This window comes from Lissotriton helveticus (assembly GCF_964261635.1).
Source record: "Lissotriton helveticus chromosome 1_1 unlocalized genomic scaffold, aLisHel1.1 SUPER_1_unloc_64, whole genome shotgun sequence".
In the NCBI taxonomy this organism is placed as follows: domain Eukaryota; kingdom Metazoa; phylum Chordata; class Amphibia; order Caudata; family Salamandridae; genus Lissotriton; species Lissotriton helveticus.
The window spans coordinates 78087-150175 of record NW_027611708.1 but is presented as its reverse complement, the minus strand read 5'-3'; the positions used below and the strand labels follow the sequence as shown (position 1 = coordinate 150175).

At 47.3% G+C, this 72089-nt stretch overlaps 1 protein-coding gene across 1 annotated transcript; it reads right to left on the bottom strand.

The window, feature by feature from the left end:
* Nucleotides 1-12450: 12450 nt before the first annotated feature.
* Nucleotides 12451-68194, bottom strand: LOC144806338 (uncharacterized). Its single transcript, XM_078672723.1, has 4 exons — nucleotides 68138-68194; nucleotides 65282-67611; nucleotides 18502-18513; nucleotides 12451-14201 (listed from the first exon to the last, which is right to left on the bottom strand). The coding sequence occupies exons 2-4, from the start codon at nucleotides 66534-66536 to the stop codon at nucleotides 12805-12807; spliced, it is 2664 nt and encodes an 887-aa protein (XP_078528849.1). The 5' UTR covers nucleotides 66537-67611; nucleotides 68138-68194; the 3' UTR covers nucleotides 12451-12804.
* Between the last annotated feature and the right edge of the window lie 3895 nt (nucleotides 68195-72089).

The window sequence follows — 72089 nt, the reverse complement described above, 5'->3', positions numbered from 1 at the left end:
TGTTCTAAATTAAAAAGAGAAAAACATGAAGACAAACATTGGGATGATGGTTCTCCGGACTTATACCAGCCATTACAAGCCCGGCGCTGCTTTAACGGAGCTCCCAACATTCCAATGTTCTAATAATGGGTACAAATACCCACAGTGTGTTTATTCGAAGTGGGGGTGGGGGTTTTGAAAAAAATTTGGAGTCCCGTCCCTTTTGACACATACTCCTAGCTAGGATATAAACAACAAAACAGCTTAAAACATAGCACTCTTAGCAATATAATGCTTCTTTTGACCAGAGCCTAGAGCCCCACCTGGGATCATCTCAGGAACCCCTAGGAGGGCCCACCCCCCAGTTTGAGGCCCCCTGCCCTGGACATACATTTCAAGCATTCTCAGATCCTAAAAAAAAATCACATAAGAGCTGACAGAATGTGAGTGAATGAATGAATCAAGATTTATTCAGGAATTAATTAATATTTCACGAAATTGATATAGCAATAGTACAGAAGAACAAGTAAACAACTGAAATGCAGTTTAACAACAACTAATCAATTCATAAGCACTGGTAGGAAACAAGGAACTGGTGGATCAAAGGATAAGATACGTCCAACGTCTAAAACTCATTAAAAGTTTGATTAAACATTCAAAGATACATAAACTGACTAAATAGATTCCATGGTTAATCACGCCGATAGTTAAATCAAACTTGCGGGAATAGGCTACCAGCAACATCCTCCAACTTATGGGTGATAGGAAATTTTAGGCTAATGAAGTCACTTTTTGACCTAAAACTCTATAGTTTGTTTGTGTCATACTGTTGGCCATTTACTACAGAACGTCCAGATCATCTGAGGTTAGGAGGAAAGTTAGAGTCTCACAGTAGCTTTCTTAAAAAAATTTTTTTTCATTTTAAGGGCTTTAATACAGTGAAAATGTATCTCAATACATAACTGTTGGCAAATTGCTGCTTTGTTATCATTGTATCCGTCCCTTCAGAGTCAGCAACTAGGTGTTTCAGAAATGTATGACCTTTTTATTCTGTACACTGCAGTAAAAGCTAGGGACAGTTGTCGTGTTCATCAACCAAACTACCTTTTAAATTAGTTTGAGCATACCGAGTGCCCTCCGCCTAGATTGAGAAACCAGTTCTCGGTGAACACCCACCATGCCATACAGGACAGGTAGGGAGTCATCTTTCTTTACTTGAATATCATTGGTTCGCAAAGCCTTCCATACCATATGTGCCATGGTGGATGGAACTCTGGCTCTGTGACTGTGCTAAGCTCTTTCTAGCATTTTACGGTAACTGTTAGACGGGGACCTGGAGGGTCGGCCGAGCACAAGGGGAGAGGCCTCCGGTGAGGGCCGTCTCCAGCGATCGTACAGACAAGTAACTTCCCCCCCACAGATGGACACCACACGAAGATCAGATTAACACCTTTTATAGGCAGTTCTTGAAGTAAGGTAGTACGATACAAGGAGATCAGGACACGATGATCCTCTCAATTCTAGTCTCTAGTAGGGAAAGGGGGTAGCGGGACAGTCTTGGTACCTACGGGTACTGGGGTGAAAACGGCGGTGGCTCACAATCCTCGAGCTCGGCGTTCGGACGGATCGGACCGCGGCAGCGCCAGCAGGTCTCGAAGAGATCGTAGGTGGTAACGGGCCGCGGCAGCGCCAGCAGGTCCCAACGAGGATGACGGTTACAACGGGCCGCGGCAGCGCCAGCAGGTCCCACGAGGATGAAGGTTGCAACGGGCCGCGGCAGCGCCAGCAGGTCCCACGAGGATGAAGGTTTCAGAAGGCCGCGGCAGCGCCAGCAGGCAGGACAATAGTTCACAAGGCAGGGCTGCGGCAGCGCCAGCAGTCCGTCAAGGATGAGTTCTTCTCGGTGTCTCTCGACTCCAGGATACAACTGCCTTCCTGTTCTGGGGCTGCCTCAGTTATAGGTCTGGCGCTCTTTGATGTCCGGACCCTCGCTCTTGGAGGTCGGGAGGTCCGGGATGAGGGAGTCCAGACACCCAGCAGGGGGGTGGAGCCAGCGCCCGGGGAGGCTGGGGGTGATCGGCACCTGGCGGGAGAGAGCCATCGACACTTCTTACTCCCATTGACCTGCCAAGTGGTCCGTTCACCTCCTGGGTGGATGGTGGTGCCGGGATGTCGGGACCTGGCCAGGCCCGGGGTTGGGGTCGAGCTGAGGCCACGCGGCCTCGTGGCGCAGTGTCCAAGATGGCGGCTGGCCCGGGCAAGGGTGCTGACGGTGGCCCAGGCCAGGGACACCGGGATTCCCGGGAGCAGACGTCCCATGGGGGACGGGTTGCGGGTTGCTTCTGCGGGTAGTACCTGGAGGGCCGGTACCAGGGCCCTGTCATGCGGGGAGGGAGCGAGCCCTTCATGGGGCCTGTCCAACATGCGTCCCCCCCAGCTGAAGGCGGGGAGAGTCACCCATCCTCTTGGGGACTTTCCTCGTCGAGGCGGAAAAAGCGGGACAGGCCGTCCGCGTTGGCGTGGTCTTGACCAGGGCGATGCTCTACAGTGAAGTCCATCCCCTGCAGGGAGATGGACCACCGCAATAGTTTGGGATTCTCCCCCCGCATTTGCATTAGCCATTGCAGGGGCCGATGATCTGTTTGTACCCGGAAGTGGGTTCCGAAGAGGTAAGGCCGGAGCTTCTTGAGGGCCCACACTACGGCGAAGGCCTCCCGCTCAATAGTGCTCCAGCGCTGCTCTCGGGGCAGTAGGCGTCTGCTGATGAAGGCCACTGGTTGGTCGACTCCCTCGGGGTTCAGTTGGGAGAGGACGGCCCCAATACCATGGTCGGAGGCATCGGTCTGAACGATGAACTCGCGGCTGTAGTCGGGGGCCTGGAGCACAGGAGCGGTGCACATGGCAGCCTTCAGCTTCTCGAAGGCTGCTTGACAGTCGGGAGTCCAGTTGACTCTTTTTGGGTGGTTCTTAGACGTGAGTTCCGTGAGGGGCCCCACAATGCTGCCATAGTCCTTCACGAACCGCCGGTAGTATCCGGTGAGCCCCAGGAAGGCTCGGACCTCGGTTTGTGTTTCGGGGGGTTGCCAGGACTGAATGGCAGCTACCTTGAGTTGGAGGGGGGCCACCAGACCGCTCCCCACTTGGTGTCCGAGGTAGGTCACGGACCCCTGGCCGATTTGGCACTTGCTGGCCTTTATTGTGAGGCCGTCCTGTTGGAGGGCCTGCAGGACCTCTCGGAGGTGGTGGAGGTGGTCTGTCCAGTGGCGGCTGTATACCGCGATGTCGTCCAGGTAGGCGGCGCTGAATTCTTCGAGGCCCGCCAATACCTGGTTCACCAGTCTTTGAAAAGTGGCTGGAGCGTTTTTCATGCCGAATGGCATCACTCTGAAATGGTAGTGCCCATCCAGGGTGGAGAAAGCGGAACGTTCTTGGGCCCTGGGGGTGAGGCCGATCTGCCAGTAGCCCGCTGTCAGGTCGAAGATGCTTAGGTAGCGGGCTGCCCCCATGCGGTCGACTAGTTCATCTGCTCGGGGATAGGGTGAGCGTCGGTTCGGGTGACCGCGTTCAGACCCCGATAGTCGATGCAGAATCGGAGCTCAGGTGTGGTGCCCGGGGCCGCGGCCTTGGGGACCAGGACGACCGGGCTGGCCCAGGGACTGTCCGAAGGTTCGATGACTCCGAGGGCGAGCATCTTGGAGACTTCTTCTTGGATGCAGGTACGTACCCGATCCGGTACTCGGTACGCCCGGTGTCGGACAGGAGGACTGTCCCCAGTGTCCACGTCGTGCAGGCACCAGGAGGTGACTCCGGGTGCGAGAGAAAACAGGTTTGCGAACGGCAGCAGGAGGGCCCGACAATCTTGACGCTGCTCCGGGGTCAGGGCCTCGGAGAGTCGGACCCCGTCCACCGAACCATCTCTTTCACGGGTCCTCAGTAGGTCAGGGAGGGGCTCGGAGTCTCCTTCTGCGCCACTGTCGGTAGCCATCAGCAGGCTGAGCTCTGAGCGCGCGAAGTGTGGTTTAAGTCTGTTGGCGTGGAGAACCCGGAAGGGGTTCCGGGGGGACTCCAGGTCGATGAGATAGGTGACGGGGCTCTTGCGCTGGATCACCTTGAAGGGCCCCGTCCATTTGTCCTGCAAGGCACACGGTTCGATGGGGGACATCACCCATACCTGCTGACCCGGTTCAAACTCGATGGAGGAGGCATGTTGATCGTACCACTTCTTCATGTCCTCTTGACTGGCCTCAAGATTGGCTTTGGCGATCTCCCTGAATCGCCGGGTCTGATTGCGGAGGGTCAGGAGGTACTTGTAGACGTCTGGAGGAGTTTTTAGGGGGGCCATTTCCCATTCCTCCTTCACTAGGCTGAGAGGCCCGCGAACGGGGTGTCCGTACAGGAGTTCGAAGGGGCTGAAGCCGAGGGACTTCTGGGGGACTTCTCGGTAGGCAAAGAGGAGGCACGGTAGTAGCACGTCCCACTGGCGGCGTAGGGGTTCTTCTAGCCCCATGATCATCCCCTTGAGAGTGCGGTTGAACCGCTCAACCAGTCCGTTTCCCTGGGGGTGATAGGGGGTTGTGAATCGGTAAGTGACCCCGCACTGCTGCCAGAGGGATTTCATATACTTTGAAATAAAGTTCGTACCCCTGTCGCTGACGACTTCCCGGGGGAAGCCCACTCGAGAAAAGATCCCCATTAAGGCTCGACCCACTACTGGGGCTGTTACAGTACGAAGGGGGACCGCCTCAGGATAGCGGGTGGTGTGGTCCACCAGGACCAGGATGAAGGAATGCCCTTGTGCTGTTCGGGGGTCCAGGGGCCCCACAATGTCTATTCCCACCCTTTCGAACGGGGTGGTCACCACGGGGAATGGTTGTAGGGGTGCCTTGAGTTTGCGGCCGCTCTTCCCGCTGGCCTGGCAGGTCGGGCAGGACCGGCAGTGGTTGGAGACGTCATTTCTCATTTTGGGCCAGAAAAAGTGAGTCACCAGGCGGTGGTAGGTTTTGTCTTGCCCCAGGTGCCCAGCCAGGGGGACATCATGGGCCAAGTTCAACAGGAAGTCTCTGAAGTGGAGGGGCACCACCAGCACTCGACCGGCCCCCAGCTCTGCGATTCTTTGCTCGCTGTACAAGAGATCATTGTCCCAATAAACCCAGTGGGCCCCGGTGGTGTCTCCTTGGCCCTGGGCGAGCGCTTGCTGTCGCAGTCCCTCGAGGGAGGGACAGGTCTTTTGCTCCTGCCGGAATTGTTCTTGGGTGGGCCCCCCTTCTTGACGCCACTGAGCCAGGTCTGGAAGTTCGGGGGGCTGTGCGGACCCCTCTGGGGTTGGTTCCGGGTGATCAGTATGGATGGAGTCTTCTTCTGGAGCGATCGGGGGAGGAGGTGCTGACCATTCGGGTTCTTCCGGTCTAGGGATGGTGCGGGTGGCCATGGACCGGGTGGTCACGCACGCCCAGTCCGGGAGACCCAACATCCCCAGATGCTCTCTTCTTTCAACAGCTGCCCACGGGGAGCTCTCGAGATCGTTCCCCAGGAGGCAGTCCACGGGGGCATCGTCGCGGACAGTTACTTTTAGCATGCCGGACACTCCTCCCCATTCGAAGGGGACGCAGGCCATCCGACACAGGCTCTCCGAATTGTCTGCCGATCGGACGGGGCAAAGAACGTTTGGCAGGATTTGTTCTGGGGTCACCAGGTGACAACGGACGGCCGTCACACTGGCCCCGGTGTCACGCAGGGCTTCGGCCTTGCGCCCATTTATGCTCACCCATTGGCTGTACTTCCGAGTGTTGGCTGGCAGGGGAGTCCGCGGGACCATGTCTCTTCCCCCTAGGCAGGCCAGGGTCATGGCGGCAGGTTCCCACTCGAACTGCTCCGACTCATATGCTTCAGGGTCTTCGGAGACTTGTTCTTCTCCTAGGGCGGCGGCCGCCACCTGGCGGGGCCCGGGAGCCTGGTTCTTCGGGCAGGTCGGGTCACTGGCATAGTGGCCGACTCGCTGGCATCGGTGACACGTAACGTTGGCTCGGAACCCCGGGCGCATCGGGGGGTTTCCCCGGCCGGCTGGGGGCGGGGTGGTGTTAGCGGGAGTGACCGGGACAGCGTCTCTGCCCCGGCCCTGTCCTCCTCCTCCTCCTCGGGGACGATGATGACCTTGGTTGGTTCTGTTCTGCTCATTCGGCCCACTCCGGGCCACTCGGGTGCTCTCCCACCGGTCCGCCTCGGTGGCGATCTGCCGTGGTTCAGTCAATTTACTGTCGAGGAGGTGCTGCCTGAGCTCGACGAAACAGTTGTTGGAGAGGTGCTCCCACACAATGAGATTGAAGAGTTGTTCGTAGGTGGTTACGTTGCTACCCTTGATCCACCCCTCGAAGGCTCGGCTGAAATAGTTTACGTATTCCAACCAAGTTGTACCTGGGATCCGGGTGCAGTTGCGGAACCTCTGGCGGTACATTTCGGGCGTAAGCCCATATCAACTGAGGAGGGCGGCCTTCATGTGGTCATAGGACGTCATTTGATGGTCCGGAAGCTGCAGCAGGGCATCACGGCCCTCATTGACGAATCTTCCCCATAGCCCGGCTCCCCAGTCACTTCGAGCGATCCGGTGGGCCGTCATGGCGATCTCGTAGGCCTTGAACCACTGCTGTATGTCGTCGTTCCGGTGGTATTCTCGGACCACATCCTTGGGGATGTGGACCTTCTGTTCGGTAGTACCCGGGGAGCGCGGTGGCTCGGGCACCCCTAGGTTTTTGTTCAGTTTGCGTATTTCTATCTCTGCTAGTTTGCACTCGTGTTCGTATGCCAGTCTTTTTTCTTCGAGATCCCTCTGTCTCTGTTTTTCCTCTCGCTCTTCTCTGAGCCGTAACTGTTCTAAGTTTATTTTTTGTTCCGCCAGCTTCAATTCTCCGTCTAATTTGAGCCGTGCCAAGTCTAACTCGTGTAGTCTATTTTTTTCCCGCTCCTGGATCTCTTCTCGGGAGGGACCTGTTCTCCGTTCTTCCGTCAGGGTGGTGTTGACTTCCGGGGCTTCGAGGTCCCGGGGTGTGGCGGTATTCGTCTCTGTCCAGGCCTCTAGGGCATTTTTGAAGTCTTCTTTTGTGCTTAGCCCGGTGGTAGCAATGCCTAAGTCCATGCAAAATTGTTTTAGCTCTCGGTGGCTGTATTCCTCCAGCTTTTCCGTCTGGAACTTCTCTGCAGATCCGCTCTCTTTGGTCGTCATTGTGGTTTAGTCGTAGGGTGAGTTACTATCTGTACGGTACGCGTTGGTTCGGATCGCGCCGCTGGCCACCAATCTTAGACGGGGACCTGGAGGGTCGGCCGAGCACAAGGGGAGAGGCCTCCGGTGAGGGCCGTCTCCAGCGATCGTACAGACAAGTAACTTCCCCCCCACAGATGGACACCACACGAAGATCAGATTAACACCTTTTATAGGCAGTTCTTGAAGTAAGGTAGTACGATACAAGGAGATCAGGACACGATGATCCTCTCAATTCTAGTCTCTAGTAGGGAAAGGGGGTAGCGGGACAGTCTTGGTACCTACGGGTACTGGGGTGAAAACGGCGGTGGCTCACAATCCTCGAGCTCGGCGTTCGGACGGATCGGACCGCGGCAGCGCCAGCAGGTCCCGAAGAGATCGTAGGTGGTAACGGGCCGCGGCAGCGCCAGCAGGTCCCAACGAGGATGACGGTTACAACGGGCCGCGGCAGCGCCAGCAGGTCCCACGAGGATGAAGGTTGCAACGGGCCGCGGCAGCGCCAGCAGGTCCCACGAGGATGAAGGTTGCAGAAGGCCGCGGCAGCGCCAGCAGGCAGGACAATAGTTCACAAGGCAGGGCTGCGGCAGCGCCAGCAGTCCGTCAAGGATGAGTTCTTCTCGGTGTCTCTCGACTCCAGGATACAACTGCCTTCCTGTTCTGGGGCTGCCTCAGTTATAGGTCTGGCGCTCTTTGATGTCCGGACCCTCGCTCTTGGAGGTCGGGAGGTCCGGGATGAGGGAGTCCAGACACCCAGCAGGGGGGTGGAGCCAGCGCCCGGGGAGGCTGGGGGTGATCGGCACCTGGCGGGAGAGAGCCATCGACACTTCTTACTCCCATTGACCTGCCAAGTGGTCCGTTCACCTCCTGGGTGGATGGTGGTGCCGGGATGTCGGGACCTGGCCAGGCCCGGGGTTGCGGTCGAGCTGAGGCCACGCGGCCTCGTGGCGCAGTGTCCAAGATGGCGGCTGGCCCGGGCAAGGGTGCTGACGGTGGCCCAGGCCAGGGACACCGGGATTCCCGGGAGCAGACGTCCCATGGGGGACGGGTTGCGGGTTGCTTTTGCGGGTAGTACCTGGAGGGCCGGTACCAGGGCCCTGTCATGCGGGGAGGGAGCGAGCCCTTCATGGGGCCTGTCCAACAGTAACTAAAGGTTTAATTTCCAAGTTCTGAAAGTGACCTCGTCCTAGTCTACCGGACATTGACCTAGTGTGCTGGGCTGTATCTCAAACCAGCTTTATAGGTATATCAGCTACCACCTGTTTTAAAGTGAACCAGGGTCAGAAAAAGGTTTACGCAATCAAAAGAACCAAATACAATAATTTTCATATCACAATTTTTTGTGTCAAATGTTTTGGTTCTCTAAAATTTCTAAATGACTCGGCCTCACTAGTAATTATATTCAATTGTATGAATATTTAGATATGGTGTCCTGGCTTTAGAAGTACTGGAGTGAATATGTGCACAAAATGAGGACATTTTAACACAATTCCTTACACAGATTTGAGCTGGATAAACTGTGTGATGACAGCGATCCTTGTGCCAATCATCCACACTCGAGCTCATCTGGTAACAAAGACAATCATCAGTACAGACTACTTACTTATCCCTATCTTGGCCCAGTCCAGGAGGGCTTTCAGTTCCATTATAGTCAATTATACATTTAAAGTTAAGCTTCCATAGGACTATGGCATGATTATTCCCCAGAGGAACCCACATAATTCTCTTTTACAAGTTACATACGACAACAGTTCAAGCAGGTGCTGCTCAGTAACACCAGCGGAGGGCGCCATAGATTGCTTTTGCTCGAACTTTAGCACCGTATGTTCTTATAGGGGCTTTGAGGAACAGCCTTCCTTCCATACTATGAAAAAAGCTTGAAACAATCGGTTAGTCCTGGACACAGGAAGACCGACATTCTGGATATGATTGTGGCATAAAGATTTCGACAAAAAGCCAACCCTTAAATAACCATAGCTTTATAACTGTTCACCCTTACAAGGTGCTCACAGCTTTCTGAGAAACTCTTTGTACTTTGGCTCCTTTATTCCACGTCCATCACAGATACGGTGGTCTAGATATAACACAATCTAACACCCAGTATATAAAGTTGCACTAAATAAGACCCTTAAAAAAAGTCTCTTTGGAATATGACAAATCTATGTCTACATCCCTCTTGTAGCAGAATACTTACAAGTACTGAACATTTTATGACATTTTTATGAATTGTTAACAAGAGGAGTGCCAAGCCACAGACATATTTTTAACTTTCCTAAGAGATGATACATTGGTTGGACAAAAATGACTGAATTGAAAGAAGTGAAGCCCAGGTCTTTGTATCACAAGTAGCACTTATCTCTCTATTAACACACAAGAGCTAGTCCCATCTCAAAGAAACCTTGTCAGTCATGTGAACACCGAAAGCAGAGCCATTCTGAGAGCAGTCACACTGTTGAGACAGGACCCCTTTCTAATGGCACCTCTGCCAGACTCCCTGCTGACAGCAATCACGCTGTCGAGACAGGACCCCCTTCTAATGCCACCTCTGCCAGACTCCCTGCTGACAGCAGTCACACTGTCGAGACGTGAACCCCTTCTAATGCCACCTCTGCCAGACTACCTGCTGACAACAGTCACACTGTCGAGACAGGACCCCCCTCTAATGCCACCTCTGCCAGACTCTCTGCTGACAGCAGTCACACTGTCGAGACAGGACCCCCTTCTAATGCCACCTCTGCCAAACTCCATGCTGACAGCAGTCACACTGTCGAGACAGGGCCCCCTTCTAATGCCACCTCTGCCAGACTCTCTGCTGACAGCAGTCACACTGTCGAGACAGGACCCCCTTCTAATGCCACCTATGCCAAACTCCATGCTGACAGCAGTCACACTGTCGAGACAGGGCCCCCTTCTAATGCCACCTCTGCTAGACTCCATGCTAACAACACAAATTATCTTGAGTTTAGGGGCGCAATATCATTTCTTTACAATCAGCAGTAAAATGCCAAAATCCAAATCATTTTTTTATTCTATTACATATCTTAAACACATGCCTTTCTTTTTAATATGTAAAACTTACTCATTATTGTGTACATTTTATAGCATCGTGATTGGTTCTACCTTTATATTATTTTTATACAATCAATCTTTTTTTTCATTTCTTTTGTGGAACAATCATGTCAAAATCGAGCTCCATTAGCCATCAAAAAATCGTCGTCCAAGAATGTAAAATGGTTATTTTGCTCAACTATCACACAGTCAGTGTCAACTATCAGTGACTTTTATAAATGATTCCTCACACTCCTGAAGAGAAGCCGCGTGCTCACCCTGTCTATCACACAGCATGCAGGTTGGAGACTTTCATTAATATTCTGTATCTGGTGAACAGACACCGTGTGCTCAGCCTGGCTATCTCACAGCTGCAGCTCTGAGACCTTCATTATTGATACTGCACTCTTCTGAAGTGAAGTACTCAGCCTGGCTATCACACAGCTGCAGCTCTGAGACCTTCATTATTGATCTTGAACTCTTCTGAAGTGTGCTCAGCCTGGCTATCACACAGCTGCAGCTCTGTCACCGTTATTAATGATCCTGCACTCTTCTGGGGTGAAGTACTAGGCCTGCCTATCAAACAGCGGCAGATCTGTGACCTTCATTATTGATCCTGCACACTTCTGAAGTGTGCTCGGCCTGGCTATCACACAGCTGCAGCTCCGTGACCTTCATAATTGATCCTGCACTCTTCTGAAGTGAAGTGCTCGGCCTGGCTATCACACAGCTGCTGCTCTGTTACCTTCGTTACTGATCCTGCACTCTTCTGAAGTGTACTCGCTCTGCTTGTCACACAGTTGTAGCTCTGTGGACTTCATTATTGATCCTGCACTCTTCTGAAGTGTGCTTGGCCTGGCTGTCACACAGTTGTAGCTCTGCAACCGTAATTATTGATCATGCACTCTTCTGAAGAGAGGCTGACGTCTTTGTAGCTTTGAAAGTTGACAAAAGATCTTCACACATTTACTGCAATGACATGGCTTTTCACGTGTGTGTTTGCTGGTCAGTACTTATATATACATAACATCTACTTCTACATTCACTGCATTTGAATGATTCCTGTGTGTGTTTTCTGGTGCCTTTTTTGACCTGAAATATTTATGAATAGTAATAAAACCCCCCCTTTTTTTTCTTATCTTTGTCTTTTTTAGAAACTTGGCTGTGAATGGAGCACAAATGAATATCACGGATAGAAGATATTGTTACGAGCACAACGCAATCCACAAAACTATATACACTAGAGATATGAGCACGGATCTATATCGAATCTTAATATAGATACCACATTTCAATATTGATTTCCCATCGGTAAAACGAGTAGAAGGGGTGATACTCTGTAGGTAAAGAGTACATTATTTTCGAAGGCCGTAGAGTTTACAACCACTAGTCTCTTTAGTCTCTGCTTTCAAATGTGACACTCTCAGACTACTGACCGTAGAAAGGAATTAGGATATATAAGGATATGGGAGTAGTGGCTAGCTAAATAGCATGCAAGACGGATTGGTCATGGGTACTATACCTGACCGGATTAGAGCTCTCTCTCCTTCCTTTCTTATCTCTTACTATTCTTTTTCACTTAATAATTCTTTTTGTTCTACTACTCAGCATCTACTGTCTGTCACTTATGAATCGTTTCCTTCACCAGTCGGACATTGTCTGCTCCATTTTCTTTAAGTTCCTTTGAACGCAGTATGAAATTGGGGTACTATACCCTTCATTGTCTTCAAATGTAAACATTAATGTAATTTGCTGCTTTATACCACACACCTTGGAAATGTGCCCTACACTGTTAAACACAATGTTCCTTTTACAATAATTTATTTTTGTAATGGCGCATTTGGGAACTCTGTGTGGCGTTAAACACAGAGTCTCTCTTCCCTTGTTATTATTTTGCTCACTATATTGCTTGCAAAATGTCCGTGGTGGTCATGTGACCAAAAGCCCGTGTGCTCGAAACGCGTCTGTTTTTGTGCCCAATAAAGAAATTCTAAATCGTACCTGGCTGGTGTGGCTTGTCGTCCCTTCGTTCAGCGGGAGGATCGAGTGGATATGGATATATATATATATATATATATATATATATATATATATACACACGAAAACTCCTCCACGCCACTTCCAATCCACACGGACCAGCGAGGCGTTCACACAGGAGACGGACCACAGGATCAGTTACAGGTTTTCTTTATTTTGGCAGATACAGCTGGAAAAAGTGCATTACGCGTTCCGGGCTACGCAAGCCCTTGCTCACATGTGTATATATCCATTGTCACATTCCTTGCACTTGAATGGTGTTTACAGTGTGTATTCGTTGATATTTTCTTAATGTTAATGATTCACTAAAGCTACTTTTACATTCATGGCAATGATATGGTTTTTCCCTAGTGTGTGTCCTCTGATGCTGTTTTAGTTGTGATAATCGACTAAACCTCTTCAAACATTCTCTGCAATTATATGGTTTTTCTCCTGTGTGTGTTCTTTGATGGTGATTTCGGTCTGATAATCGACTAAAGCTCTTCATACATTCACTGCACTTGAATGTTTTTTCCTGTGTGTGTTCGCGGATGAATCCTTAATGTTGAAGATTCACTAAAACTACTTTCAGATTCACTGCACTGGCATGGTTTTTCTCCAGTGTGAGTTCTCTGGTGCCGTTTTAGGCTTGATAAATATATAAAGCTCTTCCTACACCCATTGCACTTGAATGGGTTTTCCCCAGTGTGTGTATTCTGATGCTGTTTTAGGTCTGACAATCGAATAAACCTCTTCCCACATTCACTGCACTTGAATGGTTTTTCTCCTGTGTGTGTTTTCTGATGCTGTTTTAGGTGTGATGATTGACTAAAGCTCTTCAAACATTCACGGCACTTGAATGGTTTTTCCCCTGTGTGTGTTCGCTGATGAATCCTTAATGTTGAAGAATTACTAAAACTTCTTTCACATTCACTGCACTGGAATGGTTTTTCCCCTGTGTGTGTTCGCTGATGCTGTTTTAGGTGTGATAATTGATTAAACCTCTTCACACATTCAGTGCAATTATATGGTTTTTCTCCTGTGTGTGTTCTCAGATGGTATTTTAGGTCTGATAATCGACTAAAGCTCTTCAAACATTCACTGCACTTGAATGGTTTTTCCCCTGTGTGTGTTTGCTGATGAATCCTTAATGTTGAAGATTCACTAAAACATCTTCCACATTCACTGCACTGGAATGGTTTTTCCCCTGTGTGTGTTCGCAGATGTTGCCTTAATGCTGATGAATCACTAAAACTTCTTCCACACTCACTGCACTGGAATGGGTTTTCCCCTGTGTGTGTTCGCAGATGTTTCCTTAATGCTGATGAAACACTAAAACTTCTTCCACATTCACTGCACTGGAATGGTTTTTCCCCAGTGTGTGTTCTCTGATGCTGTTTTAGGTCTGATAATTGAATAAACCTCTTCTCACATTCACTGCACTGGTATGGTTTTTCCCCAGTGTGTGTTCTCTGATGCTGTTTTAGGTCTGATAATTGAATAAACCTCTTCTCACATTCACTGCACTGGAATGGTTTTTCCCTTGTGTGTGTTCGCAGATGTCTCCTTAATGCTGATGAATCACTAAAACTTCTTCCACATTCACTGCACTGGAATGGTTTTTCCCCAGTGTGTATTCGCTGATGCTGTTTTAGGTGTGATAATTGATTAAACCTCTTCTTACATTCACTGCACTGGAATGGTTTTCCCCCTGTGTGTGTTCGCAGATGTCTCCTTAATGCTGATGAATCACTAAAACTTCTTCCACATTCACTGCACTGGAATGGTTTTTCCCCAGTGTGTGTTCGCTGATGCTGTTTTAGGTGTGATAATTGATTAAACCTCTTCATACATTCAGTGCAATGATATGGTTTTTCCCCTGGGTGTGTTCGTTGATGTCTTTTTAGGCCTGATAACTGAATAAAGCTCTTTACACATTCAGTGCATTTGAATAGTTTTTTCCCTGTGTGTGCTTGCTGATGGGGTTTTAATATTGATGACAAACTAAAGCTCTCACTGCATGTGTCTGAGACTTCTCTCTTGGTTAGCGTCTCTTGCTCTGGTATATACTTGTTTACATCCATTGACTGTACATCCTGAAGGGCCAACATGACTGGTAAAGCACTTGTGTTATTCTTGCATTCCCTGTATGAGTCGTATTTTGCACGTTTGTTTTACGATTAAAGAATAAAGTGCAATGTCACCAACTACTTTCCAATCTCATAACGTGTGTAAGGCTTCTTTGTGGGCGATTGTGTCTTTAGACTGGATAATGGTTCTGCACGCTTGCGGGTAAAGATTCCTTGTCCTTCTGGTCGGTGCACACTGGGACAGTGCTCTGTATTTTAGACAGCAGAACCCTTATTTCTTTTAACCTTCACTTGTCTGACTCCACTCCGTTGCGCTTTTCAATGCTTGCTGTGGATTGGTCTGAAACAGTTTGCAATGCACCTTTAGCACAGAATGGTTGCCTGGTGTTATTTAAGGAAGCAGAGCACTGCTGTAACCACCTCATACCGACCTCTTGATCAAAGCTATTATTGGACATGTTTACACAAGAGGAGGTTTATCAGTGTTGTCTTCATTTTCTAGAGGTTATTTCTTCGTTTTGAGGCATGGAGGTGCACAGCTGAGACTCGTGGAATCACTGAATTTCTCGTGTCCCTTGTCCCTTCTTTCAGGATGTCTCAGTTTATGTTCGGGTCCGGCTGGCTCTGACGGCACTTATGTTTTCCTGAATACTGGAACTCAATATTTCGGACTTCGTCTTTGCAGATTTACAGTGTTATCTTCCTTATTTTGAAACATTTCGTACAATCAAAGATTGTTTTCTGTCAGATGTAAAAAGATTTAAAATTACTTAAAGGGAAACATAACGGAATGTGCATACACAATTTTTAATTGATTCTATAAATATCTCTTAATTACCATTTTTGAAACTTATGAAGGCATATTTAGCCATACACAGAAATTTACATAAAAGTTGCTTTGAATATGTCACATCTTACTTATTTCAGCAAAGGTGTTCATGAGTAAGTTAGTAAAAAAAGGGCGCTCGCATAAGACTCATACACTAGTTACAGCTTTAGGTAGATGCATGTGGTCAAGGTTTTGTAAAACAAGAACAGCTCTTTGAGTAAGAGATGTGAGATGGATCAGGAAGACTTGAGACAGAAGGGTGGACATCAGGATGTTGCGCCATGAATCAAATATTGCTGCTCGCAGAGGTGCCTGGCTTCATCCACTACACCCACAATATGCAGTAGAGCAGCAGTTTCATGATTGTATTTACTTTGGGGTTTTACTTCTCTCAAATATTTTTTAGTTTGTCAGTATTATCCACCGGGGTGGGAATTCCCTGAATAGACTAGGCGATTGAGCTGTCCTGCTCTGTTGTTTAGTTGCCCTACCTCTAACTTTAGAGCTTGAGATAGCACACCAGCCTGGCGGCCTGCTAGTAGACAACTGTGGTGCATCAGCGTAGCAAGAGCACAGATGGTGCGCCAAAGCCTGTTAGCACCCTTTCACCTCTGGATCTTGCTCAGCACCCGAAATAATCTTAAAAACATCTCTTAAGTCAAACTGCTCTGTCCATATACCCTGCACCTCTGCTGCCCTCCACACAAGGAAGGGCCTGTTCTCAAATGTATTCACCTGCACCTCACATAGGTGCAGGTGCATAGACCTGCTTTCAACATTCCTTTTCCAGCACAAAACCTGCAAACAACATTTTCTAACCATGTAATTCCCATGGCTTTTCATGGATCCCTCCTCCTTTTGTTTTGTAAATATAGTTTTATTGGCATTTTTCATCAAAGGGAACATCTTGTACCACAGTACAGTTATGCTCATCAGTCCCATAATACAACATAATCAATGATAGTCATGCTGTTTATGCAACAAATTCTTCATACCCAACCCCCAACGGCCCTCCCCACCCCTGACAGTGTGCCCCGTTCAACTCATACAAATGCAACAACCATGAGTACCCTCCTTCGAACAATGTGCTCCATCGTATCCAATAGTATTAGGGGGACAACGTCCGTGTATGCCCACCAGTCCTGCGCTAAGAACCAGTCCGCTGCAAAAGCGGGCTACCCATCCAGTCCCCAGCTCTATAGCACTTCCTCCTCTTCATCACTCGAACTATCCACCGGCCGCTGCAGCTCTGTCACCATCGCCTCCCATGCCCTTGCCACCTCCATTGCCTTGTCGTTATCTAGTCGCCTGGCCTGTTGCAGCCGGAGAGAGCTCTCAGCACGCGCCCAGCGCAGGAAGCCCGCCTTCCATCGCGCATAACTGGGGCCACGGCACGATTTCCAATGTAAGGTGAGTTCTCGTTTGGCTAGAATTAAGCCCAAATCACAAAACTTACTAGTGACTTTTGTCCGGGGGGTGTGCGGAAACCAGAGCAACAATCAAGCGCCCATGTCTACCTCTATCCGTCGATCCGTGACAGCGTTCAAACAAGCTACCACCGCGATCCAATAATCCGCTAGCGTTGCGCATGACCAGAACATGTGGGTGAAGTAAGCCCCGTCCGTACCGCATCTTGGGCAGAGGGACGTGGCGCCCCCAAAGTATTGTGAAATCTTGACCAGTGTCAGATACGCTCTGTGAAGCGTGAAAAACTGGACCAATTGGAACCTGGCGTTCCGCGTGCCCTACCAGGCGCGCCAAACTAGTTGAGGCCACGTTGTCTCAGGGATGGTCCTCCCAAGATCCAGCTCCCATCTGCCACGCAGCCCGTCCAAAGGTAACATGGCCTCTGTCGAAAGCCTCTGGTAGAGACAGGTAACGGCTTTGAATGGATCCCTCCTCCTACTCATGCAATTCAACATCACCTGTACAAACCACTGTGGCCACATTTAATAGAACAATCCTGAGGTGCGCTCATTCTTTCCACAAGATGGAGAATGCACCAGAACAGCACACACTGCACATAAGATAAAGATAAAGTGCCTTCTGCGACTCTCACACATGCCTGGCAATGACACAGTCCCTACACAGCTTTCACAAAGGGCCACAAGCTTAGCACTGCTTTTCAAATACACACAAAATGCCAGAGGCACAGATCGACAATGTAAAATAAAAGTATTTTACAGTGTGAAATGCACCGCCAAATGATCCAAAGCGTGCTGCATGCCACCAAGGTTCTTTACTATCTCAACTGCGTTATGCAGCAGCACAGCTTGCTGTCACCAAAGTGTCCTTCCTTTGAAAAAGATGCTATGCATGTGGTATTTGTACAGCACAAACCTAACCTAAAAGAAGCTGAGCTCCCTATCGGTCCATGGCAGGGACAGAGTCAACGAGTGATAGGTGAGGCGGCTGGATAGTGGATTGTTACTGCATTGTGATCGAAGAGCTTGAAACTAGCAGCATGTGTGATAATTCCTCAGCAGCTTTCCCTCTATGACATGTAGAGCGGGTGCAGGCCCAGATCATACAGAAATAAAACATTTATAGCTCAGTAATATTCAGAGATATAGAAGCGGAAAGTAGGATGCTGGCTTCCAATAACACAGCACTGAGCACTCCACCTCAGCCAATCTTTAACGATTGTTTGAAGAACAGAGCAACAGGAAGGTGTTTTAAAAGCCGACCATCGACCTTTCACCAGCTGCACACGGGGAACTGTATTGGCTAGATGAACGCTATGCTCCTGCAACCGCTCAAGTCATGCATACAGGCGCTACAACATGTTAGCCAAGTGTCCTGGAACCCTCGATTCCAATTCACTCAATTTAACTACACACATTACAGTTAACTCTACCCCAACCGTATCAAGAGCGCGTTTCCTGATTCGACACCAGAATGTCCGTGCTGTAAACTGGCTGACGCCAGCTTCTAACATATGGTGTGGGTGTGCACACCACTACAGGTGTCATGGCTTGAGGTTACAGCCACCATAGCAGAACTCACAGACCATACACTGTCAACTACCCCTGAATCCTGCCTGCTAGGCCTTCACCCTAAAGCAAAGGGGGGCAAACACTTACACCGGTTCATAGACCTTGCATATGAACTTTTCAAGAGACAAATAGGAATGTCTTGGAAAGCGGCATCTGTGCCGGACACTAAGAGGAGGCTGCATACTCCCCTGCACTGTACACGAGCAGAGGACAACACACTACACATGCTACTCTCTATAGGAGTGGGGAGAAGGGGTGGGGGTGTGGGAAAGTAGGATCTGCTTTCATGGCTACCCCCACTTTTTGCTGGTGTCATACTGTTTTTCTCACTAGTCTGATTTTGATCCTGCTAATCAGGACCCCAGTCACTGGGCTTCCTCCCTATATTGGCTATGGTGAGTACCTTGGTACATTCCTAATTGGCTGCTGGGGTACCCTTGCACGTCCCTAGTATATGGTACTAGGTACCTAGGGTCAAGGAACTCCAGGGGACCCCCATGGGCTGCACCATGTGTTATGCCACCCGTAAGGGACCCTCCAAACTCTGACCACAGGCATGCCATTGCAGCCTGTGTGAGTTGTTGCATCTACAATTGTACCCACGTATGATGTATATCCTCCTGTTCATGTGATCTCAATTTCCCCGTCGATGGTGGGACCAGGAGCCGCGCTGGCAGATTGCATGGATTAGACATTATGTTGATCTACCCTTACGTGTTCCCGGCAGCCTCCTCCTTACATCCTACTTCCTTATAATGTATTGTTTTATTGACGAACGGTCTGCTATTAGGATTGGCATGTTTCATAGTCCTCACCATCCTCCTTGCCGTGTGATCACCCATTACCTTAGCCCCCTCGCTGCCAGGCCTTTTGCCCCCCTTGTGCCACTTCCTTTTTTGGCTATTTGGGGGAGTTTGCGCTTAGGCACCCGTACCTTTTTGTCCACATAAATTAGCGTCCTTTTCTTCCAACATCCTTAGTATTCTAAAGGCACCCAGGGTTTGTGGATTCTCCTGGAGGGGAGAGAGAAATTAGGCAAAATACCGCAAAAAAAAACTTTAATGGGAAAATAGTGCTGCAGAAGACAGCGTCAGTTTTTTCCCTGCAAATGGTATCAGCAAAGGGTCTGTGGTGTTAAAATCACCATCTTCCCAGCTTTCAGGAACAGGCAGACATTTGTCATAAAACCAAAATTTTCTACACAGTTTGGCATTTTACTAGGAAATAGCCTATTTTCATATTTTGTTGTCCTTTCAACATCCTTCAAGTTAGTGGTAGAAATGGGTGTAAAACCAATAATGGCTCTCAGAAAGCTATAGATTTATGAAAAAAATACATAATTCTGAATTTAGCAGGAGGTCAATTGTGTAGATCCTTCAAGGTTTTCCTATAGAAAGTAACAGTTGAAATAAAAAAATATTGAATTTGAGTTCAAAACAACAGCCATTTGTGCCTACATATTCACCTGTAACTTCTTCAAACTATGCTAGATTTTTTAAAGCAATATACCGTTATATTCGCAGGACCCCTCTGGTAGCCGGGATATATCGGGATTGTAGATCCACGAGGAACCCGAGATACCCAGAGCCAATAACTAAGCAGCACCTTTCAATGGGTGTTCATTGTGTACTGGGTATACTACAATTCATTTGGTAAGATATAAAGAGTGAATAATAGGTATCAAGGAAACCTATGTATTTCTCATATTGGGAACAAGATTTGGAGTTTAGAAGCAGTGGTTATTTGCACATCTCGGAATTTGTGCGTAGCAATGCCAGCATGTGAATTAGGGGGCATTTTTCAAAATGTCTTCTTTTTTACACGCTGTCTTACATTTGGAAGGCAGAAAGGTGTAGAAAAACAACTGGTAATAACACTTGTTCTACTATTCTGGGTTCCACTAAGTCTACCAATACAAACGGCACCTCACTCGTGTGAGTAGGCCTAGTGCCCGTGACAGATAATGGGTTAAAATGCAACATGGGCATTTTTTGAAACCTAGACACCCAGGGGAATCCAGGATGGGGGCACTTGTGTGGCTCTCACCAGGTTCTGTTACCCAGAATCCCTTGCAAACCTCAAACTTTGTAAAACAAAAAAGATTTTCCTCACATTTCTGTGATGGAAAGTTCTGGAATCTGTGGGGACCCACAAAATTGCAACCACCCAGTATTCCGCCAAGTCTCTCGATAAAATTGGTACCTGTGGGTAGGTTTAGTGCCCGCAACAGGAAACAGCCCAAAAACAAAATCAAAGTGGTCACATATTTTTTTGCAAGGAAAACTGACCCCTTTTTTAGGTCTCGTGACCTATCAATGCGCGCAAGCGCATTGAGGGAGCGAGAATTCAAGTGCTGAAAACAATCGTGAAACCAAGGGTTTCGTTCGTGCAGTTTTCTTAAAGTTCACGTGAATCACGTGAGCAAACAAGCACGCGCATTCACGGCCACACAGCACATCAAAGGGCTTCGCCCAGTGTGCGCTCTGCGGCTTCTCCTCCCCTAACACGCTGGCATTCACGGCCGCACAGCACATCAAAGGGCTTCGCCCAGCGTGCGCTCTGCGGCTTCTCCTCCCCTAACATGCTATCTCAGCTCTCCTGCCCAAATCCTGCTTCCCTCCGGCCACTCTCTAATTACCAACAGCCACCCAATCGCCCTACTACAGCAAGAAGGATGCACTGCATTCTACGAGACCTACTGGCAACGCCAGTGCTTGTTTTTACAGAGTTTTATATATCGCAAACTTGACCCGAATTGGGTATCAAAGCGCCTTAGATCGCTACAGTTGCATTACATGAGGACACATTCAGTTTTGCTAGTCACGGGTAGATTAAGTGATTTGCCCAGAATCACAGGATGTTCATCTGTCATTGCCGAGACTCGAACCCAGTTCCCCAGGTTCGAGGGCGACAGCCCTAGCCGTTAGGCCAACTCCTCTCCACTTTTTTCACAATGTGCCTACCTGTGCATTTTGGACCCTAGATCAGCCGGCACTTAGGGAATCATAGCAACAGGAAATTGCCCAAAACATACTGTGGAGACTTCAAAATTATCGATCACAAAAAGGCAAGGTTTTGCGAGGGACTCACTTGTGCTTTTGGTCACGGGCTTGGCGGCCATCTAGGGAAACCTACCAAACCCAGACATTTCTTAAAAACTAGACACCCGGGAGAGTCCAGGGAGGGGTGACTTGAGTGGATTCCCCAATGTTTTCTTACCAAGAATCCCCTAGAAATCTCCAATTTTGCTAATAAAATTATATTATCTTCACATTTCCGTTTGAGAGCACCATGCCGGCACAAATTTCCTACCACCCAGCGTTCCCTTTAAAAAATAAAAATGACACCTCACTTGTTTGGGTGTCCAATGCAGAATCGCCTAAACAAATGTAAAAAAATATATGGTGCTTAGAGCTCACAGTGCTAATTCCTCAATCTCTACATTTTTGGCCTTTCCCAGTCGCAGACCCTTGGCCACCCAAACAAGTGAGGCATCATTTTTTTTCAGGAGAACGAGGGGAACGTCAGGTGGTAGGCAAATTCTGCCAGCATGGTGTACCCACACAGAACTGTGAGAATTTTTTTATTTTTTTGCAGCGATCCCCAAGCTGAGATCCACTCGATTCTCCCCTTTTCAATGATACCTCTCCTGTCTACCTACGTGCTCGGGGTGAGATAGCCCCAGGAGCATGTAGGCAGTGAAAGTGAAATGAGGCGATCGGCAAATTTCACTTTCACTGTTGTGACGTCAGCACGCCATGCGTGCTGATTGTCAGTACACTGAAAAAAAGTGCTTTGGGCAGCTCGGAAAGCTCTTCACCAGATCTCAAGGCTGTTTGCAGCAGAAAGATTTCAAAATAGTGGGCTTTGGATGTAACAGTTACTTCCTTGGCAACGGAGCGCCACAACCTTGGACGTAACCGTTACGTCCAAGGCATGGAAGGAGTTAGTAGATCTTGCTCTGACACTGATGTAACTGGCAATGCTTCCCAACCATGATGTGCTCTACATATGGGCCAAATATTATGTAATTGATGTTCCCTGCAACCTGTATCGCTCAAAGAGTTTCCACTTGTTGATGTTTTACAAAAATAAAAAATGCAATCAAATATTTATGAGATAATGAGATGCAAACATACCTCCATTCTGCACATCCTGGGACTAGACTGCTGGAAAGAGATCGATGGGAAATGAGAAAGGTTTGGAGGTGATCAAATCAACAAAACATTACCTGAAAGAACAAATAAAAAAAATTAGTAAGGAGAAGATAGATGGATATTAGAAATGACAATAGGGACAAGCAAGAGAATGAAATAAACTCACTAGCCCTGTGATTTTGTACAGAGCAAAAAAAATAAAAAATGTTTTAAAAGTTTGCAAAACACTGGAAAAAAAACATAATTTAGAACCCATAGAAACTGAAAACAGAAAAGCCTATGCATCTTATTTTCAATGTGCATTATCAGAGAAGAGGACTTGCTGCATACACGGAAGGATTATCAACGATACCTAGTGTGTCATGACGTTGCACTAGGTGCAGTTTTCTGTAGTCATGCCTTCCAATGGGCTCTGGGCAGTGCAGTCTTTTTGTAACTGCGTTTAACTTGGATGCTGATAAAGCTAGGAATGAAATGCTTAATACACGAGACTTTCTGAATCTTTACACTTAGGAAAATCTAAATTTTGAGCATGCATACAACACATAATGTGAAGTGTGCATTTGGATTAGAACAAACAGAAGAGCAAAAGGGAGAGAAAGAAGCAAATTGGTTGCGGCATGAGGCAGGGATGTCCCCTTTCACCCATACTCTTCCTGGCAGCACCAGAGACCCTCATATTCACTCTATACTGCTCAGAAGACATTTGGGGAACTGAAACTAAAGCTGACAACCTGAAAATTAAGCTGTATGCAGGCAACATACTCCTCACTTTACCCTCTGCAGAACGTTTGCTGCCAGCGCCGATGTTACCATATGAGTCTCACCCTTGATGGTCTATACAACGAGGGAAGCCCTCCTTGCACATCCATTTTGGTAAATCGCCACCAAGATGAAATATTACGAGTATTGATTACTACTAATTTTCCAACGATGATCAAAGACAATATGACTGCACTGACTGATCAAATGCACATAGAGTTCACTAAATGGATCAAACTGCAATTGTCGCTGTGGGGGACGAGTCCAAACTGTGAACATGGTGGTAGCCCAATGTTTAAGTACATTTTCAGCATGCTGCCTATACTGTTCCCGGCATCAGAACTATGCCTAATAGACGCAGCCATTAAAACATACTTCTGGCGAGGTGAGACACCAGGACTGGCCATGCTCTCACAGGAAGCATATCATTCTGCCACAGATCTGGAACGCACCAATTGGGTACTCTTGAAACAACGCCTATGGGTGGGCTACGGGACCACAGGGGATAGCCCTCACAGATACCTCAAACAGAACTGCTTTGTGGGCCTAGCGCTGCAGAGGCGATGAAGGGGGAAAATCTTCGCCATCATGTATACTTCCTGGGACCTCGTTTCTCTCACAGATTGAGATCATAGACCCAGAAGGTCACTATGTGGTATTAGCAGGCAAATTGGATAGCAAAGCTATAGCCTTTGTGAACATTTATGCCCCCAATGTGGGCCAAGCTATCATTCCTATTCTCCCTAATGTTCTCGTCACCCAAATACATCATTACTATATGTTATTTGAAGGAGATTTTAACTGCATGGTTGATGTCACTTTAGATAGATCACACCCCCACTGCCCACATCCCCACTACATAAAACTGTTGACGCATTTCGATGTTGGATTAACAATTGAGGATTTGTTGATACCTGGAGATCTTAGCTCCGGAGGGCGGCTTCGATTCTTATTACTTGGGTTCACACACGCTATCAGTACACTTAAGTACCTTTTTATGCTCGTATAGTGTACATGCGAGAGCTAGAAGGGTCGAATGTCTAGCGAAAAGTACTGTGACCACCACCCGTTATTACGGATTCTGGTCTGGGCGTTGTCCAGACCGCGCACTGCGGCATGAAAGCTCAATACTGCAAAGCTTATGACCCAGTCTTCAGATCTACCCTAGGGAACGTGATCAGTAATTACTTTATGGAGAATACGGGTACGACTTCCACACTAGCGGAGTGGAAAGCATTCAATCTACTGGTACGTGGTTGCAGCATCTCAGCAGTAGTAGGGACTCGGGCTCCGCTTCATACTGAGATTAAACACTTGGAGCACCTCTTAATAAAACTGGATCTACCAACAGAGGGAGCACAGGTGCTTCATGACAGACTGAGAGCAGAAAGGGAAAAACTCCTCAAACTAGTGGAGCAAATCCCGGAATACGATTATGGAGCAGATATAAAACTAGGGCACACATAGAATGTTATAAATCCGGCAGATTAGTAGTGTGGTTGGCCAATCCTGATATACAGGGTTCCCAAAATACTGCAGATGCGCCACAAGGGGCGGATGACCTCGTTTACAGGTAGGCCGAGATTAATACGGCCTTTGCTGTCTATTATTCTAACGTCTATGGGTGCTCTGATGTGGCCCCCACCCAGCCAGTGCAGGATTATGTTCTATGGGCAAGTACAAAGCAAATGTCACTGGTAGTGGCTGCATCCCTAGGAGATGATATCACAGTCCAGGAAGTGAGGGGGTGAATAAAGCCCTGTGCACCGTATGAGGCTCAGCTGGTTTGCATCCGGAATTCTATGCATCGTGTGTAGACACGCTTACCCCAATCTTGACTACATTGCTTAATGTAGCAAGAGCAGTGAGGGGTCTCCCACCAATGAAGGGAGAGTCCCTATTTTTTCCACTCCACAAAAAGGGTAGAGTGATAAGATAACATCCTATGACTGCTCTCCATATTAAATGTAGATTATAAACTGCTTAGTTAAAATGTTGGTGACTGGGCCCCGATCCAGGTGATCTTATTCAAACGGATCAAATGGGTTTTATACCTAAACCCAGTATGAGCCCTAACATTCGCCTAATGCTCCATAGCCCATTAGTGGACTATCCTAAAGCACTAGTGATTGGCACTGACACAGAGACAGCATGTGACTATCGGCGCTGAGACTTTCTTTATGCTACTCTGGCCAGCATGGGACTGCGGAATGGCTTCCTCACCTGGACACGTCTGCTATATTTGCCCCTGAAGTCTCCGGTCTGAAATGGGGTGTGATATTATATTAGCACCCTGTAGGGTGGAGACCGATGCCACACAGGGTTGCCGCTGTCGCCAGTGCCATGTGCCTTGGCTGTTGAGCCCCTTGCCCTGATGCTCTGCACCACCGATCACTATCGAGGAATAGTGATTGACGGCCACCCCATCTATATGTCCCTATACGGGGATGATTTATAAGTGTACCAGCGTGGGAAACACGCAAATGTGGACCACGCATTTAGCTCTTTGGATGATTTTAGCCAGATGTCGGGAGTCCAGGTGAATTGGGATAAGTCGAATGCATTCCGGATACACACTCCGAAAATAGCCGCAATTCTGCCAGAAATGAGGCACGATCTCTGCTCGAAACCAGTCACATTATGCTACCTGGCCATTCGAATTTACTACAACTTGGCCGGTCTTGGCCAATCTTCAACTAGCAATGATTTTTGCAGACTTCCATAAATTTGTGGCTAATGCTTCCTCTATCCGTCGCAGGCAGCGTCATACTGCGAAGATGGTTTTCCTTCCCAGTCTCTTGTATTACTTTGCATCTCACCCAATTTGGCTCACATAATCCATCTTTTGGGAGATGAACTGCCTATTGATATACCTCATATAAGGCACAGGACGTCATAGACTGGCATTAACCAAACTACGGCTCCCCTCTGATGGAGGTGGGTTAGCCGTCTCTTACTTGGAGCTTTATTGCCTGGCGACACACCTGAAATGGCCAGCTTACTGAAGACATTGTTGATGGGGGAGGAGGGGGCGTGATAGCGACTGGCGTACACTTTCTCTCCACCAGTACCACGCTATGGGCCAGATTGATGAGCCCTAATGCTCAAACAAGCGTTAAATATTCTGGTCTTTTTCTGGATACCCTGCAATTTCAATGGGCCTGGGTCTTGCAGCGAACACAAATGAGGGTTCCGTATGCGAAGACCCTTACACTGTCGGCATTACTACAACTCTCGCATGAGGGATATTGGTCTGGGTTGTGGGAGAGAAAGGGTAGGAAAGTGCTAGGGAACTGGTATCAGGTGGAAAACTAAGGAACTTTGTAGATCTCGTAAACAAATATACTCTACCCTCCCACCACTATTTACTGTATGAGGCAGTGGCAGCAAACATGCAGAGGGCATGGGGGAGGACAGGCAAGAACCCCCGGAACACAGAGGCGTAGAAACCATGCAGAAATAGCACCAATCCACCAGGTGGGGGTGACTTTTGAGAAGTTTATTGATATCCAGAAGAACCAGTTACACAGGTGTAAAAGGCCCAGTGGATCCTTGCAACAATAACACTATTCAAACCATCATATAAGAAATTCCATCTTCTCCCCTTTTTTAACACCTCACACACACATACAGAACCACAGAGACACTACCACACACAAAACAGGACAAGAAAGCAACACAGAGAACCAGAGGAAAGCAATACCCAAGGTAAATATGAAAAACTAGCCAGACGCAACTCAACATGTAAGAGGAGCGTATCTTTTAGGTACTTTGATAACACGAGTACTCCTTCTTAAGCAGGAACTCTGCACCATTCCCTGCAACAGACACTTGTTTGTCACTTACATTTTTTTTCACTTTCATTATTACATTTTCCAATTATTGCACCATTGCCCATTCGAACCACGAACAGCATTGCATCTAACCTCAATGACTCCAACAGGATCTCAAAATTTCAAAGATGTCTTTCTTAACAAAATGGGGTCTTCCTGACACATGCCGAATCACCCATTTCGAATTTGACCTCCTTGACATATTTTTCGTTACACCTCACGTCCCTCTGACACCGAGCACAACTGTTTGTCTCTCAATTTCCCGGCATCATCACTTGCTGTAGACATTCATCACATCCTTGACCCATCACCTCCATCTTCAAAAAGGACACAACGAGGACACCACTTTCCTCCCCCTCTTGAGTGTAAAAGGTGCTTTACCAGAGATCGAATGAGGTGTAGATCTATAAGCCCACACTAAATCTCACAGTCTACTCTGTCTACTCTGGATGTCACCGCGCTCTGGATACACTCCACTTTTAGTTGGCCTGAGGGTGGTACAATGGCGTGCATAAATGTTCCACCCCACACTTGCCTAAAATCTCTGTCATGGTGGAAGAAGTAAATTGAACTCCATTGTCAGTGAGCAGCTCCTCGGGAGTCCATTCTCTATAAAAAACACTTCACAAACAAAAGGAATCACAGAGTTCGTGTTGGGTTTGGCTATACCACGTACTTCCACCCACCTGGAAAGATGATCCATCATTACAATAGTTCATCATATTGGAAGGTAATTCATGAAAAGGGTCCCAAAAAAATCAACCACAATTCTCTGCCACACCTCACCAGGACCTTAAACAGCCACAGCTGTGCACACAGAGGTCACCAAATGTTTATCACTCAAACAGCATGGTGCACAATTTCTCACTAATCCTTCTACCTCCACATCCACTCCAGGGCACCAGAAATCATTTCTTATCCTGCGCTTAGTGGCACTCATACCCAGAAGGCCTACATGAGCTGTCTCCAAAATCATTTGGTGGAAACATCCTTGTGGAATTAACTTATCACCTCTTACCAACAATCCTCCTTCCAAAGATAGCTCATCCGCCACCTTGCAATAAGATTGCAAAGAATTCTCCAAAGTTTTTTCCCTCAGCCCCCCAAATTTCCCAAAATTCATGACCTTGGTCAATACAGTATCCTCCCTCAACCGATCACACAATTCCATTAAATTGGAACAAATGACCAAATCTTCAACTTATGCAATGATACATGCCTCAATTTCTTCCTGTAAATCTACTGAACACAAATCTAATGGTAACCTACACAGAAAGTCCACTCTAATGTTCTTTCATCCTGCAATTTTAATCACAGTAAAACTCCAAACATTTGATAGATAATCTGGCTGAGGATCTTAATTTGGATTCTAGACAAAATAGCAACGAGTGGTCTGTGATCGGTCCTCAAGCTAAATTTTCTTTTCAAGAGATATGGCTTACACTTGCCGACACCCAAAACGCATTCCAACATATCACTTTCTATCACAGAATATTGTGTTTCCAAATCTTTCATGCTTCTGGAAGCAAACCTTACATAGACTTCCGTCCCATCCATTACTTGTAGCAAAAAAACTTAGCTTGGTCGAGCAGTAAGGCAGTATCAGAGGACAGTGTTAAGCATTTGATGTACACACTCAGTCAGCAAATGACAAATAAACGTGGCACAGGTATGCATTAAATACTTTTCAGTAATAAGTTACTGGATATAGAACAGTTTGAAAATGCAATAGAAATTGTACTTTGTTTGATTTACAGGGTATGCAGAAGGATGCAACAGTTAGCAAATACAGAACATTGAAATGAATATGCTTTTTCAGTAATTTTCGCTGCCTGTAGGGAGATGGACCACCTCAACACTTTAGGATTTTCTCCTTTTATTTGCATTAGCCATCTGAGAGGTCTGTGATCAGTTTGAACTAGGAAGTGAGTACTAAACAAGAATGGTCTAAGGGAACAAACCACAGCAAAGGCCTCCCTCTCAAAGGCACTCCAACTCTGCTCCGTGGGGAGACGCCTTCTACTTATAAAAGCAACAGGTTGGTCTTGGCCTTCATCATTGGTCTGGGATAGACCGCTCCTATCGCTGGCTCAGAGGCGTCAGTCTGCACTATGAACTGCTTGGCATAATCTGGGGGCTTCAGAATTGGTGCTGAGCACATTGCTTCTTTCAGGGTGCCAAAAGTCTTTTGACAACTAACTGTCCAGTTTACCTTTATGGGCATTTTCTTGGAGGTGAGTTCTGTGAGGGGAGACACAATGGACCCATATCCCTTCACAACCCTCCTGTAGTACCCAGTCAAGCCAAGGAATGCCCTGACTTGGGCCTGGGTTGTTGGAGATGCCCAGTACAGGATAACCTGGCTCTTGGGCTGTAAAGGTTGTACCTGGACTCCACCAACAAGGTGGCCCAGCTACACCACAGTGCCCTGCCCTAGCTGGCATTCGGATGCCTTGATGGTTAGGCCTGCCGTTTGCAGGGCTTTTAAAACCTTCCCAAGGTGGATCAGGTGATCCTGCCAGGTGGAACTAAAGACAGCAATATCATCAAGATAAGCTGCACTAAAGGACTCCAACCCAGTCAGGACTTGATTCACCAACCTCTGGAAGGTGACAAGGGCATTTTTTAAACCAAAGGGCATAACAGATTTCTCATAGTGCTAATAGTGCTCCAACAGTGTAGCAGAAAAGCAGTGGGGTACGCACACATTACTAATTGATCAGAACAAATCTCAGTAGTGTTGAAAGATTTTTCAAAGTGTATTAAACAGCAGTTCAGAATGCACAATCCATTGTGCACATATTTCTCATACAGCAGCCTTGTGTGTACAGATTCCAGAGTACAGTAAACATCACTGAAGTGTACACTGATTTCTCCTCGAGTAGTAAAAGGCTGTGCAGCGTCCTATTATTTCTCAAGGTGTAGCAAACAGTAGTGCAGTGTGCACATATATCTCATTGTGCAGTAAACAGCAGCATGCAATGCTTTATCATAGTCAATTACAAGTAATGAAGTGTGTACACAGAGCATAGTAAAAAGCAGTGCAGTGTGCACAGATTCGTCAGTACAACAAAAAGCAGTGCAGCCCATATATTGCCGTCACACAGAAAAAACAGTGTGGTGTGAACAGATTACTCAGTGTAGTAAATGCAGTACAGTGTGCACAGATCCCTCATATTGCAGTATGATGCAGTGCAGCGTGCACAGATTTCTTAAAGTGTAGTAAGATGCAGTGTTGTGTGCACAGATCCCTCATATTATAGTATGATGCAGTGTAGCGTGCACAGATTTCTTAAAGTCTAGTAAGATGCAGCACAGTGTGCACAGATCCCTCATATTGCGGTATAATGCACAGCAGCGTGCTCAGATTTCGTAAAGTGTAGTAAAAAGCAGGGTGGACAGATTCCTCAATGCAGTAAAAAGCAGTGCAGCATGCACAGGTGTCTCACAGTGCAGTGGGATGCGGTGTAGAATGCATGGATAGTGCAGTGCAGATCAGTGCAGCGGGCACTGATTCCTCACAGTGCAGTAGTTTGTAGAGCAGCATGCACGGATTCCTCACAGGGCAGGAAGATGCAGTGGAACATATTTGCCATAGTACAGTAATATACAGTCCAGTATGCTGAGATTCCTCACAGTGCAGTAAGATGCGGTGCAGCAGTGCACAGATCCCCTCTTTAACACACATGATGCCCATAAACACCCCCAGGGCCGGAAGGAAAGCCACCAGGGGCCCCGGATAGAAGAGCCCAGCTCAGCCTCAGGGCCCCCGGATAGAAGAGCCCAGCTCAGCCCCAGGGGCCCCGGTTAGAAGAGCCCAGCTCATCCCCAGGGCCCCGGATAGAAGAGCCCAGCTCAGCCCCAGGGCCCCCGGATAGAAGAGCCCAGCTCAGCCCGGCTCCTGCAGAGATTCCCTCCAGGATTATTCAGTCTATTTCTACAAACACAGCAGAAGGTGCTGACAATCTCCTACCTGAGCAGAGACCTGTGCAGACGTGTCCAGGCTCTCTCCTCCTCCTGGGACTTGGGGGAGGGGGGCAGGGGCAGATCTGGGATCTAGGGGGGCAGATCTGGGGTCTGTGAGGGTCTGCAGATGAAGGTCACGGCCCCCACAGACAGGGCTCCTTCCTCCTCGGCAGCAGGCTGCACACACCAGGAGAGACAGGAAGTGATATCGCCGCCGCTGCCGGTGCTGTCTCTGCCGCCGCTGACCCGGAAGAGGAAACCCTTCTCCTTTCATACAATGTGCAGTTCAGTGGATTCATCAGCAGGTGAGGAGCGCCCTCTGGTGGCCGCTGATGGAACAGCCGCCTCCAGGCTCCAGCATTAAATATTTCACATAAGCAAGCATTTATACCTGTAAAGACTTGGGGTTTTAGATTTTTAGATGTTACAGACAGGGTTGACACCTAAAACCATCTGAGATGGCAACACTAGTCACAGACATGGATGGTCTTAAGACACACAATACAAACACAGCATTTACAATCCAGCACGCCACACAGATGCAGCATTACTAGGCTGTCAGTGCGATGGATATGCAGTTTGTTTTAATTTTAGGAATTATTCATTTTAGGGAATCTCGGTTGTGTTAATGTATTTTCCTAATTGCATTGGCTGGTCTGTTTTAAAGTGGGTTTGAGTGGGAGCCTGACTCGTGCACAATCTAACATTTAAACACAGAGTTACATAATATTTGTTTTGGGAGAGTGTCCCAGATGGTATTTATGTATTATGTATATACAGTTTGATTATGAGAATGCTTACATTAATCCAGGATTGGAGTTTTAAGTGTGATTGTATATTTCATGGTGTAAAACATTTGTTTTAAAGGATTGAACATTTCTTTATGAAATACAGATTGTGAGGATTGATTTTGGATAGAACTGACCAGGATTCAACCACTTGGATGTTTCATAGGTGGGGACTTTTCCACAGGTACACTGGACATCTTGTGGCGTTCTTCATGCCCAGGGGCTCCATGTGTTGTACACTTTTTGCGGTGTGTTTTTAGGTCTCGCCTACGCAGCGCACATGCCCTGCATAGGAGACCTTTAGCCGTCGTTCAGCTCTTTTTTAAGCACTGCACTCGTGCTTGTGGCGGCATACACCTTGCGGGAGCGCACAGGGGCACGCCACTAGCAGGAGTGTGTCCTTCGAAAAAGAGCAGACTACTCTCCGAAGCACGCGCCTCGCTCCGCCTCTCCATCTTGCTCGCGCTTCTTGTTTCACTTTCCCTTCCTTTGCACTTTGAGGTTTATTCTTTGCGGATGCATTTTTCATATGCTTAAATTATTCTTTGATGTTTGCAGATTGAGACTCACTCACCATTCACAAGCTCATACAACGTTATTCAGGCTTTGAGCCAGCGCACTAGTAGAAATGAGCACTGCACTTTTAAGGTGGACCAAGATTATGACGTTCGCGTCATGTTTTTACATCCGGTTTCTACATAAACACACTATGTTTTCTTGCGTGCATTGACTACTTTGTTGGTTTCGGGTTATATATGGATGGCGGTCACAGATGCACCGGTAAGGAACGCTTATATGTCTTTTTTCTGATACTTTTTCACTACTATGACTTGGTCTTGTTTTCACATTTGTTGCCATGTGGGATTAGATTCGGGTTGAGCCAATCTCCATTCATAATAGCTTTCACAGGTAGCAGTCACGCATTTGTTGTTAAATTATAGAAGTATTCCTAGGCTCTCGTATTCACTACTCTGGTCTGCATTTTTACAGGGTAGCATATTCCAACTGTATTGTTTTCTGTCTTTTGATCAGGTTACCACGCATCCCTGTGTCCCCTTACCGGTTTCTGATTTTTGCTTAAGAATTTGGGGACTCTGTGTCCTTTGCTGGTGAGTTTTTTCTTCCTACGGATCATTTCACCATTGGGTTCATTCCAATTCTCTAGTAACGTTTTATGGCCTATTTGTTTTCAGTTGGAATGGGACATATGATGTCCCAGTCTGCCTTTCATCCACGTCGGGTTCCTTAGGTATTGTAGTACAGCAATTAGCATGGCCAATAGGTCTAGCTTTTTGGACCTAATAAGTATTTCGTTATGCAGCACAATTTCCTTGGTGCAACAACATCAACTGTTGCATGGCTAAACACTTATAAGGTTCCAAAGGCAAGACCTATTGGCTATGCCAATGCTGGTTTGTTCTTGATGCAACAGAGTTCTTGATAATAAAGAACCTAGGGCATATTATCAAGGGGGTTTATCTCCGCTTTTTTGGCTTTAAAAGCCAAGAAAGCGAAGATAAAATGATCTCCCTATTACCTAGCTGTCGCTAACACCAGTTAGCGACAGCTAGTAGGAGATAGCGACCATCTTAGGCCCCACTTTGCATGTCAGTGATATTTATCACTAATGACATGCAAAGTGGGCGTGCCAAGATGTTAGCGACTGGAAACAGTCGCTAACATCGCTATCTCCTATTACCAACTTTTGGAGATATTCGCGCTAAGCGCGAATATCTCCAAAAACTAACACCTGCCCTGAGCAGTTCTTAGCCATGTTATCCAATGGGAGGTGGATAACATGGCTAAGAGCATTAGCTCGGTAATGCATGAATATCGCTGACTTTTCAGCGATATTCATGCATTGCGGCCGTTTTTTATCGCATTTGCGATAAACTTTGATAATAGCAAGGTTTATCTGCGATAATTTTTGACGATGCTTAGCGTTAAAAAATTTGTTGCTAAGCATCGTTAGCGATAAATATCGCTTAACGTTGGAAATATGCCCCCCTGTTTGTTGTGGCACATTTTGGGTCTTTTTTTCCTTCTTATATTTCTGTTACCCGACTAGTGAACACATTGGTACACCTTGTGGTTGCTTTTGAACTAAATAACCGAACATGAACTGATAAATACTCTTGGAGATGGTCTTTTGGCGTAAAGTGATATAGCATGAAATAGAGTGTTGTGTAGTGGCATTGAGAGGCTTTACATTGCTGTACAGTGGAGTATGGTGTGGTATACACTGCAATTGCGTATAGTAGAGTGGCATACACTGGAGTGCTTTAGAGAGGAGTGGGGTAGAGTTGTTCTAGGTTTAAAAACAAGTTTATTTAGACAATTGTCCATAAAACATTATAAAAAAATACACATTAATTAAAACCCTTAAAATAAACCCCCCTCCTCACCACCCCATCTCCATTACATTTCATTTTTTTAAATTCTTTTTAACAAATCGTAAGAGCCGAGCAATCCCAACTGCCACATCTAAATATTGCATCTCAGAAAGTAACTCCACCGCTTTTTTCCTATGAAGAGTATCATATTTAAAAAACAAAGGTCTTAAAAGCTTGAAAAGATTTGCAAGATAAAAAATGCAGTCCATAAGAATATGCATAATAGTGCATTTGGCTTTCAAAGGGCAGAGACAAAGACCACTATTATTTTGCACCCCTGTCCTATATGGGTGGGATGAATAGATTGGATTACATACCCCCCTCCCAAGCCCATTAGGATTTCTTTTCTCAAACCTGGATCTGGTAACTGTGATAAATAGGGAACACAAAATTCTGGCCAAGTGAAGCCAACGAGAAGCTATTAGATGAGTTCTTCTTTAAATTTAATACATCACATTGTTGTGACACCATAGCAGCAGAATCTCTCAATACTCGTTTGCCTGGGAATGTGAGCCAGGATGTGACTGTACCACTATTTAAATGGAGATTCTTCATTGCAGTCATTCTGGTTCTAACAGCCTTTGCCCACATCCTTTCTCCTCTTTGGCTCTCTTCCCAACACAGTCTGGATAATTTAACCACCTCATCATTCTCCAGCAGGATGTTGGAGTATCTTGGCCTGGGTGGCGGCTGCCTTGTTCCAAGATACCAGACTGAACTCTCTCCTTATAGCCTGGATCATGGTGTCTTGTGGGAGTGAAAGAAGTCTTTTAAGCACTACTTCTTCCAGTCTGTCCCATTCATAGGTTGGATCAAGAGAAAATATCTCTCCTCCATACAGGCCGATTGGTGGGAGCTTCCCTTCATAGGCTTTAATAATGGGATATGGGATAGGCCCCCAAATCTGCCATTGAATTTATTTATTTATTTATTTTCGAAATTTTTATAGCGCAACAAATACCCTAAGGTGTCTCGGCGCTTGTGAGCTACTAGAAATAAGCCATTAACTTACTGGTTGAACAACCATGTCTTTAAGAGCCTGCGAAAGCTCATCAGGTTCGGGGCAGTATTAATAGCCAATGGCAAGAGATTCCAAAGTTTTGGAGTGGCCACCAGAAAACGTCTGTCTCCCCAGGTGGCAGTTCTTGTACGCGGTACAGGGAGGAGACAGATGTTAGCCGATCTTAGTTGCCTCTTGGGGGTGTATAGCTGAAAGGCTTCTGTGAGGAACCTGGGTCCAACGCCATGTACTGCCTTATAGGCAATGCAGAGGGCCTTAAATTTGATACGGCTTTCGACTCTCAGCCAGTGGAGATGACGAATGGCAGGAGTGGTGGGCTTGCGACGAGGAATGTTAAGAAGAATCCTTGCAGCCGCATTCTGAATAGACTGCAACTTCATTAGGACACGCTTCTGTGTGTTTAAAAAGAGAGCGTTCCCATAGTCTATTTTTGAGAAAACTAAGGTAGAGACCAAGGTCTTCCCAGCTGAGGTATGGAGGTAAGGCAATAGTTTCTTAATTTTTTTCAAAATGAAGAATGCTGAAGAGACAACCTTGTTTGTGTGGAGGTCGAAAGACAGTTTACTGTAAAAAATCACTCCCAGGTTTCTGGCCTTTTCTACTGGGACAGGTGGAGGGCCCAGCTTTTCAGGCCACCAGATAGAAGACCATTCAGGAGAGAGCCTGCCGAAGGTCATGATCTCGGTCTTATCCGAGTTAAGCCTCAGACAGTTCAAGGCCATCCAAGTGCTGACCTCGAGCATGGCTCTCTGGAAGTTGGCTGCCACAATAGGGCCATCTCTATGGATTGCCAGAACCAGCTGGGTATCGTGTGCGTAGGATGTAAGCCGTACCCCATGGGCCTTTATTACCCTCGCTAAGTCTGCTACGTAGATGTTAAATAGCATAGGACTTAGCGAGGAGCCCTGTGGGACTCCACAAGGGAGTGCGGAGATAGGGGAGTAGAAATCTCCCAGCCTCACTGTCTGGGTACGGTTTTCCAGGAAAGATGAAATAAGGTCCCTGGCCATACCATTTATCCCCAAGGCTGTGACACGGTCGACCAGGATACCATGGTCGACCGTGTCAAAGGCTGCAGACAAATCCAGAAGGATCAGGACAGCCGCCCCTCCCTGGTCCATGATAGCCCTGATCTCATCTGAGGCCTTTATCAAGGCGGTCTCCGTTCCATGCCCTTTCCTGAACCCAAACTGCGTTTCGTCGAGGAGTTGGTAAGCCTCGACGAACTCTGAGAGTTGTTTGTTCATCAGAGATTCGCATATTTTGGCAGGAAAGGGCAGACACGCAATGGGTCTGTAACTGGCCACAGCCGTAGGGTCCAGGGAAGGTTTTTTCAAAAGGGGTTTGATTACAGCCTTCTTCCAAGGACTGGGGTATTGACCTGTCTGGAATGCAGTGTTAAGATAAACAGCTTGCCGGCAAGAGGGCCTTCTGCCTAGTGGCATCCCAATGCGCGTCCCAATTCAAATTTTTCCTAAAAGTTAAACCCAGGTATTTATACAGAGCAACTTGTTCCACCAACTGAGAATCAAGATACCAGGAAAAACTCTGCACTTTTTTCCCCAAAATCATAATTTTCATCTTTTCCAGATTAATGCGAAGCTTGTTCTGCTTACTGTAAGAGGCCAATGTGTTAAGTTTCCTCTGCAAACCAATTGGCGTGTAGTACAATATAAAAACAACAATTGATGGACGGAAAGTTGCACAATGGCAAAACATTCACCCCCAGTCACAGTTGGGTTTAATCCATCGTTATTTTGCTAACCACACCACCCCAGTTCAGACATTAGTGTAGTCCAATAAAACCAAATCATCTGCATAAAGCAGACAAGCAATATGCCAGTCCCTAATTTTATGTGAGAAAGACTTTATTTGGGAAATAACTGTTGGGAGGGTTATCCAAAAATAGACTAAAAAGTAGGGGTGCTAAAACGCACCCCTGACACAGGCCATTGTCGATAGATATTCTTTGGGACAACCGTCCTGCCTTATCTAGCTCCACCAGGGCCCAATTGCCAGAGTGCAGGGATTGAAGAGCCCCAAGAAGGTATGGTTGTAAGTTCCAAGCAGGAGGTTTTCCCCATAATATCCCTGTCAAAAGAATCGAAGGCTGTCCGGAAATCTACAAAGCAACTGCACAATCTATGATTTTCCTCCAGAGCCTATCGAGTAATAGCCCACAAGGCAAAGCAGTGGTCTGTGGTGGAATGACCCTCCCAAAAGCCCCCTTGTTCTAAAGGGATTCTCTTGGTTTCAGTGGCCCATTCTTCAAGTTTGGCTAAAATAATCTTGGAGAATATCTTTAGTGAAATATCCAAGAGGCTTATAAGCCTGTAATGCATCGGGTCTATACCGCTCCCTTTGTTTATAATCGGTTTCACACCCTCCAAGTGTTGGTCTAGCTGTACAGGGAATAAACGAGCATTTAAGTCCCCCGCCATTATCACTGCTTCTGGGCATTTTGCCACTAAATGCTGGAAAGGTGATTCAAATAATTCCAGCCATTGATACATTTGGCGATGATCTTATTTGTGAATATAAACATTTATAAGCAAAAAAATAACAGAGGACATTTTTACCCACAACCATTTCCAATACAGATAACTGCAGACCACTTGAAACGTTTATGACCTCTAACGGTCTCTTAATCACCTTAGTCGATATTAATGTTAGTAGACCTGCAGATGCTCTCCCCGTACCCCGGGAATGACCTTTGCTATTCAAGGCCATAAAGCCTTCAACTGACTGGTTCTCTCTTAGCCAAGACTCCTGAAGGAATACCGGATGAAAGGGTTTCAAACTTTCTTCCAGTTCACCGCTGTTCTTCAAGCATTCAAATCCATGGATATTCCAACTTAGGATTCTTAGATTTTGAGAGGACTCCTCATTCTAGAGTAAGGTGGGCCTAATATTCCAGTTAACTTCCGCCGGCAAGTGTCGCAGAGGGGCAAACCTATTACTTTGAGCACATACTAATTGTCTAGATTGTGAGATTGGCCTATCATTTACTGTAACCACTCTCAGGTCGGTGGGTAGATGGCTACTTTGTTGTGTAGCTTCGGGCCTTTGGGACGGGATGTATAAGGATCATTCCCATTGAGTTGCGGATAACCCACTGTGCATGTTTAAAATAGCGGAAGGAAATGAACCTGGCTGAGGTATTATTAATTGAGGGCTCTTTTCTACGGATATTAAGGCCTGTAGAGCTACTTTGGCCAGGTCTTCGTCCGCCTTAAGTACTAGGTCAGCACTACAAGGAGATATGAAAAAACTCTGGAAACTTCTCTACCTTGATCGCCCAATTGAAAACCCACAGACTCTAAGTCTAACGAGGTTATCCCTGAAAGAGGGGGGATTTGTTGGAATAACTGAAGGATTTTAGAGCGATTCAGGGGTCGAAGTTTCTTTGCTTTTTTTCCTCAACGAATAATATCGAGCAGAAGTTCTGTACTTCCTAATTGCGACCTGATAAAGGATTCCTTAGCTGAGGGGTGTTCTAGGGGCAATTTATTTAAGGGCCGAGTCTCAACCATCTTATTACGGGCTACCATATGTTCCTTATTAGGGATGGTAGAGCGGACTATTGGGGAAATAGAAGAAGAATCAGGACTGGTTTTAGGACGGGGTTTCACACTAAGTTTTACGCAGTTATGTGCCTTTTTATGTATCTTTTTGAATTGAGGCACTTTTACAGTACTACCACCTTGAGGTCTGGGATGTTGGCCTTGGGCTTGGGAACAAATACTACTACTATATTCCCCTTTTTTATGCTTGCATTTCTTTTTGCATACACGTGGGGCACATCACCCAGGCAATCCAGTGCAGGACCCAACCCCCATTGTACGGTATGACCTTGCGGTAAATTTTGAGGGCATAAAACCGTGCTGCCTTTTTCTGACAAGCATAGGGTATTTAGAAACATAAAACGAACTCTTCATACCTAACTGGCATTCACCTTTCTCTGATGTTACACTATGCAACCCAAACGCTGTAGCCATTACTACAGGAGGTAATTGAGTTTTCACAGAGCCACCCAGATTGTCTTTAAAAGATTTTAAGGGTTTCAGTTCATGTCGAATGTTATTCAAATAATTTAATTGGTCGACTTGGCTTGTCCTTATTGATACCAGAGCTTCTAGAATCCCAGGCAAGGTAATCTGCATAAGTGACATAACGTCCAACAAAGATGACGAGGAGGAGGGCTGGAATGATAAAGACCTCCCCAGCAATACAAGCGTAGAGTTTGGCTCCCCAACCATGGAGGTATTATATAATAACGTTGAGCTTCCTTGATGGTCTTCTCGTGAAGGTGACTGGGATGAGCTGGAGTCATCGGGACTAAATGATGGTAACGAAAAGTTCAAGCAGGGAGAAGAGGACAATCTTGGACCCCCTCTCACAGATGCCGTTTCATTCTTAGATGGATCCACTGAAGGATAAACTGGCTGCACTTCATCCAGAGCTAAGAGTGAGGCATCTATAACTGAAGCCGGAGGACAGAGGTGCCTGTGGGCGGTCTTTGCCACCCCCTTTGAGAACCGCTGAGCTCCATTATGGTAATGCGTAAATACAAAGTTCCTTATAGAGGTTGCTAGGGGTGAGCGTGGGACCTCGCTTGACGACACACTTTGAACATGCTGGATGGACCCCTTCTTCCCTCCACTCTTCCTCTTTTTAGTAGCTCTCCCCTGCGTTTTGCCTTTTGAGGCAGCAAGAAGAGGTCTCTTACTGCGGAGCACAGGGGGAGATGGACATGAGGACATACTCTTTCCTTAAAAGGATAAGCAACAAGAAAGAAAAAGAAACCAGCTCACGGGGCACACAGGATACGCAGAGACACTAATGCCACAGTCTCTACTTCTGCTGCTTGCAATATGCCACTAGCCGTCTGCCTTTTCAAAGCTCACCTGTGCTCCCCCATCATTGCTGTTTCTGGTGCTCTGGATGAGGTCATCAATACACCACCGGCAGCCGCAGCCACAGCCACACTCACGATTAGCACCCGGCTACTCGCGGCTCCAGAAGTTGTACAAAAACCCCCACTAATTGGAGGGCAGAGAAACGGTGCAGATCAGCCAAAGAAACCGGGAGCCGGTGTTCAGCCAGGGGCCAGGGGGCCGCGGTTCAGCTGCATTGGCGCCTTCCTCCACGAAGACAAGAGCCGCAAATTGGCGATAACCAGGGGCCGCAATGCAATGCAGTGATGCAGCGAGCCGCGGTTCAGGTGAGAACCGGGAGCCGCAATGGCGTCTTCCTCCTCACCGCCGGCTGTGCGACTGTCTGCTGTCTGGCAGGCGGAGTCCCGTCAAGTCCGGCCTGGAGATAGGGAGATAATGAGAGAGGGGGAGAGCAGGGCTCACTGGAAGCACCACAAGCCTCACCTGACCTATGTGGGCATGCCTGGGCTCTTCACTCTGTGACCTCCACTAGAGGTAGTCACGCTCTCCTCCTCACTCTCTCATGGCCCTCTGTGAGCTCTACACCCTGTTCGCTGCTGCCAGCTCCTCACCGGTGCCCCGCTGCGCTGCACCATACCTCACAGAGCCTCTCAGCTCTCAGATCCGCTCAGTGCACAATGCTGTCCATGGCAGGCTGCGGTAGTCTGTGGTTATTGCTGTGGTTTCAAGGCACAGAGGGCTCGGGCCGACTCATGCTGGTGCAACACCAACACCAACTCGGCCCCACCGCGCACCTCACAGCCCTGCTCCTCTTTGCATGATCTGCCTCGCTCAGCTCAGCCTGCCCCAGCGCCCCAGCAGGGTTGGGAAACTGGGACCTGGAAACCACGGAAGCGCAAGGCAACAATTTCGCAGTATCGGCGTCTCTGAGTCCTTCCTCATGTCTCCTTGAAGCCTGAAGCACACCGCAATCGGCAGTCGGCGGTCAGAGTGGGGCCAAGGAGAGGTCAGAGTGGATTTACCTACAGTGGAATAGCATAGAGTAAAGGGGAGTGGTATAGAGTAGAGTGGTGTATAGTGGGGTAGAAGGGAATGAGGTACATTGGAATAGTATTGAGTAGGGTGGGGTAGAGTGGAGTTACCTACTGTGGAATAGTGTTGAGTAGAGTTGTGTGGAGGGGAGTGACTTCCAGTGAAAAAGCCTACAGTATAGAATCACACACTAAAATAGGGAACAGTGGAGTAATGTAGAGTGGAGTGGCATACACTGAAATGCCTTAGAGTGGAGTGGCATAGTGTGGAGTGACGTACAATGAAGTGGCTTAGAGTGGAGTGGTGTACACTGAAGTGCCTTAGAGTGGTGTGGCATAGTGTGGAGTGACGTACACTGAAGTGGCTTATAGTGTTGAGTCGGCATAGTGTGGAAGTGGCGTACAGTGGAATAGTAAACACCGGGGTGGAATAAAGGGGAGTGGCATAGGGTGGAGTCGGCGAAAGTGGAATAGCATAGAGTAGTGCACAGTGTAGTGGAGTGCTGTACAGTGGAGTGGGGTAGACTATAGTGCCGTACAGAGTAATAGCGTACTGTGGAGTGGCAAACAGTAGAATTGCGTACAGTGGAGTGGTCAAGAGGAAAGTGGCATAGAGTGGAGTGTCACACAGTGAAATAGCGTACCGTCCAGTGTTGTACATTGAAGTGAAATAGAATGGCACAGAGTTGATAAGTGTAGAAATTATGGTCATAGAGTGGAGTTGCCAAAGTAGGGCGAAGGAGTGCGAGTCACTCCTGAGTCCAAAGAACAAGTCCCTCGAGAGAAAAACCTAAACGGTGCTCTGGAACAAACACTTGCCCATCATTGAGCCCTCTAGGCTCTAAAAGAAAACATGTCTCACTGTTGGAGCGCAATGGCTCTGGGTGGGCATGGGCCCCCGGGACCACAGGGCCCTCGAAACAAAAGAGAGGCAGCGGTGGAGCGGCCCGCAACCGCGGGCCCGCTCAAACAATCAGGAAGGACTTTGCGCCACTCTGGGGCGACCCGCTCTCCTGGCGGGACCACTCCCTCTCTGCCTCTCCCCACCCGGACTCCCTGGCTGACTCACCGGCTGGGGCGGGTGGAGGCAGATGTACTCAATCAGCGGCAGTAGCGGGGCTCTCCCAATCCCTGGGAGCCCCGCCCAACAGCGCCCTTGTTCACCCATCCCCCATCTTGGGACCGGGACTCAGAGATGAGCCTGAGAGGCTCGGCGGCTTCTCTTCTCCTGCTGGCGGCCCCGGGGCTCTCCACAGCTCATGTGAGCCCCGGGCCGCGGGGGGACTTCTCTCCTTCCCTCTGGAGCTCAAGGAGGCGGGGTGGGCTCCCGACCTCCTCTTCCGGCCGCACTTCCTGGTTGCCGCGTCCGGCGCCTTGCCCACAGTCAGGCGGGCCGCAGGTGGCGGCGGCATCTTGTGTCGGGGGCAATAATGAGGGGTAGGCTCCCTTGGTGCACAAAATAAACGTAGAAAAGGGGTGGGCACCCGTTAAGCTACCCAAATAAGCGGGGTGGGCACCCGCTCTAGAATTCAGCAACTGACCAGGCATAACGCAGGGTGGGCACCTGCGAGGGGTGCAAAAGGGCAGGAGAGCTTCCCTTGGAGAAAATGCCAGCACTCTCCCCAAAAATAGAAATAAAGCACTCACGAGGCACTGGGGGCCTAGAAACCACCAAAGGCCCCAGAAGGGGGGACCCCCCTAAAGCAAAAAGGGGTCCCAGCGGTCCTGGGCATCAGGAGGGGAATGCAGGGCCCAGAGGCCAGCACACAGGGCAGGAGACAGCCCCCAAGGCGGTCCCTCCTGGGCCCCACCAGCAGCAACCCCCTCCTATTAGGACCCAAGCAGGAACTCCAGGAATCCAGGCATCCAGGGGCTGGGCAGGGCCCAGGAAGGCAAGCCTTCCCCTGGGCCCCAGCAGCAGCACGCCCCTGGTGGATTCAAGTTGAGCACAAAACCTTTTATAGGAGGTCACAGCCTCCTTTTATACACAAAATCCCTTTGTCTCTAGGGTGCAGTGTGGGGCGAAAACCAGACGCAGCTGGTTTTGGAGCACTCTGTTGCTCAGCCCCTCTTCCCATTCACTGGCCAGGCTAGGGTCATCAGTCGCACCACAGGGGGTGAAGCCAGCATTGTGTAGGGAAAGCCCAGCCCTATTCAGGTCCCATGTGCACCCCTCCCCAGCCATCAACATGCAGATCTCCCATTCACCACCGAGGCAGACCCATCCTGACTCCTGGAGCCAGGCACACCAGCCAGCTCCAGCCAATCACAAGCCCGACAGCCAATTCACATAAATTACACATACATGCCAGCTTCTAGTAGTGGCACTACCACACTAGACAAATTTATGCCGCACACATCATCGTGCAGCATTTAATCACACGAGTCCGCACATACCAAACTCGCACCTGCACTCCCCACACATCAGGAACTACCAGGGACACACATATTCCCCATGCATTCCTATGGGAGGGCAGGCCACTCTCAAACACGCACTCAGAGAGCGCACACACTTTATACTGCGCCACGGTGCTAAAGTGCGCTAAGACCAGAAATCACTATAATGAGGTAACCTTAAAAGGCAAAAAGTTCAGGGGTGAACCTGCCAGAAGGGCCAAGTCCAACACTCGGCCTGGCTATCACAGAGCTGCAGCTTTGTTTGCTCAGAGGGCAGCGCACACCAGCAGGGTTTATGTAAAATGAGGGTTCCGTTTTGCTCATAAACACAAACCCAAAATATTATTTGTGTCAGGAATAAATATCATTCCTGCTCCTTCTCTTTTGAATCCAGATTTCTGTTCTAGGCCAAGGGACCAGAACTGTAAAGCAGAGAGTCAGTAGGTCTGTATTCTAGCTTCTAAGCCCTGGAATTTTTTACTGTTCAAGATTCAATTTTTACCGAGCCGTCAAGATTTCAGAAACCTGTTAATAACTAAAATGTTTAAACTTCTTTGTCTCCTCAGATTTTATTGAATGATGATGGAAATGAGCATCATTTCTTCCACATCAGGGCTTCAGGGGTAAATTGTTAGACCTGGCATCATTGGCGTGAGTCTCCCATCCATTTTTTACAGATTGCCACCTCTGTTTTGATTTTTTTTTGCTGGATTTATGCTTTGGGCACTGTGCCACTGCTAATCAGTGCCACAGTGCAAGTGCTCCCTATGTTACATTGATGTACTAATTGGTTATTCCATGATTGGGGAATTTGATTTACTGTCAGTCCCTAGTACTAGTACAGTGCACCATGTGTGCCCGGGGCTTGTAAATCAATTGCGGCTGGTGGGCTTGCAGCACTGGTTGTGCCACCCACAGAAGCAGCTTGTAAAGTGTGTCTCACACCTGCCATTGCAAGGCCTGTGTGCAGATTAGCACTGCCATGTTGACTTGGCCAAGTGCACCCACTTCCCAGTCTCTAAACCTTCCCTTTGCTTCATATTAGACACCCCTATGGTAGGCCCAAGGGCCGGGTGCATTATAAGTATAAGGTAGGACATGCTCTGATGGGTGTAGTATGTTCTAATAGTGAATTACAGCCATTTTTGTTTTTCACTATTGAATGCCAGCTGTTCTCTATAGGCCAGAATGGGCAGTTAAGATTAATACATTCTTATAATCCTAACTGACTGGTAGAAATTCGAATTTAGTATGCCTGAACTCAGAAATAATAAAATACATCTTTTAGTAAAGTTTATTTTAATATTCTGTGTTTGCAAATACCACTTTTAGAAAGTAGGTATTTGCTTGCCTAACCATTTGAGCCTGCCTCTGCTGAGTTGTGTATTCCTTGTCTGGATTTGGCTGTGACAGGGCTAGGGGATTCCAAGAGACAGGCTGGGGCAGCGCCGTGGTGAATAGAGAGATCTGCATCTAGATGGGAGGGAGTAGTTGCACCTGGGACCTGAATAGGGCTAGGCCTTCCCTCTACAATGCTGGCTCCACCCCTTGTGGCTTGTCTGATGTCTCTACCCTGCACTGTGAAAGGAGAGGAGGAATCATGTCAACAGAGTGCTCCAGAGCTGTATCTTCCCTCCCCTGTGGTGGCTCCACCTCCTGTGGGGCGGCTGATGTCTCTGCCCTGCACAGTGAAAGGAAGAGGAGAGTCATGTAAACAAAGTGCTCAAGAACTGTTTTGAACTAGGCAGAGGCCTCTCTGCCTTCAGAGAACAAAGGATTTTGGGGTATAACTATTGGGACCCTGATCCCAAGAAATTAGATCACTTCTGGACAAGAAACCTTTCTGCCAAGGAGAAGAACCAAGGAAGCTGCAGGACTTTGGACTACCCCTCTGCCAGTGTGCTGTTTGCTGGGTTGGCCTGCAGTGGTTGCTTCATTGCGAAAGGGAAAGGAGAGGAACTTTGTAAGGACTTCCATCTACAGAATATTCTCTAAGGGCTTGAACTGTGCTTGCCTCCTGCTGAAGTCTCAGGGACAAAAGACTTCACCTCCCGCTCCCTCCTGAATTTCCTTGCTGGGAATTCTGACTCCAGTCACTTGCGTGCCGCTGGGAGCTGGAAGCGCGATGCAGCGATAAGAAGCGTGTCGCCGCAGCAGCTGAAATCATCGTAACGCCGGAGAAGCGAGCCTTCGCTGCATCTCCCTGGAAGCGTGTGTTCATCGAAGCTGCCTGCTGTCGCAAAACCGGAGAAGCATGACGCCATCGTGAGAGTCGCCATCGCATCATCGGAGAAGCGTGTCGCAGGGCCTGTCACAGCTCCAAAGTACAAAGTCGTCTCAAGGCTGCCAGGGCGTCATCACATCATCATCGCATCACCACATCAAGGGCGCCATCTTCTCGCAGCGCAACCGGATCATCGCATCAAGGCGACATCTTGCGCATGGCAACAGGCCCACAGGCCGAGAATCTACGCATCCCCTCCACACCGGTAAGAAGCACGACGCATCCTCTACTCTGCGCAAGCATTGAGGCACGACGCATCATCTCCCCCGGATCACGCAACCGACGCATCTCCCCTTTTGCGAGCCTTTTGTTTACCTTGCGTTACGCATCCAGGTACTTTGTTGAGAACTTTGTAGCATTTAACAGCAACTTTAACTGCTCATTATTCCCTGTCTCTGCCGAGCCAAAAGGAGTGTTTTATCGTTCCCCTGGAGGGGTTAGAACGCTGTTTACTTGCCCTGAGAGGTCCGACCGCTGGTGGGAGATCGTCCGCAATCGGCGGATTGATAGCACGCTCCCAGTGGTTGTAAAGACCCAGGTTCATAAGGCGCCCTACCGGGGGACTGCGAGGCCCAGCATCCATCACTGAACGCAGCTGGTGCCTCTTCCCCCGGCGGACACGCCCCCACGCTCGCCTGCTGAATACCTTTCGCGACACCCGCTCCGCGGGTGCCGCTCATTATTCCCTGCCTCTGCCGAGCCAACAGGAGTGTTTTATCGTTCCCCTGGAGGGGTTAGAACGCTGTTTACTTGCCCTGAGAGGTCCGACCGCTGGTGGGAGATCGTCCGCAATCGGCGGATTGATAGCATGCTCCCAGTGGTTGTAAAGACCCAGGTTCATAAGGCGCCCTACCGGGGGACTGCGAGGCCCAGCATCCATCACTGAACGCAGCTGGTGCCTCTTCCCCCGGCGGACACGCCCCCACGCTCGCCTGCTGAATACCTTTCGCGACACCCGCTCCGCGGGTGCCGCTCATTATTCCCTGCCTCTGCCGAGCCAAAAGGAGTGTTTTATCGTTCCCCTGGAGGGGTTAGAACGCTGTTTACTTGCCCTGAGAGGTCCGACCGCTGGTGGGAGATCGTCCGCAATCGGCGGATTGATAGCACGCTCCCAGTGGTTGTAAAGACCCAGGTTCATAAGGCGCCCTACCGGGGGACTGCGAGGCCCAGCATCCATCACTGAACGCAGCTGGTGCCTCTTCCCCCGGCGGACACGCCCCCACGCTCGCCTGCTGAATACCTTTCGCGACACCCGCTCCGCGGGTGCCGCTCATTATTCCCTGCCTCTGCCGAGCCAAAAGGAGTGTTTTATCGTTCCCCTGGAGGGGTCAGAACGCTGTTTACTTGCCCTGAGAGGTCCGACCGCTGGTGGGAGATCGTCCGCAATCGGCGGATTGATAGCACGCTCCCAGTGGTTGTAAAGACCCAGGTTCATAAGGCGCCCTACCGGGGGACTGCGAGGCCCAGCATCCATCACTGAACGCAGCTGGTGCCTCTTCCCCCGGCGGACACGCCCCCACGCTCGCCTGCTGAATACCTTTCGCGACACCCGCTGCGCGGGTGCCGCTCATTATTCCCTGCCTCTGCCGAGCCAAAAGGAGTGTTTTATCGTTCCCCTGGAGGGGTCAGAACGCTGTTTACTTGCCCTGAGAGGTCCGACCGCTGGTGGGAGATCGTCCACAATCGGCGGATTGATAGCACGCTCCCAGTGGTTGTAAAGACCCAGGTTCATAAGGCGCCCTACCGGGGGACTGCGAGGCCCAGCATCCATCACTGAACGCAGCTGGTGCCTCTTCCCCCGGCGGACACGCCCCCACGCTCGCCTGCTGAATACCTTTCGCGACACCCGCTCCGCGGTTGCCGCTCATTATTCCCTGCCTCTGCCGAGCCAAAAGGAGTGTTTTATCGTTCCCCTGGAGGGGTCAGAACGCTGTTTACTTGCCCTGAGAGGTCCGACCGCTGGTGGGAGATCGTCCGCAATCGGCGGATTGATAGCACGCTCCCAGTGGTTGTAAAGACCCAGGTTCATAAGGCGCCCTACCGGGGGACTGCGAGGCCCAGCATCCATCACTGAACGCTGCTGGTGCCTCTTCCCCCGGCGGACACACCCCCACGCCCGTGAGTACTTAACAGACCTTGCTCAAACCGCGAAGCGGGACGCACGCGGGACAAAGCACGGGGCGAAGACCGGGCAAAGAGCGGGCCGTTTGAGGCCGTTCGAGGACCTGAGAGACTGGACTGGGCCACTCCCTTTGTAAAGTATTTTAACACTCCTATAAATTTATTAACTAGATAAGATTTTACGTGCTGCTATCCTCTGTGCTTTTCTTCCTTTACTTTTTTATTATGGTAGTTACCAGAGGAAAGAAGATAGCGGCTCCAGGGAGTGTAGGTAAACTGCTAGGTCCCATGGACGACTTCATCACTAAAGCGAACTCGTTCATTGATCAAAGCATCTCACTAATGGAGAAAAGGGTTTCACTAGATTTAGATTTTGCTAAAAGATCTTCCCTGGGAAATCTCGCAGAAGCTAGAACACCTGTCCCGAGTAGTAACAAAGAAAGGACATGGTTAGCTGGAGAGGGAAGACGTAGCTTACCCAACAACGTAGACCTGTCTGTATCTGAGCTCGCAGATTCACCCCTAAGCTCAGATATAGAAAAAACCCCTGAGTTACCCCCTCAATCCCCTTCACAAACGTCTACTATAGAGAGAATTCAAGCTAGGGGAAGGAGGGAAGGAGCAATAAGCAAAAGAAAGATTAATCAAACAAACTCCAACAGAATTATGACGGAACCCCTCCCTAGCACTCCACATATCCCACTCCCAAGATTAGACCAACATGCCGTTACAGCATTAATACATCAGGACGACCAGGAAGGTGCCACTCATGTAATAACAGACTCACCAATCTTAGTATCTACTGACAAGGGTCCGATAGACCCTGATAATGCAATCATCCTAAACAAAATTGCCGACCTCCTTAAACTATCCTTACAACCAGTAGAACAAAAACTAGCAAAATTGGAGAGTCAGATTTCAAAGCTTATTACACTTTCACAACACAATCAGGTGCCCGCTCCACAGAAAAGAGGGAGAACCAATCCCGTCCAGCATCCCCTTCTGAACCCTTTGGGTGTCATCCCAAAACCTGTTACTCCCCAAATGAATTCACCACAGACTGTAAGATCCACAGCACCGACTCCCATTCCAACGTCTTTAGTAACGTCTACCTCGAGCACACCAAACCCAACCACTAACGTAGTAACTACAGCGAAACAGGGCAATACCGTACCATCAATAACAACCCTGTCGCAGCCACTGGCAAGAAAGAACCTAGCCCCCAAAACTTCGGCGCAAAATTTCTTTCCACAACCAACCAATAGAAACGCATTAAGAGGTCCCGGAGAGGTCAGAGTCCCTGTAGAGTTACCTCCAGAGGCTGCACCGTATGTAGCGGTCATGACTGGTGTACCTGAGTTAGCTCCCAATAATGCGGAACCTCCTTGGTCACTAAAAAATAAGGTACAACACTGGCTACAGACAAACCGTCCCATGCCACCAAATTGGCATGGAAGGATCTCCTCACTGCGCAGGACCCCATGGGTGGGAAAAGGCAGAAAACTGCTTCCAGGAGATTGCATAGTTATCACCTTCGAAGATCCCTGGGTAGCTGATTACATTAGCTCCTGGGATCAATCTAATGTAAACGGGGGTATTAGAATTAAACCGCTGTCTTTCTTCTATCCCATAACCCTACCTAACAACAATAATTTCTTCGAGGATCCTGTTTTTCCCTGGGGTGAACCACCCTCCCGGCAGGTCACACTCTACGACAATAGACAAAACGGAGCCCCCCGCTTCCGTGAGTACGAGAATCCCTGGCATGTAATAAGACCACGTCACCAGGGAGGGAACTGGGAGGAATGGGGACAACAACAGCAGAGGATGGCCTACAGAGAACCGCCCCGATGGGACCCCTGGCATAACATCCCGCTAACAAACAGATTTAGTGCATTAGAAATGGTTGATTGACCATCAAGGGATACGGAGTACATCAATCCCAACCCACCACACACCCCACCCCCAAGAGAAAACACGGCGCGGGCTCCAGCAACAGCAATTCCAAAAACTGACGCATTAATTATACCCCTCCTTTCCTGGAACATGGCGGGTCTACGCTCAAAGATTGAGGACGCTGTGGCCCTGAATTTCCTGGAGCAGGGGGAAATAAGTTGCCTCCAGGAGACTTGGTCCATAACAGAGCTCCATCTTTTGGGCTATAAAACTTATTCCTCTCCAGCTACTCGTAGTACAATAGGTAGGCCCAAAGGAGGGCTAATAATATATATAGCGAACACACTTACCCTCTTAAAAGTGTTTAATGTATTCACTGATCCTAACTGCCAGATTTTATCCCTCTCTCTTCCAAACAAGGACATTATCCTCCTAGTAAATATGTATAATAATCTAGACGAGAATGACTTTTTGATTCTTGTCAGAAACATACAGGAGAGACTAAGAAGTGTTTATCAGTGGAAGGACCACCCCGGAATGATTCACCTCCTATGGGGAGGTGATTTTAACCTTCACCCATGTTCTATGGCTAACTCCCAATGTTGTGGGTTTGTGGACGAACATGAGATTTCATTAGCCCATTTCGTCCACAACAAATCGGGAAATATAATGAATAATATACTTTCCGACTTTGACCTGGTAATTGCTAATAGCCCAAATCTGGAAAAAAATCTTTTCTATCCGACCTATGTGGGCAGAGGCCATCAAACGACAGTCGACTATATTCTTCTGTCTCCAGGACTGCTTCCGATGGCCAAAGCCTACCAGGTCATCGCTAATCCACTAAGTGACCATTCCGCATTAAAAATGGACATTCATATTATTGAATCCAAATCCAAGTTCACCGAAATAGCCAACACTCTCACCCAAAACAGGTTAGAGCTAGCAAAAAACAACGGATTCTCAATAAAATGGGAAAAAGTTAATCCCAATGAACTCACGAAAAAGTTAGTGGACCGGGCATATCCAAACATAATTAAATGTTTGGACCTTGCGGCAAACCATAAAGAGGTTCTAAACAATTTTATAGAAATCCTAGAAATAACTAAGGGATTGCTCACGACGAAAACAATAACTAAACACCCCAGGAAGAAAGGGTGGTTTAACCACAATTGCACCAGAGCCCTATCTGATTTAAAATCCGCTCTCCACAATAAACCGAGAGATGCAGGCTTTATCCAACTCCTTAGACGCAATTACACTCAAGAACGCAAGCTAAGAGTTCAGCAACTGAAAGAGAAGCTCTGGGAAGATCTAAATAAGAGCGCTCTCTCAAAAAATAGTCAGGCCTTCTGGCGAACGGTCAGATCCCCCTACTTTACAGACAACAATTCCCCCAGGATAGAGGTAGCCATAGATGAGGACACCTGGGTAGCACATTTCGCAAATATTTTTAAAGATCATGTGTGCGTAGATGGGCTAACGAACCTCCACGCCAAGGTACAATATCCAATTCCATTGTCCTTTGACATCCCCGATATATTAGTGGCCCTAGAAAAAAGTAAGACTGGTAAAGCGCCTGGCCCTGATGGTGTCCCAGAGGACCTTTTTAAATTTAACCTAGATCTATGGGCGCCTATTCTCACAAGAGTGTGTATAGCAGCAGCCAGTGAGGGCGTATTAGATTCTTGGACCAAGTCAATTATGGTCCCCATTTTCAAGAAAGGGGACCGCTAGGACGTGAAATGTTATCGCCCCATTTCACTCCTGGACTCTCTGGGCAAAGTGGTGGGGAGGGTCATCTTGGAGAGACTTCAGCAGTGGGGCGAGGAAAGAGGCATTATTTCGGACTTGCAGTTTGGGTTCCGAGAAGGTTTTGGGACGGTAGAGCAGGCCCTTAACCTCAGCCTGATAATGGGCAAATACATGCAGGCAAAGAAGAGTACGGTGTACATGGTCTATGTGGACCTGTCCGCCGCATTCGACTGCGTCTCGCATTCAAAACTATGGACAGTTTTAAGACAAATGGACGTGGATCCCTCCCTACTAGACTTCCTGAGAGAGCTCTATTCAGGTGCCTCCGCGAGAGTTCGCTTTGGAAGAAACGGCAAGCTGACGGCGTCATTCGGAGTGGAGCGGGGAGTTAGGCAGGGCTGTGTCCTGGCCCCCTTCCTATTCTCACTTTACACCAACGGCCTGGAGGGGGATATGTTGAGGGGGGCCCAGGACCTCCCAAGAGTAAACCAGCGCCTGATCCCAGCTCTGCTCTATGCGGATGACGCCGTCATCCTGGCGAGAACCCCGCGCGAACTCCAGAGCTCACTGAACAGATACACTAATTTCATGAGTAGTCTGGATCTAAAGGTGAATGTAAAAAAAAACGTTTGTCATGATCTCGGGGGGTGCGAAGAAAGGCACAAAAAAGATATATCTTGACAATCAAAGCCTCGAGACCACAGCCCAGTACCCATACCTAGGGATCATGATAGATGACAGGCTGACATGGAAACCAGCAGTGGAGACGAGATGCCATCTGTTTAAAAGATCGATAGCGGCCTTACAGATTTTTTCACAGAAACTGGGGAGGAGGGCCCCAGTGGAGTTATTGACAATCTATAAAGCTAAGTGCCAGGCCATCGCTCTTTACGGAGCAGGAGTGTGGGGTCACACAGACACAAGAGCCCTCCAGGTAATTGAAAACACATTTATAAGATTTCTCTTAGCAACATCAAAAGGCACATCAACCTACGCCTCCCACATGGAACTGGGAATTCCCTACCTTGAGGACCTTCTTAAAATTCAGCCATTAATGCTGTGGAGGCGCATTTGGTCATCCGACACGAATGCGCTAACACAGTCAATTGTGGCTGATACAATGTCACTTGACCAGTCCTCAAAGCTAAAGTGGCTCCGCTATATCAGAAACTTCTTCACAGACCTTGGCCTTGAGAACTACTATTTGCAACCTGACTCGATGGCTGGCTTGTCGAAGAAGAGTCTGAAGGAGCTAGCCCTTCATCACTTAGAAACATTGAGATTGACATCAGAGGCCACAAAACCATCAGTTATCCACGCGAACCTGGTCCAGACAACATATGGCATTCAACCGTATTTAACCTTACAGATTAAAACATACGAGAGAATGCTGATGACCAGATTCAGACTGGATACTTTTTTTAGATTGGTTGTTTTTCCAACAAATAAAGGCTGGGAATTAACTTTGCCCCCATGTCCATGTGATGGGAAATCTATACAGTCCAACATACATGTGATCATGTTCTGTACATTTTACCATCCGCACAGAAAATGTTGGCTTCTTCCCACATTTAGGCGGTGGGGTCTCAGACAGTGTCGACCAGCATTTTATCGACTGCAATTGCTAAAGACCGAAGAAGTGTGTTATGTAGCTCTAAACTTTTTAAAATGTATCATGAATCACAGAAAAAATCTTTAAAATATTTTTCCTGATAAAATAATAACATTGAAATGCATTACTATTTTAACATGCCTGCTTATATTCGATTTATACTGTCTTTTGTATGAACCTTTTTAAAAAAAAAAAATCACTGTATAACCTGCACCTTTTTATCAATTGTATTGCTGATTGTCTCTTTTATGCTTTTCCTTGTGATAAACCGAATAAAGATTTGTTATATTATTTAACTGAGAGACTTTAATCATCTTTTAAGTAATCTTAAGTGTGATATTGTGGATTTTTTTTGTTTGTGGTCTTGTGTTTAAGTCTATATAAAGAACACTTATTTTTATAAAACCTATGTTTTGTCCATCTGTAGTGTTTTCAATGTACTACTGTGTATATTCACAAATGCTTAACACACTCCCTATGAGATTAGCCTGTCTGCTCGTGTCAAGCTACCAAGGGGGTGAGCAGAGGTTATTAAGGAGTGTAATCCCCTTATCCTGACTTAGAAGTAAGGGTCCCTATCTGGACAAAGGTGAATACCATTGCCAACTAGAGACCCCCAGATCTAACATTGGTGGTCAGCGGTGAGGATTTGGACTTTGCATTTGTGTTCATATACAGTGATTGGTGTACACTACTAGTGAGTAAAGACCAAACGCGACCACATACTTTGTTTAGAATCTTTTTCCTTGGACTGTTAGTTTTTCATGAAAACTTCCCATTTTTACTACCATGAGTAAACCGTGTTCTATATAAAGGGGGTAACCCATATATACTACCTGGCCTGGGTCAATGAGTACAGTATCAAAATGTGTGGTCGCGGCAGCAAACAAAACTTTTCATGCAATTATAGTAGCATTCCTTTTTCCTACCTCACCCAGAGCACTGTAAAATATTGCACATTTGTTTCAATGTGCAATTGTATGGCTCCTATCTGTAAATACTTTGAATTGAATTGCATCAGATATCCTTGAACGAAATAAAGTCACAGAAGTGGACTTAGACCACATACATTTGAGTTGTGTTTTGTGCTACTATATTTGCATGAAAAGTTTTGTTTGCTGCCGCGACCACACTTTTTGATACTGTACCATGATTAAACCAGCATCTTTTGCATCTATGGATCTTGAATTTGAGGAAGAAAGGTTGGCAACCTACACTGTGAAACAGCTCAAGTATCTCTGCAGGAAATTGAAAGTTGCTACACCAGGCATTTCTAAAAAGGAAGATTACCAGAAGGCGCTGAGGGCCTGGGTAGAAGCAAGAATTGCCCCTGATCTTGTAGAGCAGCCAGTTGGGGATGCAGATGGGTAAATTGATGGGCCAGAGTTTCCAGCCAGGGGAGGGGTGCCGTCCCTACCTGGCAGCAGCATCTCTTGCAAAGAACTGTCTCCCAGAGAGCTGGAAGACAGGGAGAGAAATAGGGCACTAAAGCTGGAGTTGGCTATGCTTAAGATGGAGTCAGAGGGAAACAGAGAATAACAGGTTGCCTTTGGAAAGAGAGAGAATGTGAATGGAGCATGAGAGAATGTTGAGGGAGTTAGAAATCAAGGCCAAGGGCTTAGAACTCAGTTCCTCTGGTGGCAGCGCACCATCTGTGCCTTCAGAAGGTGGAGTACATATTCCCAAGGATGTCATCAAAGATTTTCACAAGAATGAAGATATTGGGCAGTGGTTTGCAGCCTATGAGATAGCAATGTTGGCCCACCGGGTCCCTGAGAAGGATTGGGGAGCGGGGTTGAGGGCCGCTTTTTAACTGAAGGTAGGGATACTTTGTTAGACTTGCCCAGTACTCACAGGATGTCTTATGCCCACATGAAGGAAGCACTGATGACAAGGTATGGATTAACTCCAGAGCTCTATAGACAGAGGTTCAGGAATTGTAAGAAACTGGAGGGAACCACTTGGGTAGACTATGTGTCTTTCTTTTGCAGAGCTATGGATGGTTGGGTGAGGGGTAGCAATGTTGATAATTTTCAAGAGCTCTATGACTTGATTGCTAAGGAACACTTGTCTGCTAATTATTTTCCAGAGCTACGCCAGCACCTTATTGATAGCAAGTTGAATAACCCTAGAAAACTTGCTGAAGAGGCGGACCGCTGGGTCAGTACCAGGGTCCACAAGGGTCTTGTGGGAGACTCTGCCAAAGGGGGGCAGGGTCCCCAGCAGAGGAGTGGTGGGGCAAAGGGTAAACAGAGGGAGTTACAAAAAGGTCCCCATAGTAATTCCCAAGAGAACCAGGGTAAGGGTTCCCAGCTTCCCCCTGAAAAGAAGTCAGGACCCCCAAAGGGTAAACATGTTCATAGGGGGCTTGTTACCTGCTTTCAGTGTAAGCAGGTGGGACACCGTTGGTATGATCCCGAGTGTCCTCAGAAAGGACAGTATGTGCCACCCCGTGCACCACCCCGTCAGATGGCCAGTGTAGCCCTGGGTGGGGAGGAGATGGGTGCCCAAGGTGGGTGGGGTCCCGCAGAAATGTCCCTTGTCTCATTAGGAGACTTTGAGGTGGTCCCTAAAACTCAGCTGCCTGCTAACACTAACAAATACAGGCAGTGGGTAACCATGATTGGCCATAATGTGGAGGCTCTCAGAGACACAGGAGCAAGTGTGACATCTGTCAAGTGTCACTTGGTCTCTGAAGAGCAGGTAGTCCCCAATGCATTCTTCCAGTTGTTGCCGCTGACAAAACAGAGAGCCATTGCAAGGTGGCTCAAGTTCCCTTTGAGTGTGGGGGGGTCTCTGGTACTCTTCAAGTAGCTGTGAGGCCATCCATGCCTGTTGGCTGTCTGTTAGGCAACGATTTAGAAGCTCCCCTTGGGCTAAGGTGGAGAGGAAGTCGCATTTAGAGATGTTGGTCTGCCTGAGTGGGCATGTGTGACCACTCAATCGATGGCAGTTAAGGGTGATCAAGAGACCCTGGAGCCTGGTCTTATTCTGGGGCAGAATAAGACCTTTGAAAGGCTTGTATCCCACTTTTATTGGCCCCAGATGCGGAAGAGTTCAGATACTCATCATAGGACCTGTCAAACTTGTCAGGCAAGTAGGAAGAGTAGGAGGAGGCACAAGGCCCCTCTCCAACCCTTCCCTATAGTCAGTACCCCCTTTGAACGGGTAGGGAGTGACATTGTGGGGCCACTGGACCCCGAGGCAGCCATGGGCAACAGGTTTATCCTGGACTTGGTGGACCATGCTACCTGGTACCCAGAAGCCATTCCGCTCAGGACAGTGACGGCACCCGTGGTGGGACGTGCACTGATGGGGATCTTCTCCCGCGTGGGGTTCCCCAGAGAGGTTGTGTCTGACCGAGGTACAAACTTCATTTCTAATTATATGAAGTCTCGGTGGAAGGAGTGTGGTGTTCGCTACAAGTTCACCATTCCTTACCACCCACAAGGTAATGGGCTGGTTGAAAGATTCAACCGGACCCTTAAAGGCATGATCATGGGTCTTGAGGAACCAATGAGGTGTAAGTAGGACGTCCTCTTGCCATGCCTTCTGTTTGCCTACCGAGAGATGCCACAGAAGTCTCTAGGGTTCAGTCCTTTTGAGCCTTTGTAGGGTCACCCGGTAAGAGGACCTTTGAGTTTGGTCAAGGAAGGCTGGGAGCAATCTCCCAGGAAACCTCCCCAGGATGTATACAGCTACATGCTGAAACGGTAAACAATATGCTAGATTCAAGATCCTAAACAATTACAAACAGTGAACAAAGCCAGGTCACTGTTTGTAATTGTTTTGGATCTTGTATCAAGCATATTGTTTACCATTTCAGATATTGTGCCCTACAGCTAGCAAGATACATTATTGTTTTGTAGGGGTCCCCGTTTTTCAAAATAGTATAGCTACATGCTGGTCTTCAGGAACCAGACTCAGCGTTTCAGAGATCTTGCTCAGGCGAATCTGGAAGCCAGCTAGGAGGAAATGAAGCGGTGGTACGATCAGAATGCCACTCTGATTGAGCTTCAGCCTGGACAGAAAGTTTATGTCATGGCCACTGTGGAGCCTTGTGCGCTCCAGGACAGGTGGACCGGTCCATATGAGGAGGTGGAATGCAAGAGTGATGTCACCTATCTGGTGAACTTTTGGTCTCCCAGGAACCGCTTGCGGGTTCTGCATGTTAACCGCCTCAAGCCCCACTTAGAAAGGTCCAAAGTGGGCATGCTCCTAGCGACAGATGGTGAAATGGAGGAGGAGACTGAGCCTCTTCCTGACCTCCTGTCTGCAACAGAGCAAGATGGGTCAGTGCATGGTGTCAGCTTCTCTACCACACTGAACCCTGATCAGCAGCAAGATTGTCGCCAGCTGTTGGGGCAATTCTCTGATCTATTTTCCTGGGTTCCTTGTGTCACAGAGTGGTGCGTCCATGATGTGGACACTGGCAACAGTCCTCCTGTCAAGCACAAGGCTTACAGAGTGACTGACAAGGTTAGGGCTTACATTAAGGAGGAAATCTCCAAGATGTTTGCTTTAGGGGTCATTGAGTCCTCCAACAGTCCTTGGGCCAGCCCAGTGGTCTTGGTCCCAAAGGCTGCCTCGCCAGGCGCCACACCCGAACTCTGGTTCTGTGTGGACTACAGAGGGCTCAATTCAGTAACCAGGACTGATGCACACCCCATCCCCAGGAGCTCATTGATCGGTTAGGGGCTGCACGGTACCTCAACACGTTTGATTTGACGTCTGGGTACTGGCAGATCGCCTTGACTGGTGGGGCTAAGTAGAGGTCAGCAATCTCCACACCAGATGGGCACTACCAATTCCGGGTTATGCCCTTTGGGATGAAGAATGCCCCTGCTACCTTTCAGAGGTTGGTCAACCAGGTGTTGGCTGGGCTGGAGGATTTCAGTGCCGGCTACCTGGATGACATTGCAGTGTTCAGCGCCAGTTGGGAAGAGCACTTGCAGCACCTCTGGGAAGTGTGGATGGCACTGCGCAAGGCAGGCCTCACTATCAAGGTGAGTAAGTGCCAGATCAGGCAGGGTTCTGTTGTGTACTTGGGTAACCAGGTAGAAAGCGGCCAGGTGGCGCCCCTACAACCCTAGATTGATATCATCCTGGCATGGGGACCCCCAAAGACTCAGACACAGGTGAGAGCCTTTTTAGGACTCACAGGGTACTACAGGAGGTTTGTCAAGGGTTATGGCAACATTGTTGCACCCTTGACTGAGCTGACTTCCAGGAAGCAGCCCAAGAAAGTGAACTGGACTGACACCTGTCAGAAGGCTTTTGAACCCCTGAAGACTGCCTTGGGTACAGCCCCCGTGCTTCATGCGCCCAACTTCTCAAAATATTTCATTGTTCAGACAGACGCTTCAGAGCATGGTGTGGGGGCTGTTCTATCACAGATTAATGAAGAAGGCCTAGACCAACCTGTAGCCTTCATCAGTAGGAGGTTACTCCCACGGGAACAGAGGTGGAGTGCAATTGAGCGTGAGGCATTTGCTGTGGTCTGGACACTGAAGAAATTGAGACCATACTTGTTTGGGACTCACGTCCGGGTTCAGACCAACCGCAGGCCCCTCAGATGGCTGATGCAGATGAGAGGTGAGAACCCAAAGTTGTTGAGGTGGTCCATTTCCCTACAGGGTATGGACTTTACGGTGAAACACCGCCCTGGTACAGAAGACGCCAACGCTGATGGTCAGTCCAGATTTTTCCGCCTTAGTGAAGAGAACTCCCAAGGGGAAGGGTAGGTCTCCCCACATTTCAGCTGGAGGGGACACGTGTTAGACCTGGCATCATTGGCGTGAGTCTCCCTTCCATTTTTTCTGATTGCCTCCTCTGCGTTGATATATTTTTGCTGGTTATATGCTTTGGGCACTGTGGCATTGCTAATCAGTGCCACAGTGCAAGTGCTCCTTATGTTAAATTGATGTACTGATTGGATTTCATGATTGGGTTATTTGATTTATCTGTCAGCCCCTAGTACAGTGCACCATGTGTGCCCATGGCTTGTAAATCAAATGCTGCTGGTGGGCTTGCAGCACTGGTTGTGCCACCCACAGAAGCAGCTTGTAATGTGTGTCTACGGCCTTCCATTGCAAAGCCTTTGTGCAGCCTAGCACTGCCATGTCGACTTGGCCAAGTGCACCCACTTGCCAGTCTCTAAACCTTTCCTTTGCTTCATATTAGACACCCCTATGGTAGGCCCAAGGGCAGGGTGCATTGTAAGTATAAGGTAGGAATGCTCTAATGGGTGTAGCATGTTCTAATAGTGAATTACAGCCATTTTCGTTTTTCACTATTAAAGGCTACCTGTTCTCATAGGCCAGAATGAGCAGCTAGAATATTACACTCTTATAATCCTAACTGACTCAGGGAACACAGTAGAAATTTGAATTTAGTATGCCTGAACTCAGAATAATAAAATACATATTTTAGTAAAGTTTATTTTAATATTCTGTGTTTGCAAATACCACTTTTAGAAAGTAGGTATTTGCTTGCCTAACCATTTGAGCCTGCCTCTGCTGGGTTGTGTATTCCTTGTCTGGGTTTGTGAGTGATAGGGCTGGGGAATTCCAGGAGACCGGCTGGGGTAGCCCGGTGGTGAATTGAGAGATCTACATATAGATGGGCGGGAGGAGTTGCACCTGGGACCTGAATAGGGCTGGGCTTTCCTTCTACAATGCTGGCCCTGTGGCCTGTCTGATGTCTCGACCCTGCACTGTGAAAGGAGAGGAGGAATCATGTCAACAGAGTGCCCCAGAGCTGTATCTTCCCTCCCCTGTGCTGGCTCCACCTCCTGTGGGGCATCTGATGTCTCTGCCCTGCACAGTGAAAAGAAGAAGAGAGTCATTTAAACAAAGTGCTCAGGAACTGGTTTGGACTAGGCAGAGGCCTCTCTGCCTTCAGAGAACAAAGGATTTGGGGTTATAAATATTGGGACCCTGATCCCAAGAAATTAGATCACTACTGAAACAAGAAATCTTTCTGCCTAGGAGAAGAACCAAGGAAGCTGCAGGAGTTGGACTGCCCCTCTGCCAGTGTGCTGTTTCCTGGGTTGGCCTGCAGTGGTTGCTTTATTGCCGAGGGAAAGGAGAAGGAACTTTGTAAGGACTTTCATCTACAGAATATTCTCCAAGGGCTTGAACTGTACTTGCCTCCTGCTGAAGTCTCAGGAACAAAAGACTTCACCTCCAGCTCCCTCCTCAATTTCCTTGCTGGGAATTCTGACTCCAGTCACTGGAATCTGGAAGCGCCATGCATCGAGAAGAATCGTGTCGCCGCCGCAGCTGAAAATATCGCAACGTGGGAGAAGCTAAACTTCGTTGCATCTCTCTGGAAGCGTGTGTTCATCAAAGCTGCCTGCTGTTGCATCACCGGAGAAACGTGACACCATCGAGAGAGTCGCCATCGCATTACCGGAGAAGAGTGTCACAGGGCCTGTCGCGGCTCCAAAGTACAGAGTCGTCACAAGGCTGCCAGGGCGTCATTGCATCATCATCCCATCGTCGCATCAAGGGCGCCATCTTCTCACATCGCAACCAGATAATTGCATCAAGGCGCCATCTTGCGCACCGCAACGGGCCCGCAAGCCGTGAATCTAGGCATCACCTTCGCTCCAGTAAGGCTCACGACGAGTAACCTACCCTGCGCAAGCATTGAGGCAGGACGCAACCGTTCCCCCGGAACACGGAACCGACGCAACTCCCCTTTTGTGAGCCTTTTGTTTACTTTGCGTAGCGCATCCAGGTACTTTGTTGAGAACTTTGTTGCATTTACCAACAACTTGAACTAAGCAACTTGCATCATCTTTTAAGTCATCTTAAGTGTAGTATTGTGGATTTTTGTCATTTGTGGTCTTGTTTAAAACCTGTGTTGTGTTAATCTGTAGTGTTTTCACTGCATTACTGTGTATATTCATAAATGCTTAACACACTGCCTCTGAGATAAGCCTGTCTTCTCGTGCCAAGCTACATAGGAGATGAACAGGGGTTATTAAGGAGTGTAATCCCCTTATTCTGACTTAGAAGTAAGGGTCCCTATTTGGACAAAGGTGAATACCATTGCCAACTAGAGACTCCCAGATCTAATACATCCTCATACATAAAAGTACTTGTAGCTCTCACAGTACACTAGCTACACATCAGAATCGGCTTGCTCCTATGCAATTCCTCTGTGGCTTCCTTGGTCTTGTGACGTGAATGTTTAGGCCACCAACTTTCGGACCACAACCACCTCAAAACGATGATTCAGTGGAGCAGAAGACATGCACCAGTACCTATTAGGAGGCGGTAAGCCCCGGCCCTACAGGACAGAGACTTCTGTGATACTGTAAGTACACATATCGCCATCTTTGAGGAGAACAAAGGGACTGCCTCTACGACAGTGATAGAGTGGGATACCTTTAAGGGTGTCACATAAGGCCTGTGCATCAAGATGTAGCACGGTGTAAAACATGCCTTGTGAGCCAAGAACCTCTCCTATGAACAAACAATATGAACAGCGGAAATATATGTGTGGTAGCTGCATGAAACGAGAACCTAATCACCCCTCTCTGAAAGGAGTAAAGAGAGGCGATGGTCAGACTAGGAACACTACACTATCAAATAGTAGCAAGGCTCCTATGGTCATTGACCCCAAAGACCCCAAGAAACGGCAGTAGATCACCGGTGGGAGAGATATTGAATGTGCAAGCAGATATAAAACAGGCTTTCCAGTAGAACCAGACGTCTGTTTACCAGGCTGTGTTGAGAGTGCAGGCACCCCAATTAGATGAGTATTTGAAAAGACTGACGATCCCCAAACTTAAACATCTTCAGGGACATACATCAGATGAAACCCTGACCACTGAGGAAATTGGCTTCATGATTGACTAGATCGCGTGCAACAAAACTTCTGGGATGGACGGGTTACCGGTGGACTTTTACTTCACCTACAGAGCAACCCTCTCGCCAAAACTACTCCAAATGTACCAACAGGCCAGGCAGGAGGGCACATTGCCGGGATCCCTATGGGAGGCTATGATATTGGTACTGCCTAAGCCCAACAGGGACCCACTGGAGCTACGCTCCTACTGGCCACTGTACACCAACCACAAGATTTGCAGGAAGGTCCTTTCAAACAGGTTGCTCCCCTGCCTCTCTACATTGGCATCAAGACCAGAATGGTTTCGTACCTGGGAGGAAAGTATATCTTAACCTATGGCGCCTCTCCGGTTGCTGGAAAAGAATCTTCATGAATTGCCTCCATACACAGCACTCTCACTAGATATAGAGAAGGCCTTCAACACCCTGGAGTAGTTTTACTTAACGAAAGTGCTAATGTGCATGAAACTAGTCCCAGAAATATTACACTGGATTAATCTCCTCTACACCAACCCGCTGTCCCGCATCCGGACAGGCAGAGATATCAGTTTATTTTGAAGCATGCAGCAAAGATGCCCACTGTCGATTACTTTTGCCCTAGCCATGGATCTGTTCGCTGTCCTGTTTCGGTCACAGGACCCAGCAATCAGTATACCGAGTGAGCCAAATTGAGAGGACATATCACTGTATGCTGATGATGCATTTGTGTACCTCAGGAACGTGCATTCGTATCTACCACAGGTGATGGATGTTCTAGACGATTTTGGTAGGGCTTCTAGACTAAGGCTAAATTTGACCAAATCCAGCTTATATCCCATGCACAAACTAACAACTTAAAACAGGAAGTGCTGCCACAATTAGCACTGGGGTGGCACCCTAACATCTTCAGGTATTAAGCGATGAACTTACCACACGAAAATGAACGTGTACAGGGCAACTTAGGTGATATCCAAGGTTTTCAGCTCCCTGTTGATTTGGGGCTCCCTGCAACTATTGACCCATGGGTAGAGTGGAAAACCAAAAATGCTGTAAATACATTTATACTGCTTCTCGACCCCTCTAGTTTACCTGCCTCTGCGCTTCTTCAGGCAGGAAATTGGACTCTGTTTCTGTTCTTATGGACTTAATCTGGGGAGCGGGCCACAAGAGAGTCGCGCTTCGCAAACTTTATTCTAACTTGGAACGGGATGAGGATGTACATTTAAAATACTAATAAAGAACTACAAACTACTGTGTGACTTGGAAGACGATTATTTCTCAATACAGCCCTTGTTTGTGATCTCGTTACAGTTCTCACATTATCGTCTGCACTAGAAGAGATGGGAGCCTGGGGTGTCTGATCACAGAAACTCATTTGCATACAAAGGGGGGTGAAAGCCTGTTCACAAAGCACAACACAACTTGTTTATGTAAAAGTTGCACAGGGAGTGTGATTCAGTGTGAGTGTTGTATGACAGGAGCGGGCAGTCTTAGTTGCTGAGACATGGATCTCTGACGGGTGCCTCTTGAGCTCTTTCAACTGTTTGAGACTGTTTGAGAGGCAGTCTCAAATTCCTGGGGCACAGCTACCAACAGCTTCCCTCATAATCTTTGATTTTTGCATCTACAGGTGATGCAGAAGCCACCTAAGACAGTAACCTTGGTGTGCTTTCTGGAGTCAGCCTGCTTTGCTTTTCCCAAATTTTGGCCAGCAAAGGTAAATGTGTCTTCTACTGAAGTGTTCTTAGCAAGCTTTTGGTAACGTGGATTGAGCAGTATGGCCTAAGGGGCGCTCGAAGGAAAAGCAAAACAGTGGAAGTCACAAATTTCATTACAGTTTATTAAAAATAGACAAGGAACTGTAAGATTCAAACCAAGTTTAGAGCAAAAAGAATATTTAATAATTATTAAGAAGCAAAATCAAAAGGTGGGCTGTGATTTAAGGATTATTAATTAGCAAAAAACAACTGTCAAAACCAAACAAAAAGGTAAATAAATAAAAAACAAGCAGTTCTACTAAATCAATCAGGAAGTCATCTACAAAATTGTAGCTGACTTTGGTAGCTATGCTCGAGAGGACAAAGATAAGTTTAGTCTCTGGTGATGATTAACACTGGAATTTGATGCAAGGTTTTTGGCTGATAGATGACGAGCTGCACAGAAGTGGCTTGAAGTGCACAATGCCCACAGAGTAGAGTTGGGTCATCAAGTTGAACCTGAATCCACAGCCATCAAAATGTGGGAAACTTCAAGCAGTTACAACAGCTGCGAAGTCTTCGGAGCTTCCAAGTTATGGAGACGGTTCAAGGTTGATGATAAGAGATAAAGCATGGAACCTGGCAGGCCTGAGGCATGGTTTAGGGGATAGCAGGTTCCATTGGGAACAAAAACAAGATGGAAAGAGGCCACTCATGTGGATCTTTGTAATACGAGGCTGTGTCCTTTTGGAACAGAAGTCATTAGGACTATTTAGGAAGGGGCCAAGAATCGTTTGCATATGGCTGACCTCATCTGTAGTTACACAAAGACTAGAGAATGATGTGGTGGGATGTTGCAGAGATTAACTACCAGTCCATCCATCACGTTTAGTTTTTATCAATGATCAGCCCTACGTGGTACAGACATGAACAGATGTTGGTCCCATTGAGACCTATGCCAAAGGGACTCCTGCTGCAGCCCCCTGTGAGGCTCGTTAAGGCTGGAAACAGTTCCTTGGGGGATCCTTGGGGGCGTGGCCTCAAAGTTCAGAATCGAATGGACTTTGTGGGTCAGTCATTGCTTATAAACACTCAGCAAACAAAACACGCTGAATGGAATGAGGCCACAAATAGTTACAAAAGAATGAGGTTAATTCAAGCATTTCCATTCCACGCTGTGTACTTTTCTCAGTAGACGGTTTGTTGGACAATCAATAGAGCGGTGTCTTTGTGGCTGCTTCATCTAAATGTTTTGTGATGCTGAAAGCTCCTCCTCAGGGTTGACAGTGAGCACCTTTTATTCTCCCACATTGTCTCTTTTATGTGGAAAGGTTACATTTACAACTGAAGTTTTTGTCACATTGAGAGCACGGATCATTTTCTTTCACGTTGTGGGTTCTCTCTTGTTGAATGAAACTGAATCTCCAGTAGACGCTTCCATGGCATTTAGAACAATGAGAAGGTTTTTTCCAGCATTCAGAGAGCTAAGAAGGTTTTACCCCAGTGTGAGCTCTCTCATGTCTAGTGAGAGTTGTTTTCAATCTGAAGCTTTTCTGGGATCAGAACACTGATACGGTTTGAGCCCAGTGTGTGTTCTTTCATGCACAGTAAGGTTTGATTTCTGACCAAAGCTTTTCAAGCATTCAGAGCACTGATAAGGTTTTTGCCCAGTGTGAGTTCTCTCATGGTGAGTGAGAGTCTGTTTCAGTCTGAAGCTTTTCTGGCATTCAGGGCACTGATATGGTTTATGCCCAGTGTGGGATCTTTCATGCACAGTAAGGTTGGATTTCTGACTGAAGCTTTTTTGGCATTCAGAGCACTGATACGGTTTGAGCCCAGTATGGATTCTCTCATGTTGAGTTAAACTGGATTTGTGATAGTAACCTTTTTGGCATTCAGAACACTGATACCGTTTCTGCCCAGTGTGGTTTCTTTCATGCACAGTAAGGTTGTATTTCTGATTGAAGCTTTTACAGCATTCAGAGCACTGATAAGGTTTTTGTCCAGTGTGGGTCCTTTCATGTGCAGTAAGGCTGGATTTATGACTGAAGCTTTTCCAGCATTCAGTGCACTGATAAGGTTTTTGCCCAGTGTGAGTTCTCTCATGGTGAGTAAGAATTATTTTCCGACTGAAGCTTTTCTGGCATTCAGAGCACTGATAGGGTTTGAGCCCAGTATGGATTCTCTCATGTTGAGTTAAACCGGATTTGTGATAAAAACCTTTTTGGCATTCAGAACACTGATACGGTTTCTGCCCAGTGTGGGTTCTTTCATGTGCAGTAAGGGTAGATTTATGACTGAAGCTTTTACAGCATTCAGAGCATTGATACGGTTTATGCCCAGTGTGGGTTCTTTCATGTACAGTAAGGGTAGATTTATGACTGAAGCTTTTAAAGCATTTAGAGCACCGATAAGGTTTTTGTCCAGTGTGAGTTCTTTCATGTGCAGAAAGCCTGGATTTATGATTGAAGCTTTTCTGGCACTCAGAGCACTGATAAGGTTTTTGGCCAGTGTGAGTTCCCTGATGTTGAATCAGACTGCCACTAAAACTGAAGCTTTTTTGGCATTCAGGGCACTGATAAGGTTTTTGCCCAGTGTGGGTTCTTTCATGTGAAGTGAGATTGGATTTGCTACTGAAGCTTTTACAGCATTCAGAGCACTGATAAGGTTTATGTCCAGTGTGGGTTCTTTCATGTACCGTAAGGCTGGATTTGTGATTGAAGACTTTCTGGCATTCGGGACACTGATAGGGTTTTCGTCCAGAGCTAATTTTCTCATGTTGGGTAAGGTGGGATTGATAACTAAAGCTGTTCTCACAGTCATTGCTCTTATTCGAGTTGTTTGTTTCTCCAAGTTGGGTTTGTTCCTGGATACATGCCATCTTAAGACTAAATTTGATTTCTGATTGTGTAGTTGTTTATGTTACAACTCAGCATTAACTTCTAAAGTACATTTCAGATGCCCTTCTTAACATATATTTAACTAATGATAGTTTGTACCTGGAGATCATTTTTCTACCTTTAAAGGCACCAGTCTAACTTGTCTTATTAACTTTCACCGAGGAGCCCCTTGTATTAATTAAGATGCCCTCATGGATTCATTTTCTCCAAGTTATGCCCGGGTGAATTCCCTCTAGTTTAATTAGTCTTATTTTGTGATTCTAGTTTATCTCATTTGATTTAGGAGTTTTAAGGTCTTTGGGCTTTAGTGTTTGCCTGTTAGGTATGTTCGTTCATACCAGTAATGACCGATGATTAGGGCATGCCAGGGTGGTTTATGAATTATCAATAGCGTAACACTGGGCCCTTTTATACTTTCTGTGCCAGAATATGCTTTTTTGTTCAGTGGTTAATGATCGACTTTGGAGTTACAGGACACTTTGAAACCACTCGGATCAACCCAAGAGACAGAATTGGTGGGGGAAAATCTTCCTATATTGGAAATGGTAATCCAGCATCTTTGCTGTAACGACATCTGAGAAAGTGTATTTAAACAACCTTTTCTCTCCTCTCATCTTCAGGAGACAGAGACAAAAGCTTCCGCTTGTAAACCAGGGATATTAGTCTTTTTGACGGTTCTGTCACATCACAACACGTCTACGGATGCTGATCTGTTGGGGAGGGTTTGTGTCTCCAAAGCATTTCTCATAAACCATCAAACAGAATTTACAACACTGAGTTTTCTCAAGTGCACTGTGTAGGTATCAGTTGTGGCCAATTTTCTCCTCAATATCAGTTTCCTGACACTTGATAAACATTTATGGCCATTTTACTATAGGGATTTGACAACTTTCACATTCACCATTTTCTTCTGCACCAACATCCTCACCATTCCTGGCACATAGAATGTGTTTTCTTCTCAAGAGCTCGAGAATGTTTTAACTTTCCTTGAAATAATCCTTTTCGTTGCGTTTCACTAAATTTTAACCTTCTTTTTTCTCTTCATGCTTCAGTCACCTGTAGAAACGGAGTCAGAAATTGTAAATGAAAACAAAGAAAAAATATATATGACCTTATACTTTGCAAAAAGAAAGTATGGACAAAAACAAGCCAGGAAATGAGTTGAGTATCATTTCTGATAGTGGTGAAACAGCTCGGGGACACTAAATCGGGAGCTTCGGATCACTGGAACTCATAGATGTGAGAGAAAACGTAATTAATATTTAAGAAAGAAACACAAGTTGCACATATATTGTGACACAGATTCTCAGCAGCAGCCAAAACTATCAATTTACAATTTCTGTGGCAAAGGCTGGCATCACAAAGAGATATTTGTAATACTTTTAATTAATTATCTCCTGCCCATCTAGACTGTTAATCTATTCCTTTTTCCAGTGATCTAGAACAATTATTGAACAATTTATTGAACAAAGGTATTTGCTTTGTTGTAATCACTGCTTTAAATGCCACCATAGACTGACGCTGTGTCCAGTTAGCTCGGTGGAATTCACTATTTCAAATTGTGCGGATGATAAGGACTTACTTGGTGCCCAGAACTCATCACACTCCTCCGACATGTCCCAGGCACTGCAACACCTGAAAAAGAGAAAAAAACAGCACAACAGTAAAGGAAACAAAAAGGGCCTAGAAAAGAAAAACACAAAACAGAAGAAAGTGATAAAAGGCTATCTTCCACTCGCACCACATGTTCCAGCACAGGAAACTGTGCAGCAGGTGCTTGTGAACCCATAGGTTATTTCTAAAGACAGTGCCCCCAAGGTCAGCACCAGGTGCAGCTCCACCGGTTGCACCACCCTAAAGCAAGCCTTGTGTGCATGTGTGTCCACACACATATACTGTGTCTTTTGCTTGTAGTAGATAAGACTGAAAAGGATAGTTTAGGAGGACGTAAAGAGATGGAAGTCAGATCAAGAGAGAAAGACGGCAAAAGAACAGTCAGAGGGGGGAGAGTGTCACGTGGTGTAGAGGAGGAGACAAATGTGCCAATAGTTAACGAACTGCTGGGCAAAACCGACCTAAAAAGGAATCGGACTTGCACTACACCCCCAACATTTCCAGGAGAAATGTGGCTCCATCATATTATTATCAGAAGTTTGATAACAAGAAGATTAGTGTACAGAAGGAGTCAAATGTTGAAGCTGAAGAGACAAAAACAAAACAGAGAGGAAGAAAGGGAATAGAGAAAGAAGAAACAGGGTAAAAGGAAACTTAAGAGTTATAGGAATCCTTACCTGACAGTTATATTATATTTTGTTCCTCCAAGGGTGGCAGCCCGCTGCACTGCCTGGTCAGCCCAGAATACCTTGAAAGGAAGTAAAGAAATAGTTTTGCGTCAGATGACTATCACACTTCATCACATTTTACAAAAAAAGTCCTGAACTTACAAAACAAAAGAATCTCTTGTTCTCTGAAAGCCATTGTGAAGCAAATATGGGTATGAATAAACACTTTTTTGGTTCACCAAGAAACATGAACCCTTGCTGGAAAAGGTCTCTGTGAATATAGAGTGCACCCACAGTCTCAGAGAACAAACCCTAACAACCCGGTCCATGTCTTCATAACCCCCATATTTCCATTTACAACCCGTGAAACTTGCAAATCAAAACAATCTGGTTTGCAAAGGTATGTTAAATTCCTTGTACATAATTCTGCCCCGTTCATAAATCAGTCAACCAGACTCTTAGATTTATACAAACCATGCTCTCGGAGGAACTGCAATTCATGCTCAATCTGATGCAGAGTTCGAATACTGAGCAATGGAAGCAACAAAGCATCAATGTGTTGGCGCTTTGTATTTAAAAATTATCTGAAGGGATGATGCGGAGGGTCAGTGTCTAGTGAGCCCCACAAGACGAAATTCGGAATTGAACCTTCAGAAGACAAAGCTTAGAACATTCAAATGTTAAGATCTATTGAAGACAACGGAGCAGCAGCAGCAGCCTATATATACAACCTGATATTGGCCCGCTGCTCTCAACAATACAATGTCCTAATACACAGCCTCTGCCTCTCCAAAATATTTGGATTGGGCAAGAGAAGGCAGAAGATAGAGGCTGGAATCAGGGCACACAGGAGCCTCCCCCCTTCCTCCTCCCGTAGCTTGCAGTGTCACTGGCGTCTCGGAAAGAGGGGGGGTTCTGCTCATCTCCTGCATCTCCCCGGCTCACGTGAATGATGAAAAGCAGTTTAGCCGAGCCCAGGGAGAACCAGGGGCTGACTTTAGCCTCCTTTAACAGCTATTGCTGTGAATGTTCAACAATTAACCACCGTGGTCCAGCTTGCGGCTGTTAACCTTTGAACATTCACAGCAACAGCTGTGAAATAAAGGTTTCGGAGTACCGGAGGTGTTTCTACCCCCTCGGTCTCTGGGACACCATTGTTTTATTAATTAACACATTCTGCCCTCATGGTGCAAACAGTGCAACGGCCTTATAGTCAGCCGTAGCAGGCAATACTGCCCATTAAAGGACCGCTCCCTTGGTAAAGGCCCTTGCCTTTGGAGCTACAACAAGCTTCAAAGCTATATTAAAGGTTTCAAATAATTACTGAAGCCATAAACATGGTTACTCAGATAGAGAAATAATTATCATAATATTTGCAGGAGGATCACATATTGGTAACCTCTAAAGTATATCAAAAGCCATATTCAGAAACAACTTTAGCTGTAAAGTCAATAGACAGACCACCACAACAAATGTGTGCTAAGAAATATCAAATAACAAACTAGCATAGAACCTGCTTAGTTAGAAATCAAGGAAAAGTTCTTAAGTACAAAATCAGTAAGAGGAATGACATGTAATCTGCCTTTAGGAAAAGTGTAAAATAAAACAATTCCAGCAAATATCCCAAAACAGTACATTTTATACGTTTTTAGACTGAGAGAACACATTATTGACATGGTTCATGATGAGGTAAAATTGACAGCAATCAATGAATAGTCATGAAAACATGGCACAACAAAATGTAATGTAATAAACCACACCTACAAAATGAATAATTAATTGTGACTCTTCCCCAAAAAGCCACAAGTAATTTTACGAGGTTATTCCCTAACATAATAACTGGATCTTAATCACAGTTTAAGTTTGTGGCCATTCATCATTGACCCAATTTGTAGAATTTGTAAAAACTCCTAGTATAGATGCAAGTTGTGGAGAATCCTTATTAATCACTTAAGGATTTTGTTGAAATTCTGAATTTGTTGAGATTTTGGCGTTCTATTCTGCACTGGGCTGTGTGACTGTCTGGACTGAAGGCATGTTCCAATATATCTGCCTTTGATTCTGCATGCTCTGCACAGAGGCCAGTTGGGCTGGGACCATTAACTGAGACATCCCATTCGGTGCCATCTGATTCATGTTCCATTTTCCCAGGTTCCTGCAAACATCGCAAGGATCATGTCTTATTCTGCACATTATTAGTGTTTGAGGTATTTAAATTGCCACTGTTAGTAAAACCTATACCCTAAGCAGGGCCAGACTGGCCGTAACGGGCTTCCGGTGTTTCCCCGGGAGGCTGGAAGAGTGAGGCTGATTCTTCAGTGCTGGGAAACATATTGGTCACTGGTAGCTGGTTTTGCTGTGGTGTTGCTATAACACCCCCCAGCTACAAAAGAGGCAGGGAGCTGGCTCGTCAAAATTGTCAGGCCTGGTTTGGGTTCCCAGTTTTGATCTTCTTCTGCTTAGTAACAAAATTGTCACTAGAGTACTTTGGTTACAACAAAGTCTCATCCAGAATGTTGGTCTGCAGCCTCTCACATTTTGCTGGATATGTGCACTAACCTCTGAATGCAACGCTAAATGATGCGTCCTCCTTTACCCGGTCTTCAACTTTGCAATATTGTCTGTAGATCTGCATTAATCTCTTGTAATATATAATGAAATATTTTGAGGCGCTTCACTCTGTGGCTCTTCAATTGGCCAGTTTACAAACAACTTACACTCATTCCACAAATCTCTTGGGACAACAATGAACAAACTTAAACTCAGCTCTCGATCACCCTGCCTGGACGAACAGGTCTCATCTCCACTGCATCCCTCCTGGACAGACCCCACCTTCTATGAACCACCCAAACACAGGACGGGCCTCACCTCATCTGCGCCCCTGGACAGGCATCTCCCCCTCTGCACCCCTGGACAGGCCTCATCTCCTCTGCACCCCTGGAAAGGCCTCACCTCCTCTGACCCCTGGACAGGCCTCACCTCCTCTGCACCCCTGGACAGGCCTCACCTCCTTTGCACCCCTGGACAGGCCTCTCCTCCTCTGCACCGCTAGACAGGCCATGCCTCCTCTGCACCCCTGGACATGCCTCACCTCCTCTGCCCACCTGGACAGGCCTCACCTCCTCTGCACCCATGGACAGACCTCACCTCCTCTGCACTCCCGGACAGGCCTCACCTCATCTGCACCCCTTGACAGGCTTCTCTCCCTCTGCACCCCTGGACACAGGCCTCACCTCCTCTGTACCCCTGGAC

Excerpts from the sequence above, each read along its gene's own strand:
- LOC144806338 (XM_078672723.1), bottom strand. The coding sequence starts at position 66,536 with ATGGCATGTATCCAGGAACAAACCCAACTTGGAGAAACAAACAACTCG.